Raw genomic sequence first — 72,089 nt, 5'->3', positions numbered from 1 at the left:
GAAACTTTGGAGAGGTGTTTAACACCCCAAATGGGGACTCCACACCAAAAATGAGATTCGTGAGACTCTGTTTGGCCACACTTCCTTTGTAAAGGAAAGTACTGGTCATTTAGAGACATTTTCAAGTTTGCAAAGCCAAACTTGTTCAATGGAGCTCAGATTTGGTGCAACCCCATATTTTTACCCCAAGACCAAACATGTTAAGTTTCATTTACAGTGGTGGAGTGGAAGCACCCCAAGTCACTGTCGAACACCTACCGACAGGAAGGTAAAAACCTTCCTAGCCAAAGTTTGACCCAATGTCAAGGCCCCAAACTTGGTTTGTTAGAGCACCAGAACACCCTGAGCACCCAGTCAATCAGCCCCTCCCCAACTCCAAGCACAAGTGACAAGAACTCCAATTTGAGCTGCAGGACAGTACTGGCAACACTAGTGTTCCTTGCTCCCTTGACCAGCTCGAGCTCCCACTAAACCACAACGGCTAGGCACACTCCCAGCAACACTCAGGACATGGAGGACACGTCCCAAGTGCCCCAGAGCGAGCCAGCATGCCGTGGCATGCCAGAACTGCGCTCTGGGCATGCTGCAGAGAGCCACCCGCAAGGGGCCGACGCTCCGGCCGGTCCCAGCCTCCCCAGTTATGTCCAAGCATTCCCCCGACAACCATTCTGTGCAAAGCTACCCCAGGGACCCTCTCCCCCTGGCGCAAGAGCTCAGGCGACGCATGCCCGTGCGCACCCGACGCGGCCGAGCATGCACGGTCGCTGCAGCTCGTCCCCACTCGATTTCCCTCTGCGGCCGTTGCACCAGGAGGCCCTAAACCACGTCCCGAACCCGTGGTTTCGCGGCCAGCACCTCACTGTGCTTGCACGCGTGCCATGGTGAGTCACCGGCGTGCCCGAGTCGGGTCACCGTCGTTGGCCTATAAATAGGTCCCCTGGCACCCCAACACCTTCCAAGCAGCCTCAGCACAACCAGTAGACCCTCCCTACCCGCCCAATCGAGCTCGCAGAGCCCTGGTGCTCGAGATCGACCGAGGCCCCTCCGCCTCGGAGCTCCGGTCGATCTCCGGCTACACGACGGCTCCTGCGCTGCCCGACCTCTCAGTACACTCCCCTCGACACCAGGAACGTTTCCCCTAACTCTCCCGAGCAAATGCATACCCCTAGCCCGTAGTGCAACACGAACCCGAAACCCTTCCGCCACGAGCACCTCGTCGCCGGTGACCCAGACCACCCCCGGTGACGTCCCGACCACGAGCAGGTAGGCGGAGGCACGAGGAACCCATTCCCGTTCCTAGCTAGGCCTGAGGACAACGGCAGCCTCGCCGGCGTCCATCTCCACCTCTCTGGCTGGAGGTAGGAGAAGGACCCGACAGGTGGAGCCCACCTGTCGGTGTCCTGGGGCAGCCAGCGCGCGCAGCCGCTAAGACTGACCCCAGGGGCCCGCAGGTCAGGCTTGAACCTGGCCCGCGCGCGCCTCGTGTCCAGGCCTGCTGGCTGGGCCGGCTGGATCTGTTTCCCCTAGCCTTTTCTTTTTCTTTTAACCCAGAAACTAAATGATTTTTATAAAAAGATTTAGCCAGTAGAAAAATATAATTCTTCCACCAGTATTTTTCTGAAAATGAGTAGTATTTGATTGTGTAATAGTTGGCATTTATCAAAATCAGAAACTATTTTGGTATAATAAAATGATATTAAAAAGCACTTGTTTGCTTCTGTTTGCTTTTAAATAAATATGCTTAGCTAATAAAACAATAGGAAACATTTTTCAAAATAATATCCTAAATTATTTCAAACCTTGCAACATTTTTTAAAAGCACTTTGTGATCTGTTTTAGTGAAAGCTAGTATTTATTTATTCCTTTCTCGACGGTAGAATTACCGAGTGACGGAGGGTCCGGAGCGGAAGACCTCGAAGACCCCGGATACCTAGCTGACCAAGGCAAGCATGCCCTTTTGCCATGACTTAAGTAAATAAAATGATGCATGCTAGAATAGCAAGTATTTTCCGTTGCATGTGATCACAGTGCCGGTTCATCATTGATGTGATGGTACCGGAGGCTTCTTCGAAGCACTTGCATGTTGATGGTAATGATATTCACATGGCTCCTCGGAGCACAAACATGATGATTTGACCCTACCATCTATGAGGATCATGCTACTGTCATGTTAACTAGTAGAGTAGAATCATTGCATTGAACTTGACCCTACCCCGTGAGGGTCATGATATTATCATGTTAACAAGTAATAATAGAGCATTTTATCATGAGCATAATGATGAGTTAAATAAAGAGTTTATGAAAACCCCGTCGGGTGCCACTAATGCCCGAGGGTGATAATGAGTTGGTGATCACTTTTGGTGAAGTGATGCACCGGTGATTTTGGTGTGAGTATGGTTTCGGAAATGGATTAGATTTATGATGTGTCGACCGTCCCAACCTTACCAGTACGACCATGATACCCCTTTATGGGATGGGGCTTTGGTGATCACTCTGGTCGGTGCTAGCAAAGAGCCACATTACTAGTGGCGGGAGTGATCGGTGTCACTCTCTTGATGGGGTCGTGCCAGGTAGGACGACTATGCCATTATTATGAGTTCCAGGCACACCGTTGGTCCCTGCATGGTTGTTACAGTCCAGAGTCGATGCTCGTAAGACGTACAACATGTGGGCTGGGTACCAATCGAGTGGATCTCTTTGTCTAGTATCGTCAGGGGAAAGATGATGATCGGGTACTTACCTCGGGTATATGTGATATACCGCGAGTCGTGGATGACACGGAAGTATTCCGTTTCTCGTGGGTCCAGCGTACTACCTCTACAGAGTAGAAACTATTCGAATAGTCGTGTCCACGGTCAAGGACATTTGGGTGGTGCTGCTTAAACTACGTCCTGAGTTTCCGCATAAACCAAGTGTGTGTGCGTGGTGTTAAAACGGTCTTGTTATGATAACCACATTAATATGATAAGTTCGGTGACTTGACACATAGGGTAAACCCGGATGGTTTAGCCCTTATTAATATCTTGAGGTTATGACAAGTCCGATGACTTGGCATATAGGGTGAACTCGGTGTGTTCAACCCTTGACAGATATGTCAATATCTGTAACCTGTTCTTCAAAGTACTCATTGGCTTGCCACTGGTTATGTTATTGACCAGACATGGAAGGACCGGAGGTTGGCGATGAGTACGCCGTCGGAGACGGACCTGCGATCTAGGGCGCTTCCAAGTCGGAATGCCTGTCGGTGTAGGCTTGATGGCATGGGCACCGCTTAGCCCTTACGAGTTTCCGCTACTCGATGTATCCATTTTATTTGGATTTAGGCCTTGCACTTGACCCGACCTTCTGGTCATTTGATGTAATAATTCGGTACTTGGATGTAAGACTCTATTATTCAGTATCTGTGTTCAGTGAACATTGATCCTTGGGGTCACTGGGCACGGCGAACTCGACTTGCTAGTCGGGGTCCCCTCAGAACTGGTATCAGAGCCATCCTGACTATAGGAAGCCTTAGATAGCATGGACGTTAGCCGAGAACGTTAGAACGCCAGCCTTGCACAAGATTCTTGCACGTACAACCTCCTGACTTCTCTCCTATGCCTTGTAGATGGCTGCCGTACCTGAGATGCTTCTGGAGACCGGCTTTCCACTACTTCTGGTGGATTGTCTCGAGAAGTGCCACGTACGACGCACGCCCATATTCCTCTACCACGAGCACTGGGTCAACACCGACACCAAGGAATATCACGTGGACATGATAGTGAAGGCTAATGACTCCCCTTCTAGTTGGTTCTTCGAAGGACCACAGATGGGAGAGCTGATGTTGGCAGTGGAGACGGCTGCACGAGAGGCGCTCGTGCAACTCCGCAGCATCCTCCCTGAGATGGCTAATGAGCCTGTCACTCGTCATCTACCTTTCATTAAGGAAGGAGTGGATGGGAGCTGGACACTCACCCCAGCCACGGAGGATGGGATGCCACTAAGGTTTCAGACCTACTTCGGTCTCTCGTCAGACTCCCTGACACACTTCCTGGTTAAGGAATCAGTCAAGCTTCGCCAAGAGCTGCACCTAGTCAAAGGCCTGCTCCACACTGAGAAGATGCAGAACTGCAAAGTAAAGAAGGCAGGCGCACCTGAAGGGAGGGCGGCTGTTGCCACTAGGGGTGGTGTGTTACCCATCCAGGCAGTCCCTCTTCGGAGTCGCCGCCTGACAGCGGAAGAGTACACTGAGATCTTCGCCGCCTCGCCCAAGAGACGCCGAGACGTGCAGATTCTTTCTTCCACTCCGATAAAGGAAGAGGATGTTGATGAAGATGAGGATCCTGTTGAGTCCGCCTTTGAGACCGAGCAGTCCGCCGCGTAGGTTTTGGCGTAGGTGATTCAGAGTACCCCAAGTATAGGGTATCCTTGTATCCGTTTTTAATTTGCGTATGTGTGCTTGATGTAAGTCATCTATTGCCTTGGGCAGCCTGTAAGTGACTACGTCACCTAGTTGTCATGAATGCAATTTCCAGTTTGTCAAAAACTTTGGTTTTAAAGACTTGGCACATGCACGTATTGGACCCCCTCTTACTAGGAGAAAATCCTGTACTCCTGAGCTAGGTGGCATTTTGACATGTCTGTTCCTATGATAGGATGGTGAACGCAACCCGCAACAGCACCTTTGGCAACCCCGGCGCCGGCTCCTCAGGGACGCCGCAGGGAACCGAAGGAGAAGCTCACGCTGGAGGTCACCACGAGCAGCCTAGAGACCTTCCGCCACCACCTCCTCCTAAGAACTTGACGATGGCTCAGTTCCTTCAAGCTCTTCGAGAGGAGCGTCAAGCCAGCAATGCCGCTATCCATTATCTGACTCAAGTCCTGGTGGACAGCCCGCCGCGGAATGAGTATGGCGGTGGTCGCTCTACTCTTTCTGAGTTCATGCGGACTACGCCCCCCATATTCACGGAGTCGACTGAAACCCTGGACGCCGATGACTGGATTCGCACCATTGAAGACCTCCTTGCGCTGGTCAAGTGCACCGATGATCATGAGAAGGTCCTTTATGCTTCTCACTATCTCGGAGGCACCGCCAGGGCATGGTGGGATGGATTCCAGATCATGCGGGCAGGGCAAGTCATCACGTGGGAGATGTTCAAGGAAGGATTTCGCGCGGCTCACATTCCGCCTGGACTGATGACCATTAAGTAGCGGGAATTCCGAGCCTTGAGGCAAGGCAGTGGAACTGTTAAGGAGTACCTGCAGAAGTTTAATCTCTTGTCAAGGTACGCACCTGAAGATGTTAACACTGAGGCCGCTAAGCTGGAACGCTTCATGGAAGGGTTACAGTAGTCCCTGCAATACCAGCTGGTGGTTTGTGACTGCCAGACTTTCCGCGAGTTGGTTAAAAAGGCGCTTATGCTGGAAGACAAGCGTCGTGCAATGGACGACACCCGCAAGCGCAAACTGATAGGCAGCGGAGGACCCGGTAATGCAAGACCAAGACCGTGGCAGTCAACACCTGCAAGACCCAACTTTCAGCAGCAACAGTACAAGTACCCGGTGTTCCGCCAAAATTATCAGCCTCAGCAGCAAGTCAAGCCAGTAGTCAAACCACCGAACAACGGTGGAGTCAAGACCAACCCTCCAGGGCAAGTCACCTGCTTTGGGTGTGGTCAGACTGGGCATTATTCCAGGCAGTGCCCCAACAAGAAGCCCGACGCACCGCGTCCCAATGCACCCAACCCCGGTCAAGGTGCACCAGGGAGGAACCAGGCCCCCCGCAATCAACAGTTCAATGGTAGGGGCCGTATCAATCACATCACTACAGAAGAAGCACAGGAAGACCCGGACTGCATTCTGGGTACGTTTCTCGTCAACTCAACTCCAGCAACAGTGTTGTTTGATTGTGGTGCCTCGCATTCTTTTGTTACTCAAGGGTTTGCGGAAAAATGCGGTTTAAAACCCACTTTACTCCACGGGCAGATGGCAATCCAAACCCCGGGAGCAGTATTAAGGACCAACCTAGGGTGTAGAAGGGTCGAGATAGTTATCAATGGGACGAGTTTCTTGGCAGACCTCGTTGTGCTTAAATCACAAGGTGTGGAAGTAATCCTCGGTATGGATTGGTTGGCCAAGCACCAGAGTCTTTTGGACTGTGCCAACAGGGCCATCACCATGATAAGAAACCAAGGGGTCAAGGTCAAGTTCGTCTCTGAGCCAGTATCGGCTCACGCACCTGGAGTAAACAGTCTCTTCGAGGTAGAGCTTGATCGAGTGCCTATAGTCTGTGAATACCCGGACGTCTTTCCTGACGAGCTACCCGGAATGCCTCCTGACCGAGACATTCAGTTCATCATTGAGCTTATGCCCGTATCGAGGCCTATATATAAAAAGCCTTACAGGATGGGTTCCGAGGAGTTGGCACAGCTGAAGAAGCAGCTGGATGAGCAACTCAGGAAAGGGTTCATTCGTCCGAGTGCGTCACCTTGGGGATCACCTGTTCTCTTTGTCTCAAAGAAGGATGGTACCATTCGACTCTGCGTCGACTACCGTTCCCTTAATGAAGTCACAATTAAGAACAAGTACCCGCTCCCCAAGATCGAAGACCTGTTTGACCAGTTAAACGGGGCCAGGGTATTTTCCAAGATCGATCTCCGATCGGGATACTACCAGTTGAAGATCCGACCCGAAGATATACCCAAGACTGCATTCGTGACCCGGTACGGTCTAAATGAATGCACGGTCATGCCCTTCGGTTTTACAAATGCGCCAGCCTACTTCATGTACCTCATGAACAAGGTCCTCATCGAATATTTGGACAAGTTTGTCGTCGTGTTCATCGATGACATACTAATCTTCTCCATGTCCGAAGAAGAGCATGAGCAACACCTGAGGCTAGTTCTGGGAAAGCTTCGAGAGCACCAACTTTACGCCAAATTCAGCAAGTGTCAGTTCTGGCTGAACGAAGTTGGATTTTTGGGTCATACCCTGACGGCACGCGGTTTAGCCATGGATCAGTCCAAGATTTCTACAGTGACCAACTGGGAATCACCCAAGGACGTGAAGGATGTCAAGAGTTTCCTCGGGCTCGAGGGATACTATCGCAAGTTTGTCGAAGGATTCTCCAGCATCGCTCGACCTATGACTCAGCTCTTGAAGAAAGGCCGGAAGTTCGAGTGGACATCGGCGTGTGAAGCAAGCTTCCAGGAGTTGAAGAAGAGGCTAACTACCGCCCCGGTATTGGCTACTCGGGACATCAACAAGGAATTTGTGATATATTGTGATGCCTCAGGAACCGGGCTCGGTGGAGTCCTGATGCAAGATGGCAGGGTCGTGGCGTACTTGTCACGGCAACTGCGACCGCATGAGGAGGACTATGCCACCCATGATCTCGAGCTAGCAGCTGTAGTGCATGCTCTGAAGACGTGGCGATATTACCTTCTGGGAAAGCGATGCGAGATATATACGGACCACAAGAGTTTGAAATATATCTTCACCCAGAGGGAGCTGAATATGAGACAGCGGAGATGGCTTGAGTTGATCAAGGATTACGACCTCAGCACTCAGTACCATCCCGGCAAGGCGAACGTGGTAGCCGATGCCTTGAGCCGGAAGGCAGGCTCCTTGAACGTCACGCTCAAGGAAAGGTTACCCGTATTGTGTGAAGAGATGGAGGGCTTAGGACTTGAGATAGTCGAACCAGGGTACCTGGCCAACCTCGAAGTCAAGCCTACTCTGGCAGACGACATCAAGGAAGCCCAGAAGGGGCACAAGAGTATCGAAGGCCTCAAGACGAAGGTGCGAGAAGGCAAAGCCCCAGGATTCTCGATTGATGAGCAAGGAGTATTGTGGTACGGGAAGCGCTTATGCGTACCCAACAAGGCCGAGCTTAAGGACTTGATCCTACAAGAGGCACATGACACACCGTACTCTATCCATCCAGGTGGTACCAAGATGTACCAAGACATCCGAGAACGATTCTGGTGGCATGGCATGAAGAGGGAAATTGGCTCCTATGTCGCTAAATGCGATGTATGTCAGCGAGTCAAGGCTGAACATCAGCGACCCGCTGGATTGCTACAACCTCTTCAAGTGCCGGAATGGAAGTGGGATATAGTCGGCATGGACTTCATCACTGGGTTGCCCCGGTCGAATAAGGGTCATAACTCCATTTGGGTCATAGTTGATCATTTGACCAAGGTGGCCCATTTCATCCCCGTTAACACCACTTACGATGGCAGCCAGCTGGCCAGTCTGTACATTTATCGAGTGGTGAGTCTCCGTGGAGTTCCCAAAGAGATCGTGTCCGACCGCGGCACGCGGTTCACCTCAAGATTCTGGAAGAAGTTTCAAGCAGCTCTCGGAACCAAACTCTCCTTCAGTACGGCTTTCCACCCGAAGACGGGCGGACAGACCGAGAGGGTAAATCAGATACTTGAGGACATGCTCCGCGCTTGTGTTTTGGCCCATGGTGCCAAGTGGGAAGACTGCCTACCATTTGATGAGTTCTCTTACAACAACAGCTACCAGTCCAGTCTTCAGATGGCCCCATTCGAAGCATTATATGGGCGGAAATGCCACACCCCTCTCAATTGGTCCGAAACCGGTGAAGGACTAGTTTTCGGACCAGAAGCACTGCAGGAAGCAAGGGACAAGGTTCAGCTTGTCCGAGAAAACTTGGAGGCAGCTAAGTCAAGGCAGAAGAGCTATGCGGACCCTCGCCGCAGAAACGTGGAGTTTGTTCCCGGAGACCAGGTGTACTTGCGAGTCACGCCTCTCAAGGGACCAAGCGTTTCCACGTCAAGGGGAAGCTAGCTCCAAGGTTCATTGGACCCTTCAAGATCACGGGAAGGCGCGGGGAAGTAGCTTATCAGTTGGAGCTACCTCCTGAACTTTCGAGTGTGCACAACGTGTTCCACGTGTCACAACTCCGGAAGTGTTTGCAAGTGTCGAACCGTCCCGATCTTTACAAGGACAATGATCATCAAGCTATTGACCTTCAACCGGACCTTACCTACCGCGAGAGACCGATCCGCATTTTGGACGAAGCAGAGCATTGCACCAGAAGCCGCACCATCAAGTTTTCAACGTTCAGTGGAGCAACCATACCGAAGCAGAAGCCACATGGGAACGTGAAGACTATCTCCGATCAGAATTTCCGGAGCTGTTTAACGCTTAGCTTAGGAATCTCGGGGACGAGATTCTTGTAAGGGGGATAGGTCTGTCACACCCTGTTTTTCACCCCAAGTTTTCTGTGTTGCAAAAATCAGATCTTGTTAAAACTTTTTCAAATAATGTTGAGAGTGCAATGTCAGCCATTGTTTGAGTGTATGCTTGCTTGTTTGATGACTCCAACCCATGTAAAACTTATTATTTTGCTCTCAAAAACCCTTTTTCCTTTATATCAAGATCACCTTCATCATGTTGGGATACACTACTAGCTCATGAAGCCAAGTGGCACTTCCAACCAAAGTTGGTGATCTGATCCTAATATCATTTTCATTCATTAAAAACATTATTTGGTGATTTAAAATATTATTTTCCTATTTTATATCTATGTCTATTTCTAAGGCCAGTAATGATATTTCCACAAGGAAGATTACTTTCCTGCCTTAGAAAATTCTGAGTAAATTCATGGAAGCTCAGAAGGACATATATTTTCCATATATAAGATTTTCAACCCTATTTTATATTAATATTATTTGAGTAAAACCCTGAAAACCATTTCTGTCTGTTTTAGCTTTTTGAGATGTTTCCAAAGGAAATTATCTCAGTAAATTCCCATAAAATTACAGGAGCCCTCCCAAACCATATTAGGTGCTCACCTAAAATCTCACCTTGATCCAAGGTGGGGAAGTGCACTTAGAGAGTCCAAAACCCTCTCTGTCCAGAGTAGAGTTGGAACAACTCTACATTGCAAAGTTTCTCCAATGGAGCTGAAACTTTGCACAGGTGTTTAACACCCCAAATGAGGACTCCACACCAAAAATGGGATTTGTGAGACTCTGTTTGGCCAAACTTCCTTTGTAAAGGACAGTACTGGTCATTTAGAGACATTTTCAAGTTTGCAAAGCCAAACTTGTTCAATGGAGCTCAGATTTGGTGGAACCCCATATTTTTACCCCAAGACCAAACCTGTTAAGTTTCATTTACAGTGGTGGAGTGGAAGCACCCCAAGTCACTATCGAACACCTACTGACAGGAAGGTAAAAACCTTCCTAGCCACTGTTTTACCCAATGTCAAGGCCCCAAACATGGTGGGTTAGAGCACCAGAACACCCTGAGCACCTAGTCAATCAGCCCCTCCCCAACTCCAAGCACAAGTGACAAGAACTCCAATTTGAGCTGCAGGACAGTACTGGCAACACTAGTGTTCCTTGCTCCCTTGACCAGCTCGAGCTCCCACTAAACCACAACGGCTAGGCACACTCCCAGCAACACTCAGGACATGGAGGACACGTCCCAAGTGCCTCAGAGCGAGCCAGCATGCCATGGCATGCCAAAATTGCGCTCTGGGCGCGCTGCAGAGAGCCACCCGCAAGGGCCCGACGCTCCGGCCGGTCCCAGCCTCCCCAGTTATGTCCAAGCGCTCCCCCGACAACCATTCAGTGCAAAGCTACCCCAGGGACCCTCTCCCCCTCGCGCAAGAGCTCAGGCGACGCGTGCCCGTGCGCGCCCGACGCGGCCGAGCATGCACGATCGCTGCAACTCGTCCCCACTCGCTTTCCCTCTGCGGCCGTTGCACCAGGAGGCCCTAAACCACATCCCGAACCCGTGGTTTCGCGGCCAGCACCTCACTGTGCTTGCAAGCGTGCCATGGTGAGTCACCGGCGTGCCCGAGTCGGGTCACCGTTGTTGGCCTATAAATAGGTCCCCCCGGCACCCCAGCACCTTCCAAGCAGCCTCAGCACAACCAGTAGACCCTCCCTAGCCACCCAATCAAGCTCGCAGAGCCCTGGTGCTCGAGATCGACCGAGGCCCCTCCGCCTCGGAGCTCCAGTCGATCTCCGGCTACACGACGGCTCCTGCGCTGCCCGACCTCTCATTACACTCCCCTTGACACCAGGAATGTTTCCCCTAACTCTCCCGAGCAAATCCATACCCCTAGCCCATAGTGCAACACGAACCCGAAACCCTTCCGCCACGACCACCTCGTCGCCGGCGACCCAGACCACCCCCGGTGACGTCCTGACCACGAGCAGGTAGGCGGAGGCACGAGGAACCCGTTCCCATTCCTAGCTAGACCTGAGGACAATGGCAGCCTCGCCGGCGTCCATCTCCACCTCTCTGGCTGGAGGTAGGAGAAGGACCCGACAGGTGGAGCCCACCTGTCGGTGTCCTGGGGCAGCCAGCGCGCGCAACCGCTAACACTGACCCGAGGGACCCGCAGGTCAGGTTTGAACCTGGCCTGCGCGCGCCTCGTGTACAGGCCTGCTGGCTGGGCCAGCTGGATCTGTTTCCCCTGGCCTTTTATTTTTCTTTTAATCCAGAAACTAAATGATTTTTATAAAAAGATTTAGCGAGTAGAAAAATATAATTCTTCCACCAGTATTTTTCTAAAAATGAGTAGTATTTGATTCTGTAATAGTTGGCATTTATCAAAAACAGAAAATATTTTGGTATAATAAAATGATATTAAAAAGCACTTGTTTGCTTCTGTTTGCTTTTAAATAAATATGCTTAGCTAATAAAACAATAGGAAACATTTTTCAAAATAATATCCTAAATTATTTCAAACCTTGCAACATTTTTTAAAAGCACTTTGTGATCTGTTTTAGTGAAAGCTAGTATTTATTTATTCCTTTCTCGACGGTAGAATTACCGAGTGACGGAGGATCCGGAGCGGAAGACCTCGAAGACCCCGGATACCTAGCTGACCAAGGCAAGCATGCCCTTTTGCCATGACTTAAGTAAATAAAATGATGCATGCTAGAATAGCAAGTATTTTCCGTTGCATGTGATCACAATGCCGGTTCATCATTGATGTAATGGTACTGGAGGCTTCTTCGTAGCACTTGCATGTTGATGGTAATGATATTCACATGGCTCCTCGGAGCACAAACATGATGAGCTGACCCTACCATCTACGAGGATCATGCTACTGTCATGTTGACTAGTAGAGTAGAATCATTGCATTGAACTTGACCCTACCCCGTGAGGATCACGATATTATCATGTTGACAAGTAATAATAGAGCATTTGATCATGAGCATAATGATGAGTTAAATAAAGAGTTTATGAAAACCCCGTCGGGTGCCACTAATGCCCGAGGGTGATAATGAGTTGGTGATCACTTCTGGTGAAGTGATGCACCGGTGATTTTGGTGTGAATATGGTTTCGGAAATGGATTAGATTTATGATGTGTCGACCGTCCCAACCTTACCTGTACGACCACGATACCCCTTTATGGGATGGGGCTTTGTTGATTACTCTAGTCGGTGCTACCAAAGAGCCACATTACTAGTGGCGGGAGTGATCGGTGTCACTCTCGTGATGGGGTCGTGCCAGGTAGGACGACTATGCCATTATTATGAGTTCCAGGCACACCGTTGGTCCCTGCATGGTTGTTACAGTCCAGAGTCGATGCTCGTAAGACGTACAACATGTGGGCTGGGTACCAATCGAGTGGATCTCTTTTTCTAGTATCGTCAGGGGAAAGATGATGATCGGGTGCTTACCTCGGGTATATGTGATATACCGCGAGTCGTGGATGACACGAAAGTATTCCGTTTCTCGTGGGTCCAGCGTACTACCTCTGCAGAGTGTAAACTATTCGAATAGCCATGTCCACGGTCAAGGACAGTTGGGTGATGCTGCTTAAACTACGTCCTGAGTTTCCGCATAAACCAAGTGTGTGTGCGTGGTGTTAAAATGGTGTTGTTATGATAACCACATTAATATGATCAAGTTCGGTGACTTGACACATAGGGTAAACCCGGATGGTTTAGCCCTCATTGATATCTTGAGGTTATGACAAGTCCGATGACTTGGCATATAGGGTGAACTCGGTGTGTTCAACCCTTGACAGATATGTCAATATCTGTAACCTGTTCTTCAAAAGTAGTTCTTTAACTTGTTGCATACTTGATCATACCACCACATTGCATTCCACTAAAGATAACCGTTACTGTTATTCCTTATCATATATACATCATGGGTTGTTTGCGAGTACATTCAAAGTACTCATTGGCTTGCCACTGGTTATGTTATTGACCAGACATGGAAGGACCGGAGTTTGGCGACGAGTACGCCGTTGGAGATGGACCTGCGATCTAGGACGCTTCCAAGTCGGAATGCCTGTTGGTGTAGGCTTGATGGCATGGGCACCGCTTAGCCCTTACGAGTTTCCGCTACTCGATGTATCCGTTTTATTTGGATTTAAGCCTTGCACTTGACCCGACCTTCTGGTCATTTGATGTAATAATTCGGTACTTGGATGTAAGACTCTATTATTCAGTATCTGTGTTCAGTGAACATTGATCCTTGGGGTCACTGGGCACGGCGAACTCGACTTGCTAGTCGGGGTCCCCACAATCTTAAATGCTAATAAAGGCACATGGAAACGTATGATCGTTGCCCTCCAGGGGGGTTACGATGCACAGAGTGGAATCCAGTCGGTGTGTTTGATACGCTCTGAATGCTCATCTCCGACTAGATGATGGTGGATTCGTCACCGACTGGATGATGGGAAGTCCTTAATTCAGTCGGAACTGACTAAGGGCCTTATCCCTTATGAAGGGTAGTCCTTGGGTAGGACTTATAGGGCAGGCCTATGACCCTACCCTAGGACTATAACCCCATCACCAACTAATTATTAAATTTATCCTAATCATCATTTTACGTACTTGGTGACGTTAAATTTTTCAAACATGTATGAAAATTCCATAATCATATTCCTTGCATTTTTCTAATCATTTTTCATATATAAATTATTTTCATTGGACTTACAGATTATTTTCTATAATTTTTAGAAGTTTTCAGCATTTTTCTGGAATAATTATATAACAGAAAATACATTTATTACATCAGCTCTACGTCAGCAATGCGTTAGCAGGTCAATAGGGCCTGGGTCAGGTCAAACTGACCGGTGGGGGCCACTGGTCAGCGACCCACGGGTTAATCCCGCGCTGACTAGCCTTAACTAGGGCTTTGACCAGCCCTGGGGCCCGCTGTCAGTGGCTCTGGTGGAGGTGGTTAGTGGCTAACCACCGTCCACGTGAGGGGCTGCCGGAGCCTCGCCGGCGATGACCAAAACCACGGCGGAGGGTCGCCGGGGATGACCTAAACAACGCTACAAAGGGCCATTTGCCGCGCGGTTTGCGTCTACGGGTTGCCGGGGAACTAGCCGATCTGGCAGGGGTTGCAGGAGGGGTGGAGTTGCCGGAGAAGGTGTCGGCAACGAGCGCTAGCAGCGGCCGGAGGTCGGGCTCGACGAGGAGGTGGCTCTGAAGCTGTATTCATGTGGGAGAGAGAGGGGAAAGACTCGAGGGCTCACGGCGTTTCCGTTTTATGCATCGGGGAGGAAGGAGAGGCCCGGGGCAGACCGAATCGACGGTTGAGGATTCCGGCGATCGGAAGAGGAAATGGCGACGACAACGATGATGCAGGGGCTCCAAGCTTGATTGTCTTGGCGGGGAGGAGCTGCTCGTCGAGGCAGAGGTGTAGAGCATGTCAGGGAGGCGAGGGGTGGATGGACACGACGGCGGCGAGCTCGAGCAGTGCTCGGCAATGGTGGCGAGAAGGGGGGAGGAAACAGAGAGAGAGGAGGGGAATGGAGAGAGGGGAGAACATAAGGGAGAGAGGGGCCTCGTGCTGGCGTGGTGGAGGCAGGAGGAGGTTCCATGGCGAAGCAGGAGGTGGCGAGGCTGCCGTCGTGCCTTCCTTCTCCTCTGCCTACTGGCAAGAGGAGGAAGACGACACAGGGAGCTCCCCTGGTGGGGTCGGCCTGTAGGTAAGCGCCGGATAGTCCTTTCCTCCCTATTATTTTCTATTTTATTTATATTGTTACATTTGCGTTTGAGTTTAATAATAAACCATTTTGTAAAACCCTAGAAATAAATATGGGGTATATTTGGAATATTTCCAAACTCCAATAACTATTTCATCATTTTTGGGTGATTTAAAATATTTATAGTTATCTTTTTTTAATATTTCAGTGGCTTTTGATAATTATTTAAAATGTCACAATTGTTTGAAAACTAAAATTCATTACTAAAAAGTTCTTTCAAACATTTATAGAAAAAAATATGAACATTTTTTAAAGCCACTTTGGTTCATTGAAAATCACCACTACTTGAATTTGTTTTATTAAATGAATTGCTAGGGTTTTGTTAGTCCATATTTGAAAACATTTGGGTTGAACATGATGCATGATGATGATGCTGCTAATTACAAGCAATTATTCCAGGGTTGTGACAATTCATCATCATATTGCTTTGTATGATCCTATAGAACTGACATAGTATTTGTGGCAAAGCCACCATTCATTATATTTCTAATACATGTCACACTAGACCATTGCACATCCTGCTACACTACCAGAGGCATTCATATTTAGTCATAGTTCTTCATATCGATCTTTCATGAGTTATAAGTAAATAAAAGTGTGATGACCACCATTATTAGAGCATTGTCCCATTGAGGACAGGATGATGGAGACTATGATTCCCCCACAAGTTGGGAAGAGACTCCTGATGAAAAATAAAAATGGTGGGGGCCAAATGATCTCCCCATAAAAAAGGGATATGAAAAAATGAATAAGATAAAACCAGAGAAGGGACTTCGCTACTATCCTTTACCACACTTGTGCCACAAAGTGGCGCCATGTTCCTCATATATAAAGTCTCATGATATGTCATTTTCCTATGCTGGTGGGAATCATATTATCATTATTATAAACTTGGCTTGCATATTCTGATGATGGGCTTCCTCAAATGCCGGAGGTCTTCATGAGCAACCAAGTTGGATGCACATCCCACTTAGCTTCATTTGAGCTTTCATACACTGCTCTAGTGCATATTTTGCATGGCAATCCCTACTCCTTGCATTGACATCTATCGATGGGCATCTCCATAGCCTGTTGGTACGCCTAGTTGATGTGAGACTTTCTTCTCTACTTTTTACCCCTTTGATATCTACCACCATATTCTATTCCACCTTATGCTATGTCCATGGCTCACGCTCATGTATTACGTGAACAACAAAAACATGATTTACTTTGAAAAGGTAGGATCCAATTGCTTGACTTGGACATCGTGGTATTTAACATTTGTATTAATGTGGTGAAGACAAAGCCATGCTTTGCTAATATGAAAGATTAATGGGGGTAAAGATTCTCTTAGGATCATATACTTTCAAAGATTGATGATTTTGTTGCTTGTTCTTATAATTATTACTATGTTGATGTTTGTTAATTCATTGTCTCTTAATGAGCATAAATCCAAAATAGTACATATTGGATAGCATGTCACATCAAAAATTCTGTTTTTATCATTTACCTACTCGAGGACGAGCAGGAATTAAGCTTGGGGATGCTTGATACGTGTCCAACATATCTATAAATTTTTATTGCTCCATGTTGTTATATTATCATCCTACGATACTTTTGGGTCATAATTCACCAATTAATAATATTTTTGTGCACTAACCTATTAACCAAGTGCCCACTGCGAGTTGCTATTTTCTGCGTGTTTTTTGTTTTTCAGGTTTTCAGTACCAAACAAAGTCCTATTGCCATGAAGCTTTTCTATGATTTTTTCTGGACCAAACAAAGACCTCTAAGCTTCGGGAGGAGACCTGAAGCCACACATGAGGCACACAAGGCAAAAGGGCGTGGCCAGGGGTGGTCGTGCCCTAATGCCTTGGTGCTCCCCTGTGGCCCCTCTTGCCTCATTCTCTGGCCTATAAATTCACAAATATTCCAGAAACCCTAAACAAAGATGCCAAACACTTTTTCCGCCACCGCAAGTTGTTCCACGACAACCCCATCTGGAGCTTCTTTTTAGCACCCTGTCGACGGGGGGATTGATCACGGAGGGCCTCTTCGTCAACATTGGTGCCCTCGTGATGATGTGTGAGTAGTTCACCACAAACCTATGGGTCCGTGGTTAGTATCTAGATGGCTATCTCTCTCTCTCTCTTGATCTTCAATACAATGATCATCGCAATTTCGCTTTGATCTATCCGATGTAATTCTTTTGTATGGTGTGTTTGTTGGGATCCGACGAATTATAGGTTTATGTTCATATTATTCATGAATAATATTTGTGTATTATCTAAGTTTTATGGTTCTTATTTGAGTGATCACCATAGTTTCATAATTCTCTCTAATCTATTGAATTGCTTTGGCCAAGTAGTTTGGTATATCTTCAGTGAGAGTGGTGCGTTGTAGTGGGTTGAACCTGGCTGGTTTCTATATCCTAGTGACAAAAGGGGACAAGTTGCGTATTTTTATTGTTGCCACTAAGGATAAAACGATCGGGTTTATTCATATTGATTTAGTTCACTTTGTCTACATTATGTCATCGTTCTCCAAGCATTACTCTATTTTACTTAATACTCTAGATGCATGCTGGATAGCGGTCGATGGGTGGAGTAATAGTAGTAGGTGCAGGCGGGGGTCGGATTATTTGCTTGTGGACATGATGCCTATATACACATGATCATTGCCGTATTAATTGCCCAACGGTAATTTTTTACCCACCATATGTACTTTCATGAGAGATGCCACTAGAGAACACTACGGCCCCAGATCTATTCACTTATATATTCAGAAAACTTATAATTTCCTCGCTATTATTATTTGTATTTTATTTTATTTTGCAAGTCATAACTATCTACAATTATGTACACACCTTATTCACAAATAACAAGATCATGGGGATTGACAACCCTCTTGCCCACGTTGGGTGCAAGTTGTTTGCTCTTTTGTGTGGAGCCACTGAAGACAGTTGAGGATTGACATTCGTATTGGTTCGATAAACCTTGGTTTCTTAATCAAGGGAAATACTTACCCGCATTGTGTTGCGATAACACGTTCCTCTTCACGGAAAACCCAATGCAGATCACAAGTATCAGTAGGTATGGTGGTTGTTTTGAGGAATATATAAGGTGTCTTATGTATGATAGAGCATATCATATCACGGGGTTTGGATGCACCGACGAAGGTAGCACCGATTCTCTAGGTGAGAATGGGCAATGCACAGTACCGGAGAGGCTTGCAAATATGGAAAGGTGAGTGTACACACATCCATGGATTCACAATAGTCATAAAGAACTCATGTACTAATCGCAAAGCCTTATTATTAGCTCTCTCGATGCAAAGTACTACCACATGCCCTTGGGGGGAGGTTGGTAGGAGTTAACCATCGCGTGCCCCCGAGTTGAACAACACTTGCATTTCAACGAGGAATATGAATACTCACACGTCGTCACGATGCCATAACCAATATTTAGATGAATGACAAGTTGCACCCTTTAATTATCGATATTTCTACTAACCAACTACCATGTACTCATGCCCTTTCATATTACCACATCAATATCATTACCCACAAATTCTCGTTTATAAGCTACATGATTTTTTATTATATCCTCCTTCAATACCTATCATTTTTGAACTAGTCTTATAACCCATGCAAATTATTGTTACTCCATATTAGACTTGCAAACAAATATAAGTGAAGAACGAGAGTGCAATTATTTCTATAAAATCTACACACTAGTGTGCTCTAAAAGATATAAGTGAAGCACTAGAGCATTTGCTTAGCTCAAAAGATATAAGTGAAGCACATCGAGTATTCTAACAAATCATGATGAACATATGTCTCCCTCAAGTAGGTGTGTCCAACAAACAATGATTGTGGAAAACTAAACTAAAGAAAACTATAATACACGATGCTCCAAGCAAAACACATATCATGTGATTAATAAAAATATAGCTCCAAGATACATACCGATGGAATTGAGACAAAAGAGGGGATACCTTCCGGGGCATACCCAAGCTCAAGCGCTTGAGTTTTCCTAGTAAATTACATTGGGGTGCCTTGGGAATCTCTAATCTTAGGATCCTGCTGCTCCCTATTCCTTCATCCATCATGATCACACCCAAAACTTGAAAATTTTAGCACACAAAACTCAACACACACCTCGTGAGATCTGTTAGTATAATAGGCAAATCATAAACTTTAGGTACTATTGTAAATTGATTTTGATTATAGCATAAGGTATTGTATTATAACTTCTCCTTGGCATATACACCCCCCCGATATAATCCATAGTATCATCAAAACAAGCAAACTTTGCAAGCAAAAATAGAATTTGTCTAAACCAAAACAGTTTGTAATGATCAGCACTAAAACCACGCTTCTATAACTATGAAAATTCTGAAAATTAGGACGACCTCGGAAATTTGTATGTCAATGTTGTGTAAAAAATTCAGATCAAAAACATGTTCCCGTAAAATCATACAAATTATGCACTGCACATAAAAATTTCTATTTTAAACAGGATCAAATCTACTATCATCCAAATCATCCAAAAGGCTTTACTTTGCATAAACACTAATCAAAATATAAAAAACAATCATTACAGTAGCAATAATGATGTCAACACAAAATAACATAAACTAGAACACAAAAATGAAGATTACTATTGGGTTACCTCCCATCATTTTATGCCCCTAGCTAGGCATAATGCATAGTATCAAGTGTTATCATCTTTGGTTGCAAGGGATCTATTTCCCTTCACAATTTTTCTCTCTTTTCCATCAAAAGTTGGTCCAGTTTGGCATTGAAAATTTTCATTTCATCTTCCAAAACACAAATAGCATAAATCTTTTGTTTTAAAGTATCAATTATCCTATTTTGTGACATTGTGTTTGCATTAATTTTAGTAGAGAAGTTGAATAAACCTCCAAAGTTAGTTTTCGTAGTAGCCTTTGTTTCTTTTATTATTTCTGTTTGATGGTAGTTTGCCCATATGGTAGCTTCAATGGTTTCTATATTTGGTTGCCCAAATATATTTTTAATATTTTCATAGGTGTCAAAAGCGTTATTTCCACGGAAACCTTTTTCAAACACAAAATCCAAGACATGTCTATGTGATAGAGGTAAGCCAACATAAAAAATTCTAAGGAGTAATTTAATACGACTCTTGGGATTATCTCTCATTTGTATTTCTAATAATCTATTCCAAGATTCCTTTAAAGATTCATCACCCAAGTATGTAAAATTTAAAACTTCTGAACCTCCTGACAAGTGAGGGGGGCAGGCATATCGGGAGGAGAACTAGCCATAGTAACAAGCAAACAACTAAACTAGCAAAGATAAATGCAAATAAAAATTAGAAAAAGTGAGTGATAAGTTGTGTGAAGGAACCTGATACGCCTCCGTCGTATCTACTTTTCCAAACTCTTTTGCCCTTGTTTTGGACTCTAATTTGCATGATTTGAATGGAACTAACCCGGACTAAAGTTGTTTTCAGCAGAATTGCCATGGTGTTGTTTTTGTGCAGAAATGAAAGTTCTCGGAACGTCCTGAAAATTTACGGAGATTTTTTTTGGAATAAAAGAAAAATACATGCGCAAAGATCCACGTGAGGGGGTGTGCCAGTGGGCCACAAGCCCACAAGACGCGGCCACCCCCCTAGGCTGCGCCATGCAGGCTTGTGGGGCCCACGTGGCACCACCGCCCCCAATCTCAGTCCTATATCTTCCGTTTCGCCTGGAAAAAAATCAGAGAGAAGGTTTCATCACGTTTTGCAATACGGAGGCACCGCCACATCCTGTTCTTCATCTGGAGGGCATACCTGGAGTCCGTTTCGGGCTCCGGAGAGGGGAAATCATCGCCATCGTCATCATCAACCTTTCTCCATCGACAATTCCATGATGCTCTTCATCGTTCGTGAGTAATCTCATCGTAGGCTTGCTGGACGGTGATGAGTTGGATGAGATCTATCATGTAATCGAGTTAGTTTTTGACGGGGATTGGTCCCTAGTATCCACTATGTTCTAGATTGATGTTGCTACTACTTGGCTATGCTTAATGCTTGTCACTAGGGCCCAAGTGCCATGATTTCAGATCTGAACCTATTATGTTGTCGCCAATATATGTGTGTTTTAGATCCTATCTTGCAAGTTGTAGTCACCTACTATGTGTTATGACCCGGCAACCCCGGAGTGACAATAGCCGGAACCACTCCCGAAGATGACCATAGTATGAGGAGTTCATGTTTTCACCGCGTGTTAATGCGTTGGTCCGGTTCTTTATTAAAAGGAGAACCTTAATATCCCGTAGTTTCCATTAGGACCCCGCTGCCACGGGAGGGATGGACAATAGATGTCATGCAAGTTCTTTTCCCTAAGCACGTATGACTACATACGGAATACATGCCTACATTAGATTGATGAACGGGAGCTAGCAACATATCTCTCTGTGTTATAGTTGTTACATGATGAATCACATCTGTCACACTCATCCAGCACCTATCCACTGCCTACGAGTCTTTTACTACTGGTCCTCGCTATGTTACTTTGCCTAGGCTTGTCCCTTGCTACAAGAGGGATTGGGCCACTTTGCTGCTGTCACTACTGCTGTTACTTTGCTGCTGCTGTCGCTACTGTTGTTACTTGTTACTTTGCTACTGCTACTACTACTATTCCTTGCTACTCCGTTGTTACTTGTTGTGAGACTTTGTTGGCGCTAACGTCCCGTGAACAAGACTCTTCCTGGCGCCGTTGCCAGGGAAGTATAGCAATAGTCTCAAGAATTGTCTCCCGTCAACGTGCCTTTTCTGGCGCCATTGCTGGGATTGTCAAAGCTTTTCTCGGGTGCCATTGCTATCATACTACCTTGCTACTGATACTTTGCTTGCAGACACTAATCTTTCAGGTGTGGTTGAATTGACAACTCAGCTGCTAATACTTGAGAATAACCTTTAGCTTCCCCTTGTGAGCGAATCAATAAATTTGGGTTGAATACTCTACCCTCGAAAACTGTTGCGATCCCATACGCTTGTGGGACATCAGAACCTGATAAGAATTTGATGATGTCTCCCAGCAATGGCGCCAAAAATTATTGCTGCTACTTGTAAACTGCATTGGGTATTTCCCCGGAGAGGAGAGGAGATGCATCACAGTAGAGATAAGTATTGCCCTCAGTGAGAACCAAGGTTAACGAACTAATAGGAAAACCATGCTAATTCTCTTCGTCGCCACCTACACACAAAAAAACAAAAACTTGCACCCAACATGGGCAAGAGGGTTCTCAAGCCCCTTGAACTTGTTACTTGCAAGTATTAAGTAGTGATAGATAGATTATATAAATATAAAATAAATTAACAGAATATAAAAGGCAGCAATATTATTAGGGTTTTAGTAACACAATTTGTGAAGATCCGGGGCCATACTTTTCTCTAGTGGCATCTCTCTCGAAGATAACATACGGTGGGTAAACAAATTACTGTTGGGCAATTGATAGAAAAATGCATAGTTATCAAATATTTATTCACGGCAATGATCATGTATATACGCATCACATCCATAAGAAAGTAGACGGACTCCTTCCTGCATCTACCACTATTACTCCACTCATCGACCGTTATCCAGCACGCATTTAGAGTATTAAGTATGAAACACAGTAATGCTTGGAGCAAGATGACATGATGTAGGCAAAGGAAGCTCAACTAACATGCATAAACCCCCATCTTATTATCCTTAATGTAAGCAAAACAAATACGTGTCATTTCCCCTTCTATCATTGGGATTGAGCACCGCAAAATTGAACCCATCACGATGCACCCCTCACACTGAAGATAAATTAGTCTAGTTCACCAAACCAAACCGATAGATCCGAGAGAAATACGAAGCTATAATAATAATACATAAGGAATTCAGAGAATACTCAATATATTTTCATGAATAATCTTATCATAAACCCACAATTCATCAGATCCCAACAAACACACCACAAAGAAGATTACATCGAATAGATCAGCGCGGGAATCGAGGTGAACTAACATAGAGAGAGATATAACCATATACGTACTAGCTATGGGCCCTTAGGTTGGTGGTAGACTACTCACACACTAGCATGGGAGTAGCAAGGTTGGTATAAAAGCCCTCCATGATTGATCCCCCCTCTAACACGGCACCTGAACAGGGCTCCATATATAATCACGGCGGAACAGAGACTTGCGTTGGAGGGAAAAGTGTTTCGGGTGGCTCTTTGGTGTTTTCCCAATTTTAGGAGATTTATAAAGGCAGAGTTAGATCAGGAGGAGCCAGGGGTGGCCCCAAGCCATCAAGGCGTGCCGACCCCCCTAGGGTGTGCCCTGTTGGCTTGGCACCACCTCATGTGGTGCTTGGCCTCCCTCTGAAGCTTCCAGGTCTTATTTTTGTCCATAAAAATCTTCAAAAAGTTTCATTGCATTTGGACTTCGTTTAGTACTGATTTCCTGAAAATCCAAAATAGGTAGAAAACAACAACTGGCACTAGGCAGTAGGTTAATAGGTTAGTTGCCAAAAATGATATAAAACAACACGTAAATGCATATATAGTATCCAAGAATGATAATACAATAGCATGGAACAATAAAAAAATATAGATATGTTGGGGACGTATCAATGGCTTAAACAAGCATTCCAAGAAGGTTTCTCAAGGATGGGTCCCGTTTTGCACCAAACCTGCATGAATATATGCAGCTTGATTGTTGTCTCTTGGGATATGGTGAAACTCTAGCCCCTCGAACCGAGCTGAGATAGTTAAAAATATTTTTCGATACGCGGTCTTTTTTCGGTCCTTTGCATCAAACTCATCGTTTACTTGGGAGATAACAAGGTTAGAGTCACCTTGGAATTCTATGCGTCATACACCCGTAGAGACTACGACCTGAAGTCCATCCAGCAAAGCCTCATCCTTGGTTGCGTTATTAAATTTTTTTGTGCATATTTGTAGTATGTACCGAATGTTGTCGCCTGTGGGTGACGTGAGTACCACTCCGATCCCTAATTCAGCAAGCATTTTGGACTCGTCAAAGTACATTGTCCAATGTTGGTATCTATTGTACTGTCGTGGGAGCTCAGCCTTTGTCCACTATGCCACGAAGTCGGCCAGCACCTGAGATTTAATAGCTCATTGTGGTCGATATGTGATTTAAAAGGGCAAGAGTTCAATTTCCCATTTGGTGATTCGTCCTGTGGTGTCTCTATTATTGATTATAGCATTAAAGGAAACTTCGGATGCCACAGTAACTGAGCATTCTTGAAAGTAATGTCTTAGTTTCTCAGATGCCATGAATATCGCGTATGTTATTTTTGATAGTGTGGATACCATGTTTTACACGGGGTAAGCACCTAGGATACGTAACACAGATGCCATTGGACTTGGAACTTGTGGCATTCCATGTCGCGTTTGACGACGAGGACCATGCCAACGACCTTTTTTGTGGTTGATATTTACAGCAACATCGGCTCACTAGCTCCGGGTGTGGCCAATATAGAGTTAGTTGTTGATACTTGTGATCTGTGATTGCTTTTCCACGAAGAGGAATGGGTGATGCAGCACAACGTATATAAGCATTTCCCTCAATGAGAACCAAGGTTATTTAACCAATAGTAGTAGCAGGCAACCCATGCCTTACGCGACTCTACACAAAGAAGCAAACACTTGTACCCAACGCGGGCAAGAGGGTTGGCAATCCCCTTATGCTCATTACTTGCAAGCAAATGAAGTGTGTAGATGATAGTTTATAAATATAAATTGCAAAGTAATTAAAAAGTAAATAAAGTCAGCAAGGAAATAGTGGTTTTGTAAATATATAAGTGGATAGACCCGGGGGGCATAGGTTTCTCTAGTAGCATCTCTCTCGAAGTAGGCATATAGTGGGTAAGCAAATGATACTTGGGCAATCGATAGAAAAGTGCATAGTTAAGCAATCTTTATTCATGGCAATGATCATTTGTATATAGGCATCACGTCCATAAGCAAATAGTCCAACTCCTCCCTGCACCTATTACTACTACTCCACCCATCGACCGCTATCCAGCATGCATCTAGAGTATAAAGTAAAACAGAGTAATGCTTGGAGAACAATGACATAATGTAGACAAAAATAATCCAATTAATATGAATTATCCCCATCATTTTATACTTAGTGGCAACAATGCAAAGACGTGTCTTGTTGCTTTCTGTCATTGGGATATAGAGCACCAAAAGATTGAACCCACTACAACGCACTCCTCTCACTTAAGATAGATTAATCTAGTTGGACAAACTACATCAATAGATGAGAGAGATTTATGAAGCTATAATAATCATGCAAATAAGAATCATATAATTCAGAGAAGACTCAAATCTTTTATCATGAATAATCTGAACATAAACCCATAATTCATCAGATCCTAGCAAACGCATCACACAAAGTGATTACTTCGAATAGATCACCGTGAAGATGTGGTGAACTTTGTATTGAAGATCAAGAGGGAGAGAGAGAGCCATCTAGGTACTACCTACGAACTCGTAGGTCTGAGGTGAACTACTCACACATCACCACGGGAGCAGCAAGGTTGATGTAGAGGACCTTCATGATCAACCCCCCCTCCGGACTGGCATCGGAAAAGGGCTCCGGATGGGCATATGGCGGAACAGTGAAAGTGTTTCGGGTTGATCTCCAGGGTTTCTTGAATATATTTGAATTTATAGGCCAGAGAGGTGCGTCAAGAAACGCCAGGGAGCTAGCACACAACTCGGCACAACCACCCGACTAGGCACACCCTAATGTGTGTTGCCTCCCTCGTGCGGCCTCGGTCTCCTCCTAAAGCTTCCACGTCTTCTTTTGGTTCAAAAAATCATCAAAACATTTTGTGGCAATTGGACTTCGTTTGGTACTATAAACATGAAAAGCCAAAAAAGCGCACAAAACAGGAAGTCGCACTAGGCACTAGGTTAATAGGTTAGTGCTCAAAAATAATATAAATCGGCAAATAAATGCCTAAAAATATCTTAGAATGGTAATATTATAACATGGAACAACCAAAAATTATAGATACGCTCGAGACGTATCAGCATTGTAACACCTCAAAAAAAATTATTTTAGTTTAACAAAAGTTATTATTTATTTAAAGAGGGTTACTAGGAATTTGGTGACGTTTCCTTTTAAAATCCTATTTCTTCAGAAAATTTCTTTTAAAAAACTTCATGAGTTGGGATTCTTGACTTTCAAAACCTGTGAATGATTCTTCCAAGACAGAGATTTTCAGGATGTGAGATTTTCTTTCTATCAAAAGACCATGCTTAAAAATTATTTCTATAATTCTCCTCTTGAAAAATCTTGTGTCACTTCTTCCCCTACCTATTTTCAAAACATTCATTTCCAATAATTCTCCAGTGTGCCAAGTCCGCATCCACATCATTTTCACAAAGTTTCTAACCTGCCCTATCTTTTCATTTCCCTAAAATAGTTTTAAAATAATTTTTGAAGTGGTTTTTGGACCCTTCCACTTTTCAAAGGAACCTATAGCTGCCTTTAGATTTTGACCACAAGTAAATTATCCCAGCATGTCCTTAGTATCCACAACCTAGTTGCCCAAAAACACTTTGTCCTCTAGTTCAAGATTTTCAAACTAGATTTAAGTGAAGTTTGAAACAGATTTGCATTTTTTGCTGAAATTCGATTATCCTCAACTCCAAAAATCCTAAGAAAAAAGACAGAACCTCTAGAAGCATTAGTAGACCACCACACCAAAGATCAGCCCCAACAAAATTTTCTAAGTGCCTTTAGCATTTCATCGAGTACCTCGTGGGCACGGAGTCCGTGCTTTGTTAAATCTCTGCCCCAATCTCACTAGTCCACCTTTGGACCTTTCCCCATGTTCCCCTATGTTTCTTAGCGCTTCGCATAGATATTGGCAGCCTCTAGGTGTCTCCGGTTAGCTGGCACGCCGACGTTGTCCACACACGTGGCGGCAGAAGTTGTCACGGCCACAACATGAACCCTTCTAGATCCCCAGCGCCATCCAGCACCGCCCATCTCCTATTGGATCACCAGGTGTTCATCCTCAGCTAGCCACACCGCCTCTGCATCACCGTAGCATAGATGACAAAGAGCGCGGCGACTGTAATCCTTTGCGCGCGTGAGCCATTCCGTCGCGCTGTTGGATTAGCTCGATCCCAAGCATGGTTAGGACGAGGAATGAAGCCCCCGGATCATCGACAAATCTCCCGTGTCGTCGTAACCCCATGTCCAAGACTCTGCCTTGTCGTGGTCCGCCAGAGTAAATCCGTCCACGGCAACCGCCTCAGTCGCTTATAAATAGACCTCTCCCGAATTGCTTATCGACTGATACGTCCAAAACGTATCTATAGTTTTTTTATGGTTTCATGCTACTTTTATGCTTTTAATAATTGTTTTTGTATTAAGTTTATGATTTATTTGAACTAACCTACTAATAGTTGCAAAAGTGCACAGTGTTCCTGTTTTACACTTGGATGTGTAGGAACTATCAAAAATAGAAGAGGAAACCTTGTTGGAGTGGGACTCTAACTTTCCTGAAATCTGTCCCCCCTACATATTTTAGAGATCGTCTGTTTCCGCCTCGAATATGACGTCAAATGGAACAATAATAGATGCTAAACTTGTGGGGAATTTTATGCTGATAATTATAGACATACAATTCGACCCATTTGGAGTTAGGACGCTCTAGGAAAGCCCGTTTTACAGGAGGACAAATATCTGATTACAGGATTACGGGAATCGGTGACGTGATTGAGTCCAACTCTTACCATATTAGATGGATTCGGCCAAGCGATGACTTGGGGACCTCATTAGGGCTGAGAGGGGTTCCTAGGGAGGTTCTAGAAGTGCCAAAGAGCACTTGTATCAAAGGGCATCCATCGGAGGGCCAAGGATGATCGTCACGACTCATATAAGGAGAGAAAAAACCTGATTTCTGGAGAGCCAAAAAGAGCTACGAGATTTCCTCCTCCCAGGCAGCCGCCTTGGGGTGGAGAACCACCTCCATACCAGCACCATCTCCAAGGATGAAGGGGGGCCAAGGGCCACCGCCCCCAAGGGCCGTGGCCGCCATCAGCCGACGTCTCCTCTCCAGGCTGCACCTCTCCATCAACCTCTTGCTCATCATGGCCATTTGTGAGTAGTCTCCCTCGGGGCTGTGGTCTTCTACGTGTAGATATGTGGTCATCTCTCTCTCCCATGATGTGATCTTTATTGTGATCATAGGCTATGTTAATCTAAGTTGATCCCATGATCTTTCCCCTTCTTCTATGTATTGGATTGATGTACTTACTTGATCTTATCTAGTATAATCCCCGAGACCATGGTGCCAGCGGTCTATTGGACATGGATTAGAAGAATATTTTCATGAGTGATTTCCTCTTTTGTGAAATTGACTGAAGATTAAGAGTCTCTTAGTGCTTGTCTTTGACTATCCTTGAGATATGTTGTGGTGATTGTGGTACTCTCTTTGGATGGCCGCGGTGACATTGGGAAATCCATAGATGAGAACTATGAACTCTGAGGTGTGCTTTTGTAGCCCTACATAATTCTTGTCCTCCCTTGATCACAAAGTAATTACCTACAAGTACGTCTCCATTGCATGATTTAGTGGAAATATCATGTGATTAGATTATGTTAATATTGTTGGGAGTTGCCACTAGTGAAAGTATGAAGCCTAGGCCTTGTTTTCCACCATTGAACACCGCTTACTTTCAGTTTTGTTTCATGTTTGCTTGCTGCCATTTTTATTTCAGATTTACAATACATTGTTTTACCATCCATATCACTTGCATTTTAACATCTCTTCGTCGAACTAGTGCACCTATACAACTTACAATTGTATTAGGTGTGTTGGGGACACAAGAGACTTCTTGTATCTTAATTGCAGTGTTGCTTGAGAGAGACCATCTTCAACCTCTACTTCTCTGAGTTCGATAAACCTTAGGTCATCCAGTTGAGGGAAATTGATGTTGTCCTACAAACCTCTACGTTTGGAGGCCCAACATAGTCTACAAGAATAGAAGTGTGCGTAGACATCAAGCTATTTCTGGCGCCGTTGCCGGGGAGGTGAGTGCTTGAAGGTATATCTTTAGACCTTGCAATTATATCTTTTTGTTTCTTGTTTTTATTTCACTATTTAGGCTTAATGGAAAACAACAAAAATATGAGAGAGCTTTATAGACTTTATCTTGAACTAGGACATGAAGTGTTTGAGGAGAAAATTAAAAAACCTATGGAACTTCATTATTTGCATAACAATTAAGATGGTTGCAATGTTATTAGTATGCTTCCTTTGAATATCAATATTGCTAATGATATAGAAAGCTCTAATCTTGGGGATGACGGGTTTGATGAACATGTTATTCTTAGTCCCCCAACTTTTGAGGAGAAAATTTGCTATGATGATTACCATGATGATAATGATAGTCCTACTCCCACTATTACCAATGAGAAAGATTATGCTTATGTGGAGAGTAAGAGTACCTTTTTGCATGTGGATCATGGTAACAATGCTTTATGTGATACTTATATTGTTGAGTTTATTCATGATCCCACTGAAAATTATTATGAGAAGGGAACGTATGTTTATAGATAGTTAAATAATATCAAGTTCCCTCTCTTTATGTCGAAGGTTTTGAGGTTGCACTTGTTTTGCCTTCCTATGCTTATTGCTTTGTGCTTCAATGAATTATTCTATTGCAATATTCCTATGCATAGGAAGCATGTTAGACTTAAATGTGTTTGGTATTTGCTTCTTGATGCTCTCTTTTATTCTACAAATCTTATTCCTACGAGAGCATCATTAAAATCTTAAGCCTATCTTTATGACTATAAAGAAAGAGCTCTAGGGAGACAACCCTTGTTATCTTTACTTTGAGTTTTTACTTTCAGTTTTTAGTGGTCTTGATGTGTGTTACTACTTTAGCAACATCATTGTATCTTTATTTTTAAGCTTTGTGCCAAGTTTTAGCCTCCGATTGTAAGAAAGTTCAAAAGTTGTGACATGTTGTCCAGAAACAGATTATGTCTGTTTGATGGAAAAAATCGCCAAAAATCACCATATCATCTTTTTGATCTGAATTGTTTTGAAATCATGCTCTATATAATTGTATTTCTGTCATTTGTTTTGAGTTTTCTGATTTGGGTAGCAGAAGTGCCCCGAAAAAATTATTTACTACCTATTGTTCTATTTTTCACAAATTCTGCCACGTTTTGCATTTTCATCATTTTGCAAATCTTAAGCTTGCTTTTCCTTTGCAAAAACCTTTTGGCAATCATGAGAAATAGAAGCTTTTCATGAAAAGCTTTATTTTCAGTAGGTAATGAATTATTTTATCATGGATACTAACCACTCTAATCAGCTTATGATGAGTTTCGTATGAAGGGAGTTTTCAAGTATGCGATGGAAGATGATGAAAGAAGATCCAGGAGTGTCAAGCGCTCAAGCTTGGGGATTCCCCCATGCACCCCCAAGAAATAGTCAAGGAGACTCAAGCGTCTAAGCTTGGGGATGCCCCTGTGCATCCCCTTCTCTATCAACAATCATCAGCTCGTCCATCTCCATGCTATATTTTTATCACTTCATATGTTATGTGCTATACTTGGAGCGTCCAGCTCTTTACTTTCTAGTTTGTTTTAGTTTTGCTTGCTGGTCATAAATAAGTTACATCCTATCATTCTTATTTGGGAGAGACACGCTCTGTTTTAATTGCTTAGAACACTCTGGTTTTCACTATTATTGTTCTCTCAGTGTTCACTTTTTGCTAGTACTGCATTTAGCTCTTGTTTTTTCACTCATATTTTGTTTAGAGCTTGTTAGTTTGCTTCAGTTATACATGGTTATCTCTCTAGTCTTTAATTAATATTATCTATGAGAGTTGTTTCAAGAAAGTTGATTGATGTTGGAGAAGAGTAAAATATTTCATGCTTATAGTGGTGCAATAGGAAGCTTGCTTAGACTGTGGCTTAGACTTTAACATGTCATGTTAGATATTATCTTAATTATACGCTTATTAGTTATTGATGTAGCATGACTTGTCTCAAATAGCTGAGTGTGCTTAATGTGCCATTGAAAGAATCATGTGTTGTTTTTATTATATCGAAGCATAATATTGTAGTATTCTCCTTTACTGCTTCATTTGGATTGACTTGGCGCATGCTCACACCATGTTATGACTACAAACCAGTCACCTCTAGCCTCTATGGTCATTTAGTTTTTTTACTTGTAATATTATTTATGCTTTGATTAATAATATTTTGTCGCTATGCATGATTATGGCCGTTATTGCTCTCTAAGTTGGTCGCTCACAGTTTCTTGCTAGCCTCCACCTTTACTGAGTATGAGCTCTACTCGTGCATCCAACTCTCAAAAAAAGTTTGCCAAATGTGTCCATCATACCTACCTACATGTGGTATTTAACCGCCACTCCAAGTAAATTTATCATGTGCTACCTTTAAAACTTTCAAAATTATTCACTACAAGAAATATGCTAACTTACGACCTTCAATATTTGTCACCGAATGGTTGTTGATTTCTATTTGCGACCTTTTTACGACCCAAAACAGAAGGTCAAAAGCTGAGGATCTCTAATGAACTATAACGACCTTTCTACTGGATTGGTCGTAGAATTTTACGACCAAATAAAAGGTCGTTGGTTCTACGACCAACTGTTTTGGTCGTTAGAAGTCTGCCCAGGCCACGTTGGATCCAACGTGGCAAGGTAACGTGGCAAAGTTATGACCAATTGGATTGGTCGTTGATAGGAATCGGCCCGGTCCAATTCGGTGTTTTACATGGGCCGAGCCCAACAATTCAGCCTTTTTAATTTCTAAACCATGGCCTTTTACTATCCATTTATTTTTTGGGCCTCGGCCTTTTTTACGCATTTCTATTTGCATTTCAGCCATAATTGTTGTCAATATATTCAGAGCCTCTTTTGAAAGCCCAAATAGATTCTGTTCAATAGACATTTCGGCCAGTTATTGATTTGGACCATGCCTATTTTTACCAAAATAAAATTTATATCATCAACATACAACCAGTCTAGATTCAATGACAACATATTTTCCAATTAGAATAGTATTCTAAGAATATGTACATAACTCCCAGCATTTGAATTTTCTTAGCATGTAAAGTATACATCAAATTCTCCGCAAAATTAGCACTACATCCAAATTCCAAGAAAATTCGGCACTAAAACAATGTCCTAAAGAACAAAGAACAGATATGAGAGTGTGCATGCATGCCTAGATCATGCATGCCTTGCTTCTTCTAACTTCTTTGTCATCGTGCTCGCGACGAAACATGATGTGCGTAAAGAAGGGAAAGCACCGAGTAAGCTCATCACCTTATGTACTTCACAATAATAGCCAAGATCTTCACCCTATGTTTACAAGCAGATCTCAGCTTCTCAATTACACAAGCAAATCTCAAATTTCAGTTTTGACAGTCAAGCATCCTCACCTTTTCTTTGTCGTTGCGGGAGGCGGCAGTGGTGGCTGCCCTATCTCGTGAGCTCGACATGATGACATCTCCTCTTCCGGGCCGTGGCAACTTGCGCCAGAACACCAATGCCCACCATGCCTCCCCCAACCTGAGTACGAATCATATGATTTTGCATACTGCACACACAAAATATCAGAATCTGAACCAAATAGCTTTGAAAGAACCTGGAAAGTTATCAGCATCTGAACTGAACATTTATGAAACAAACTGAAAAATATCAAAATCGAAGCACCTATTTTAACCTTCCAGTACTTCTAGAGAATACTCTAGTAAATTATGAACCAGCATCCAAGTCTAGTGACTTTGTTCGATTGCTGTTTACCACTGGTGTATGTACTGGTCGTCATGCTCGATCGATGAAATGCAACATTGAACGGGTGGGTAGTGGCATGCACGACGGGCGATCACATGCATGCACGCATGCGAGAACACGTTGCGGCACACGAGTTACGCCGGCAGTACGATACGAGCTACAACAAGCATGGTGTGATGATAAGCACTGATGGGGCATTCACGCCATGGCTTAATGAATGAAACGGATGAATGTTGAATGACTACTAGTCAGTCAATTAGGGCCGCTGGTAGCTGTGGTGCCATTTATTTACTCCATGGAATGGACTATGGAGGCTCCACAGGTGCGGTGCAGTGAATCTTGTACACGATGGATGGATGGTACCAGAACGTTATGACTTGGAAGAAGTTCTTACATTGAAATTACTATCTTTCGAGGCCCGTGATTTCCTTTCACGTGGGAGCGGAGCGGAGGCACAACCTAGAAGTAATTGTTGCCTGCCAGCCAGCGAGCCCCCGTCCGTCTCCTCTGCAACTGCAATTGCGTCGGCCTGAGTAAAACCTGCAAGCTACTGGACGCAGACAGCTATGGTCGTTTGCCACCCAGCACTTGATGGGAGTTAGGGGGTGTTTGTTCCGAGAGACTTTTCGATGTAGGGACTAAAAAAAATTCCTTTTAGTCTCATGTGAAACAAACAGGAGAGACTTTTCTCTCCCTAATAATAAAGCAAATTCGGTTTATGATCGTCCGTCTTGGAAATTACCCCTAAAGTTTGCATAAATTATCCACCATGTCACCGATAAATAATAAAAAACGTTTCACAAAGCGAAAAATCTTGGACCGGGCCGGCCCATGTAAAAAGCTCCTGTATTACGCTCTGCATGCCGGCCCATGTAAAAACCTCCTATATTACTCCACGGTGGCCGGCCCATGCACATGCGCCTGCTTTTAGTTCAGTTTATTTATTTATTTTCAGTTCCGTTTTATATTTTATTTTAAATTAGAACTTCAAACAATCTTTAAAATTTTAATAAACTGAAAATTATAAATCAACATATTTAAAAAATTAAAATGTTTGTGACTTCAAAACTGCTCGGAGTTTTGTAAAAAATGCTCACATATACAATAAAATGTTTGCAATTTTAGAAAAATGTTTGTACAATAACAAAAGTCCATGATCTCAAATACAATTCCATGTATAAAAAATTATTAAAGGCATTTAACAAAATGCTTTCTAATTCAAAATATGTTAATGCATTTAAAAAATGTCCTAAAATTTTAAAAGTAGCTAATGCCTGTTTTGATAGTTTCTTTTTTTTATTTAAAATTTTCCGTTCCATTTTTGTTTATTTATAATTTAAATAATTTAGAATTACAAAAACATTTGCATATTAAAAAATAGGAATTTTGAAATAAATGCTGACAAATTTTTATTTTGAATTAAAAATAGGATTAAAAAAACACCGGATTTTTTTTTGCAAATTCCAAAACAATTTCCATGAATTTAATAAATATATTACTGATTTATAAAAATGTTTGTTTATTCAGAAAAACTTCATGCGTTTCAAAAAATGTATGTGAATATAAAATAACATCCTCCAACATAAAAAATGTAAAGATTGCTTCAACTTGTGAATAAATTTAAAAGAATAAACATTTTTTTGTATTTGTGCATAAAATTTCTAAATCAAGCGATGATATGTGAACATAATGTGGTCACCATCATTGGAGATTATGTTCTTTTCTTCCGTGGCAACGCACGGGCCATTTTGCTAGTAGGGACTAAAAGGGGTATTTGGGACTAAAGGAAGAAGTCCCTATGGGGAGGTCTTTTTGGGACTATTTTGGCACTTTTTCCAACAGTGCCCCTACTTTTAGTATGTCATTTAATAACTTCCAGTACATTACTAGGGGTAACATGGTCTTTTTGCATGTTATTTAATGACCTCTAGTCCCTGTTTCGTCCATGGAAACAAACGGGTAGGGACTAGGGACTATTTAGTTAGGACTAAAAAAAGTCCTGGGACTTTTGAAACAAACATGGTCTTAATTACTCCTCCTCCTTCCCGCCCGAGATCCTATGGGCGTGCCTACCTGCCTGCTTGCATCACTGCCTGCGATGCGATCTACTGTTGAGTCACACCCCAAATGCTAGCTGCAGCCAACAGACCATATATATATCGAACTAAAATAAAGTACAAAGCTAAGAAAAACGGCTATGCTACTAACTTAGAACAACCACAACTATGCCAAATCGAGCACAAGAACAGATCACCGACACCGCCAAGCTGACTAGCGTTTGAAGCGACCACTCTCAAGAGTCTCAGTTTCAGCAAGTAGCAGAGTAGAAAATTCGTGAGCCTCCGAATTCCCCACGCATCATCCCAGACTCCACCCTGCCAGAAGGATCACGACGAGCACCAAGGAAGAACATACCAAATCATGGCCGCCGCCAATGCTGTCGTCGCCGCTGGACGTGGAGACGGGCCTGGCGGACGCGGAGTCGTCCTCGAAAGCAGGAGGCTCTCGTTGCCTCCTCCGTGAGCGGCTGCCGCTGCTCTGGTCCGTGACGGCGAAGGATGCCTCGCCCGTGCAGCCGCCACCACCGGCACGGTGCGGCAGGCGCCAGGGCTCGGCCTTGAGCTGCGGGGCGGGCTCCATCGGTAAATTTTCATCAACTATAAAGCAATATAAAATGTAGTTCCTTCACAAACTGAAAATATTACCATAAACAAAGATTGGATGATGAGATCACATGGATAGTTAGATGGGGCTAAAATTTTGTGGAGAGCTACGATTTGGACATATAGAAGATGTGGCAAAAATTCAACTCATTAGGACATTCCTAGCTAGTACTTCCTTCACAAAGCTGTTAGCTGAACGCAAACTTCGGAAATTTGCTGAGAAATATTTACTAGGCAAATGGATGCGAAAGTTTTCATGAGGCAATGATTTGGATAGGCAAGAGTGCCCAAAAATTTGGAGGGCAATCAAAATAATTAGAAATAGCACTTCCTTCACAAAGTGTTATTCTGAACAGAATAGGAAAATGAATATTGCTGAATTATTTTCGAACTATGGAAGGAAGGGTTTTCACATATTTGAGGAATCTATGATCCAAAGTACTTATGAGAATTTTTCGAGAATTTTTGGAATGACAGAATAGTAGGTTGATTCACAAACTAGGGCAAAAATTGACACATGGACATAACACGTAGGGAAAACTGATGATGTGGCACCTAGTCATAGCTATGACCATCTATATTGGTCGTAATTAGCTACAAATTAGGCAGCAAAACAGGGCTATCCGCTTTACGACCATTTCCAGTACGGAAGTTACGACCTTTCTGATGAAAAAGGTCGTTAGTTTTTGGGGTTAGGACCCCTTCGGACAGCTTACGACCAATTGATCTCAAATGGTCGTAGATTTACGACCATTTCTGCCTGCGTCACTGCCAGAAGGTCGTTAGTTGACATATCTCTTGTAGTGATTCCTGTTTTGTGCATCTGTTTTAGCTCACGAGAAAGTAGTCTTGACATAATTCATGATCTTCTCATACTTGACATATCTCTTGACATAATTCATGATCTTCTCATACTTGACAAGCTTTATCTTGGGTTTGCATGTCTAATTTGCGAACCCCTAATACGAGGAGGGACTAGCATGAGTGCGCCCAGCTCATAAAAGATAATAGCAACAAACAAAACCTCCTTCACACTTTGTTCATGAGAAATCAGAATAGTGATAAACAAAGGAGACTAAGGGGATGTGATCGTCCCCACTTTGGGAGCCGCTCCTCAAAACTTGTCCAACATGAGAAGTATTGGGCTATCTGCTAGCATTTGTTGACGAATTATGCACCTCCCAAAAGCTTTTTTTACAATCTTATTGATTTCAAAAATCTTTAAAAGCTCTAGCACATAAGTAATCCCTGCTTCCCTCTGCGAACGGCCTTTCTTTTACTTTTATGTTGAGTCTTCATATTCTAACTTTATGCACCAATTAAGAGAGCATAGTTGTCATTCTGAGTATAATGTGCATAGTCCCAAAATTTATTATTGATTGATTCATGAGTATGTTATTACTTGTTCTCAAATTATTTGTATCTAGTCCCACTTGAACTTCGAAGGTGTCCTGGCATTTATGTTTTGCCCCACTCTTAAGGACAAGCCAAATACCACTTTGCTATGTTTTCTTTATGCTCGAAACAAACGTATAACTTTCAGGTGCATTATTATTCATGATCATTTGTTTTTGTTACTTTTCATGTTGCAACATGGTTGCTAAGTTTCATTGTTAGAATTATATCTATCATGCCTATGTTTAGAGTGCTATGATCTCAGCTTACAGATGCTTTTATAAATATGATGATCAAGATTATGTTGGTAGCATGTCACCTCAAAAATTATTTTGTTTTTATCGTTTCACCTACTCGAGGATGAGTGGGAACTAAGCTTGGGGATGTTGAGACGTCCATAACGTATCTATAATTTTTGATAGTTTCATGCTACTTTTATGCTTTTGATAAAAAAAATTATATTAAGTTTATGATTTATTTGGACTAACCTACTAATATTTGCAAAAGTGCACAATGTTCTTGTTTTACACTTTGATGTGTAGGAACTATCAAAAATAGAAGAGGAAACCTTGTTGGAGTGGGACTGTGACTTTCCTGAAATCTGTCCCCCTACAAATTTTAGAGATCGTCTTTTTCTGCCTCGACGATGACGTCAAATGGAAAAATAATAGACGCGAAAGTTGTGGGGAATTTTATGATGATAATTATAGACAGAAAATTAGGCCCATTTGGAGTCCGGGCGCTCTAGGAAAACCCGTTTTACTGGAGGACAAATATCTGATTACAGGATTACGGGAATCGGTGACGTGATTGAGTCCAACTCCTACCATATTAGATGGATTCAGCCAAGCCACGACTTGGGGACCTCAATAGGGTTGAGAGTGGTTCCTAGGAAGGTTCTAGAGGTGTCCAAGAGCCCTTGGATCAAAGGGGCATCCATCAGAGGGCCAAGGATGATCTTCCCGACTCATATAAGGAGATGAAAACCGCGTTTCTGGAGGGCCACCAAGAGCTACGAGATTTCCTCCTCCGAGGCAGCCTCCTTGGGGTGGAGAACCACCTCCATACCAGCACCATCTACAAGGAATAAGGGGGGCCAAGGGCCGTGATACGTCCATTTTGCATCATAATACTTTCATGTTGATATTTCTCACTTTTTGGGCTATTATTACACTTCACGGTACAATACTTATGCCTTTTCTCTCTTATTTTGCAAGGTTTACATGAAGAGGGAGAATGCCGGCAGCTGGAATTCTGACTTGCAAAAGGAGCAAGTTTGAGATACCTATTCAGCGCAACTCCAAAAGCCGTGAAAATCAACGAGGATTTTTTTTTTGGGATTTATAAAAATACTGGACCAAAGGAGTACCAGAGGGGCGCCAGCAGGAGGCCACAAGCCTGCTAGGCGCGACCTCCCCCCCCTGGTCGCGCCTAGGGGGCTTGTGGGCTTCCTGGTGGCCCTCTGTCCCCCCTCTTTTTCTACAAGAAGGGTTTCGTTCCAGAAAAAATTAGGAGGAGGCTTTTGGGAGGAATCTCCGCCGCCACGAGGCGGAACTTGAGCAGAACAAATCTAGAGCTCCAGCAGGACGATCCTGCCGGGGAAACTTCCCTCCCGGAGGTGGAAATCATCGCCATCGTCATCACCAACACTCCTCTCATCGGAGGGGACTCATCATCATCAACATATTCATCAGCACTATCTCATCTCCAAACCCTAGTTCATCTATTGTAACCAATCTCCCTCTCACGACTCCGATTGGTACTTGTAAGGTTGCTAGTAGTGTTAATTACTCTTTGTAGTTGATGCTAGTTGGATTACTTGGTGGAAGATTATATGTAAAGATCCTTGATGCTACTCATTACCTCTCTGGTCATGAATATGATTATGCTTTGTGAGTAGTTACTTTTTTCCTGAGGACATGGAATAAGTCATGTTATAAGTAGTCATGTGAATTTGGTATTCGTTCGATAATTTGATGTATTGTATGTTGTTTTTCCTCTAGTGGTGTTATGTGAACATCGACTACATAACACTTCACCATTATTTGGGCCTATAGAAATGCATTGGGAAGTAGTAAGTAGATGATGGGTTGCTAGAGTGACAGAAGCTTAAACCCTAGTTTATGCGTTGCTTCGCAAGGGGCTGATTTGGATCCACTAGTTTAATGTTATGGTTAGACTTTGTCTTAATTCTTCTTTCGTATTTGCGGATGCTTGCGAGAGGGGTTAATTATAAGTGGGATGCTTGTCCAAGTAATGGAAGTACCCAAGCGCCGGTCCACCCACATATCAAACTATCAAAGTAGCGAACGCGAATCATATGAACGTGATGAAAACTAGCTTGACAGAAATTCCCATGTGTCCTCGGGAGCGTTTTACCTCCTATAAGAGTTCGTCCAGGCTTGTCCCTTGCTACAAAAGGGATTGGGCCACTTTGCTGCACCATTTTTACTTTTTTTTACTTGCTACTTGCTACGAATCATCTCACCACACAACTACTTGTTACCGTTAATTTCAGTGCTTGCAGATATTACCTTGCTGAAAACCACTTGTGAGATCCTTCTGCTCCTCGTTGGGTTCGATGCTCTTACTTATCGAAAGGACTATGATAGATCCCCTATACTTGTGGGTCATCAAGACTCTTTTCTGGCACCGTTGCCGGGGAGTGAAGCGCCTTTGGTAAGTGGAATTGGGTAAGGAAACATTTATATAGTGTGCTGAAATTTACTGTCACTTGTCACTATGGAAACTAATCCTTTGAGGGGTTTGTTCGGGGTATCTTCACGTCGAACGGAAGCACAAAGAGTTGCTCCTTGATGACCCACAAGTATAGGAGATCAATCATAGTCCTTTCGATAAGTAAGAGTGTCGAACCCAACGAGGAGCAGAAGGCTCTGATAAACGGATTTCAGCAAGGTAATAACTGCAAACACTGAAAGTAGCGGTAACAAGTGATTGTGTAGCGAGGTGAAACGTAGCAAGCAAAGAGTAACAAGTAACAAGTAGTAGCAATGGTGCAGCAAGTGGCCCAATCCCTGTTGTAGCAAGGGACAAGCCTGAACAAAGTCTTATAGGAGGAAAAACGCTCCCGAGGACACACGGGAATTTCTATCATGCTAGTTTCATCATGTTCATATGATTCGCGTTCGTTACTTTGATAGTTTGATATGTGGGTGGACCGGCGCTTGGGTACTGCCCTTACTTGGACAAGCATCCAACTTATGATTAACCTCTCTCGCAAGCATCCGCAACTACAAAAGAAGAATTAAGACAAAGTCTAACCATAGCATTAAACTAGTGGATCCAAATCAGCCCCTCAGAAGCAACGCATAGACTAGGGTTTAAGCTTCTGTCACTCCAGCAACCCATCATCTACTTACTACTCCCCAATGCCTTCCTCTAGGCCCAAATATGGTGAAGTGTTATGTAGTCGACGTTCACATAACAACACTAGAGGAAAAACAACATACAACATATCAAAACACCGAACGAATATCAAATTCACATGACTATTATCATCATGACTTATCCCATGTCCTCAGGAACAAAAGTAACTACTCACAAGACATAATCATAATCATGACCAGAGGTGTAATGAATAGCATCAAGGATCTGAACATAAACTCTTCCACCAAATAATCCAACTAGCATCAACTACAAAGAGTAATCAACACTACTAGCAACCTTACAAGTACCGATCGGAGTTGCGAGACGAAGATTGGTTACAAGAGATGAACTAGGGATTGGAGAGGAGATGGTGCTGATGAAGATGTTGATGAAGATGCCTCCCGTCTGATGAGAGGAGTGTTGGTGATGACGATGGCGACGATTTCCCCCTACAGGAGGGAAATTTCCCCGGCAGGATCGTCCTGCCGGAGCTCTAGATTGGATCTGCTCAAGTTCCGCCTCGTGGCGGCGGCGAAACCACGAAAAAGCTCCCGATTGATTTTTTTTCCAGACCAGGATGCTTCATATAGCAAAAGAGGGGGCCTAGTGGGCCTTCAGGCAGCCCACAAGCCTGCCCTGCGCCACCAGGGGGGTGGTGGCGGTGGGCAAGCTTGTGGGGCCCTGGTGGCCCCCCTCCGGTAGTTCTTTCGCCCAGTAGTTTTAATATATTCCAGAAAAAATCCACGTAAATTTTCATGGCATTTGGAGATGTGCAGAATAGTGGACTAGGATTTGCTCCTTTTCCTGTCCAGAATTCCAGCTGCCTGAATTCTCCCTCTTCAAATAAACGTTGCAAAATAAGAGAGAAAAGGCATAAATATGGTACCACAAGTAATATAACAGCCCAAGAAGCAACAAATATCAACATGAAAGCATGATGCAAAATGGATGTATCAACTCCCCCAAGCTTAGACCTCGCTTGTCCTCAAGCGAAAACCAAGTTCCATAAACATGTCCACATGTTTGGGGACGAAGGCGTCGATAAAACATAATACGGACATGAGGGCATTATGATCACACATAGAACAGCAATATATCATAAAGATTCGTATGGGAAAGTAACAATTCCTTCACAAAGCAAAGCATGAAGCAAAAAACCTTACCGAGAAGTAACCAACAATAGTCCATAGTCATTGAAGCAATTGCAATTTATGACAACATCAGAAAGAGTCAAATAAGAGCTTATAAGGCAAACCCACATACTCAATCCTCTCTTTCGCTTTCCACAATTGTTACAACTCACGTGGTACTCATGGTGTCAAAGTTTCAGCTGGACACAAAGGAAGATAGGGGCTTATAGTTTTGCCTCCCAACGGTTTACCTCAAGGGTAAAGTCAACAACAATAAAGCATGAGTACTCAACTCCAAGGTTATATATGAATATAGATCTTTCCAAAGCATGTGACGGTAGCCAAGACAAAGGCAAAAAGGGAATTGGTGATGATCACCATGACTCTTACAAGGGTAAAAAGTAAAGGTACAAGATAGGCCCTTCGCAGAGGGAAGCAGAGGTTGTCATGCACTTTTGAGGTTTGAATGTGTGTCCTCTTAGTGCGGAGGAACGTCACTTTATATTGCCTCCTGTGATAAAGAACTTTATTATGCAGTCTGTCGCTTTTATGTCTTCCTCATCACAGGTTCGTACAAAGCTTATTTTCCACACACTAATAGATCATACATATTAGAGAGCAATTTTTATTGCTTGCACCGATGACAACTTACTTGAAGGATCTTATTCAATCCATAGGTTGGTATGGTGGACTCTGATGGCAAAACTGGTTGGAGGTTTATGGATGCACAAGTAGTATCTCTACTTGGTGCGGGAGTTCTGGCTAATATGAGGTGGAAGCAATCGTCACATGCTAAGGGATCTCTAATCATATAAAATTGTTTGGAACCCAGCAAACACAATTCATTATGTCGTCTTCCTTGTCCAACATCTACTCCTAGGCATGCAATAGTTTGGTGAGTGCTCACAATTGTAAAAAGTGTCTAAGATGATATATTTATATGTGAACCTCTCTTTCCTTATTACTTCTTATTAATTGCAACAATGACTGAGGTCTATGTTGATTTATTCTCAACAAGTTTCAATCATCATACTTGTCATAAGTGAAGTTATCACTTTCCATAAGATCGTCTCATGATCTTTCATGCTATCATTCTTTTCATACTTTTGATCATGGCACGAAGCAAAGCCCTTGACTATGACACTCTTTATTATATAGCTCGTAAGCTCGAATACAACGGGGGAGAGACAAAAGCAAAAGACTCAAACAAGAACTAAAGACTTATTCCTCTAAAAGAAGAAATAAAAACTGAAAAGGAAAGAACTTAAACAAAGGTAAAAGCAAAAGATATAAAGGTGATACGATACCAGGGCAACTCCCCCAAGCTTGGCAGAAGCCAAGGGGATTGCCCATACCAATGCTTAGTTGTCTTCCTTTGGTGGTGATGGTGGTGTCGTTGGAGTAGTGTGATCCTCCGTCTTCCAAGGCATAGGTTCTCCATCATGGCAGGATGAACGAGTCGCCGGAATCCTCAAATCTGCAGCCAACCTTATTGATTTAAATCTGTACTCATACTCATAGTTTTGATTCTGTAGGTCATAGATCTGGTCCTGAAGTTGGTCAACCCTATCGTAAAGCCTGGAGAGGTGTTTCCCAATATCAATGGCATCCATCTTGTGATTTCTAGTGAACTCCGTGATCATCGTGTGGTTGGCATTGAGCCCACGCTCAACCATCCCTTGGCACTTGAAGACTTGTTGCTCCATTGCTTCGAGCCTCGTCTCCATGCTTCCGGTCTTCTTAGGCCCCTCAACATCACGGATGTGCAACATCCCCTCTCTCATCTTGATAGATTGAGGGTGTTTCAGTACTTCCGTGAGGTAGGGATTGATGACCTTCTCGAAGATCTTGTCCTTAGGAGCGTTTGGGGAAGTCATGATGATCTAGATCTGCGGCAGAAACAAGCTCGAAACGAAAACAGAGGAAAACTACGCGATACGGAGATCAAAACCTTCGGGCGACTATATATTGATTTTTTCTGGGCCAGAAGGATTCTTCCACAAGAAAATGGAGTCCGGGAGGCACACGAGGTGCCCATAAGCTTGCCCACCGCCACCAGGGGGTGGTGGCGGAGTGGGCCCTTGTGGCTTCCTCGTTTCCTCTCCGGACTGCTTTTATTTTTCTAATTTTCCAAAAATTTCAAAACTGAGGAAATTTCCTATTGGAAAAGTATCGGAGTCAAATTTCTTGCCGAAACAGATACATCTTAGTTTTCAAGGTCTGAAACAGGCTGATAAACATCCCTTATGTACTCCTCTAGAGTTATGACATTGATGATATTGGTCTCAACATTTATGGGAGTACCAGAGATGTAATGCTTGATTCTTTGCCCATTTACCACTCTAGGAAAATTTCCTTCCGTGTTATTGATTTTGATGGCACCGGAATGATATACTTCCTCGACAACATAGGGGCCTTCCCATTTAGAGAGAAGCTTGTCTGCAAAGAATCTCAAACAAGAATTGTATAGCAAGACATAATCACCTACATTGAACTCTCGTTTCTGTATTCGTTTGTCGTGCCATCTCTTAACCTTTTCCTTGAACAACCTGGCATTCTCATATGCCTGGGCTCTCCATTCATCTAACAAGCTGATATCAAACAACCGCTTCTCACCGGCAAGTTTGAAATCAAAGTTGAGCTCTTTGATTGCCCAATAAGCTTTGTGTTCCATCTCAAGAGGTAAATGACAGGCCTTAGCTTAAACCATTTTATACGGTGACATGCCCATGGGATTCTTATAAGCAGTCCTATAAGCCCATAGTGCACCGTCAAGTTTGCTAGACCAGTTCTTTCGAGATATATTGACGGTCTTTTGTACGATCAACTTGATCTCCCTATTACTCAACTCCACTTGACCACTAGAGTGAGGATGATAAGGAGATACAACTCTATGGTTGACATCATACTTAGCTAGCATCTTGCGAAAAACACCATGAATGAAGTGTGAACCGCCATCAGTCATCAAGTATCTAGGGACTCCAAATCTTGGGAATATGACTTCTTTAAGCATCTTAATAGAGGTGTGGTGATCAACATTTTTAGTGGGGATAGCTTCTACCCACTTAGTAACGTAATCCACAACAACTAAGATGTGAGTGTACCCACTGGAACTCGGGAAGGGTCCCATATAATCAAAGCCCCAGACATCAAATGGTTCAGTGACAAGTGAATAGTTCTTAGGCATCTCTTGACGCTTACTGATGTTCTCTATCCTTTGGCATTCATCACAAGACAAGACAAACTTACGCGCATCCTTGAAGAGAGTGGGCCAATAGAAACCTGATTGCAATACCTTATGGGCAGTTCTATCTCCAGCATGGTGTCCTCCGTAGGCTTCGGAATGACACTTCTGCAGGATCTATCCCTGTTCATGTTCAGGCACACAACGTCTAATAACACCATCTACTCCTTCCTTATAAAGGTGAGGATCATCCCAAAAGTAGTGTCTCAAATCAAAGAAGAATTTCTTCTTTTGTTGATAGGTGAAACTGGGTGGTATGTATTTGGCTACGATATAGTTTGCATAATCAGCATACCACGTGCACTAAGTGAAGTGCGGATGAAACTTAATTGCTCATCAAGAAAGCTGTCATCAATTGGTAGTGGGTCATCAAGGACATTCTCTAGCCTAGACAAGTTATCTGCTACAGGATTATCAGCACCCTTTCGGTCAATGACGTGAAAATCAAATTCTGGTAGCAAGAGAACCCATCTGATCAGCCTAGGCTTAGCGTCCTTCTTCTGCATAAGGTACTTAATAGCAACATGATCAGAGTGAATAATGACTTTGGAGTCAACTATGTAAGATATGAACTTTTCACATGCAAACACGACTGCTAAAAATTCCTTCTCTATGATGGCATAGTTTCTTTGGGCACTGTCTAGAGTTTTACTAGTGTAGTGAATGACATTCAACTTCTTGTCAACTCTTTGTCCTAGAACAGCACCAACAGCATAATCACTAGCGTCACACATGATTTTAAAGGGCAAGTTCCAGTCAGGTGGTTGAACGATAGGTGCGGTTATCAAAGCCTTCTTAAGTATTTCAAAGGCTTCCTCACAATCCTCATCAAAAACAAAAGGAACATCCTTCTGCAAGAGGTTGGTAAGAGGCCTAGAAATCTTAGAGAAGTCTTTAATGAACCTTCTATAGAAACCAGCATGACCTAAGAAACTTCGTATACCTCTGATATCTGTGGGGCAAGGCATTTTCTCAATTGCATCAACCTTAGCCTTATCAACTTCAATGCCTCTTTCAGAGATTTTGTGTCCAAAGACGATACCTTCATTAACCGTAAAGTGGCACTTCTCCCAATTCAACACGAGGTTGGTTTCTTCGCATCTCTGTAAGACTCGATCAAGGTTGCTGAGGCAATCATCAAAGGAAGACCCATAAACGGAGAAGTCATCCATGAAAACCTCAACAATCTTTTCACAAAAGTCAGAGAATATAGCCATCATACATCTTTGGAAGGTGGCAGGTGCATTACATAAGCCAAAAGGCATACGTCTATAGGCAAAGGTACCGAAAGGGCAGGTGAAAGTGGTTTTCTCTTGATCAGATTGTGCAACAGGTATTTGCGAGAAACCTGAATAACCATTTAGAAAGCAGAAGTGTGTGTGCTTTGATAGCCTTTCTAGCATTTGGTCGATGAACGGCAAAGGATAATGATCTTTCCTGGTTGCCTTTTTCAGTTTCCGGAAGTCTATCACCATTCTATAGCCGGTAATAATCCTTTATGGGATTAGTTCATCCTTATCATTAGGAACGACGGTGATACCTCCCTTCTTAGGTACGCAATGTACTGGACTTACCCAATCACTATGAGCAACAGGATAAATGATTCCTGCTTCCAGAAGTTTTAATATTTCTTTTCTAACAACCTCTTTCATCTTAGGATTCAATCTCCTTTGATGATCAGCAACTGGTTTAAAGTCATGATCGGTTTTAATCTTGTGCTGACATAGAGTAGGACTAATACCCTTAAGATCATCAAGAGTATATCCAATAGCAGCGCGGTGCTTTCTCAGAGTTTTTAGTAACTTATTATCCTCGCGCTCTGAGAGGAGAGCGCTAATAATGAAAGGATATATCTCCTTCTCATCAAGATAGGCATACTTAAGAGTATCAGGCAACTGTTTAAGTTCGAACACAGGATCACCCTTTGGTGGGGGAGGATCCCCAAGCAGTTCAACAGGCAGATTATTCTTGAGAATAGGATGTTGTTCTAAGACAATTCTATCTATCTCATCTCTCTCCTCCATATGCATATCATTTTCATGCTCAAGCAGATATTTCTCTAAAGGATCCGTAGGAGGCACGACAATAGAGGCAAGAGCAATGATTTCATCCCTACCAGACGACTCTCTTTCATGGGGTTGTCTTCCAAACTTGGAGAAGTTAAATTCATGAGACACACCCTCGAAACTTACTGTGACAGTCTGCTTAATGCAATCAATGTGAGCATTGACAGTGTTGAGAAACGGTCTACCAAATATGATGGGACAAAAGCTATCTTGTGCAGTACCAAGGACGAGGAAATCAGTAGGATACTTCGTCTTACCACACAGGACTTCTACGTCTCTCACAATTCCCACGGGCAGATAGTGTCTCTATTGGCTAGCGTAATAGTGACATCAATGGGTTCTAACTCAGCAGGTGCAATCTCATCTCTGATTTCATGATATAGAGAACGGGGTATTGCACTAACACTAGCTCCCATATCACCTAAACCATGGTAACAGTGATCTCCTATCTTAACAGAAACAACGGGCAGGCCAACTACAGGTCCGTGCTTGTCTTTCGCGTGAGGTTTAGCAATTCTAGCGGAGTCCTCACAGAATTTGATAACATGCCTGTCTATGTCTTCGGCTAAGAGATCTTTGATAATAGCAACACTAGGTTCAACTCTAATATCCTCAGGGGGTGCAAGTGGTCTAATGTAACCCCTACGTATCATAGTTGGAGCTTTAGAATAATCCTTCATCCTAGCAAGGTATGGTGGTTTCTCAGTGTAAGCACAAGGAACAACAGGATCACTAAAAGCTATGATTTTCTCCTCAACTAGATTGGTTTTGGCTATGTTTCTTTCTACAGGAGGATGATATTTAAACCACTTCTCTTTGGGAAGATCAACATGAGCAGCAAAAGATTCACATAGAGAAGCTACTATCTCAGAGTCAACTCCATACTTAGCGCTAAAATCTCTAGAAGTGTTTGTCTCAACAAAAGATTTAACGCAATCAAACTGGAAATTCATACCTGACTCCTTACCTTCCTCCAGCTCCCAATCATCAGAGTTGTGTTTGATTCTCTCCAATAAATTCCACTTGTGATCAATATCCTTCTTCATAAAAGAACCGACACAAGAAGTGTCAAGCATGGTACGATCTTCATGAGAAAGCCGAGCATAAAAGTTTTGAGTGATGATTTCTCACGAGAGCTCATGATTGGGGCATGAATATAGCATTGATTTAAGCCTCCCCCAAGATTGAGCTATGCTTTCCCTCTCACAAGGTCAAAAGTTATAAATAAAGTTCCGATCACGATGTACTGAATGCACAGGATAGAACTTTTGATGAAATTCCAATTTCAACCGATTGTAGCCCCATGATCCAGCATCATCACATAGCCTATACCATGTCAACGCCTTATCCTTCAAAGATAAAGGAAAGACTTTCTTCTTTACCTCATCCTCGGGAAAACCTGCAAGCTTAAATAAACCACAAACTTCATCTACATAGATTACATGAAAGTCTGGATGTGAAGATCCATCTCCTGTACAAGGATTAGCCAGCAGTTTCTCAAGCATACCCAAAGTAATTTCATAAAAGATATTTTCAGTAGGTACCTCAGGTTGAGGAGCAACTCCTCGTGCTTCCGTTCGTGGTGAAGATACCCCGAACAAATTCCTCAAAGAAACAGTTTCCATAGTGACAAGTGACAATAAATTTCAACACAGTATATAAATGTTTCCTTACCAATTTCCACTTACCAGAGGCACTTCACTCCCCGGCAACGGCGCCAGAAAAGAGTCTTGATGACCCACAAGTATAGGGGATCAATCGTTGTCCTTTCGATAAGTAAGAGTGTCAAACCCAACGAGGAGCAGAAGGCTCTGATAAATGGATTTTAGCAAGGTAATAACTGCAAGCACTGAAAGTAGCGGTAACAAGTGATTGTGTAGCGAGGTGAAACATAGCAAGCAAAGAGTAACAAGTAACAAGTAGTAGAAACGGTGCAGAAAGTGGCCCAATCCCTTTTGTAGCAAGGGACAAGCCTGAACAAAGTCTTATAGGAGGAAAAACGCTCCCGAGGACACAAGGGAATTTCTGTCATGCTAGTTTCATCATGTTCATATGATTCGCGATCGTTACTTTGATAGTTTGATATGTGGGTGGACCGGCGCTTGGGTACTGCCCTTACTTGGACAATCATCCCACTTATTATTAACCTCTCTCGCAAGCATCCGCAACTACAAAAGAAGAATTAAGACAAAGCCTAACCATAGCATTAAACTAGTGGATCCAAATCAGCCCCTCACGAAGCAACGCATAGACTAGGGTTTAAGCTTCTGTCGCTCCAGCAACCCATCATCTACTTACTACTCCCCAATGCCTTCCTCTAGGCCCAAATATGGTGAAGTGTTATGTAGTCGACATTCACATAACAACACTAGAGGAAAAACAACATACAACATATCAAAACACCGAACGAATATCAAATTCACATGACTATTATCAGCATGACTTATCCCATGTCCTCAGGAACAAAAGTAACTACTCACAAGACATAATCATAATCATGACCAGAGGTGTAATGAATAGCATCAAGGATCTGAACATAAACTCTTCCACCAAATAATCCAACTAGCATCAACTACAAAGAGTAATCAACACTACTAGCAACCTTACAAGTACCGATCGGAGTTGCGAGACGGAGATTGGTTACAAGAGATGAACTAGGGATTGGAGAGGAGATGGTGCTGATGAAGATGTTGATGAAGATGCCTCCCGTCTGATGAGAGGAGTGTTGGTGATGACGATGGCGACGATTTCCCCCTCCGGGAGGGAAATTTCCCCGGCAGGATCGTCGTGCCGGAGCTCTAGATTGGATCTGCTCAAGTTCCACGTCGTGGCGGCGGCGAAACCACGAAAAAGCTCTCGATTGATTTTTTTTTTCCAAACCAGGATGCTTCATATAGCAAAAGAGGGGGCCTAGTGGGCCTTCAGGCAGCCCATAAGCCTGCCCTATGCCACTAGGGGGTGGTGGCGGTGGGCAAGCTTGTGGGGCCCTGGTGGCCCCCCTCCGGTAGTTCTTTCGCCCAGTATTTTTAATATATTCCAGAGAAAATCCACGTAAATTTTCAGGGCATTTGGAGATGTGCAGAATAGTGGACTAGGATTTGCTCCTTTTTCAGTCCAGAATTCCAGCTGTCTGAATTGTCCCTCTTCAAATAAACCTTGCAAAATAAGAGAGAAAAGGCATAAATATGGTACCACAAGTAAAATAACAGCCCAAGAAGCAACAAATATCAACATGAAAGCATGATGCAAAATGGACGTATCACTCCTCAACCTGGTGCACCTACTGAAAATATTTGCGATGAATTTCCTTCGGGTATGCTTGAGAAACTGCTGGCTAATCCTTTTACAGGAGATGGAACATCACATCCCGACTTGCATCTAATCTATGTAGATGAAGTTTGTGGTTTATTTAAGCTTGCAGGTTTGCCCGAGGATGAGGTCAAGATGGAGGTCTTTCCCTTATCTTTGAGGGATAAGGCGTTGACATGGTATAGGCTATGTGATGATACTGGATCATGGAACTACAATCGGTTGAAATTGGAATTTCATCAAAAGTTTTATCCTATGCATCTAGTACATCGTGATCGAAATTATATTTATAATTTTTGGCCTCGTGACAGAGAAAGCATCGCTCAAGCTTGGGGGAGGCCTAAATCAATGTTATATTCATGCCCCAACCATGAGCTCTCGAGAGAAATTATCATTCAGAACCGGTTCTTTTATGATGAGAGATATTGATCGCACCATGCTTGACACTTCTTGTACCGGTTCTTTTATGATGAGAGATATTGACTTCAGATGGAATTTATTGGAAAGAACTAAACACAACTCTGAAGATTGGGAGCTTGATGAAGGTAAGGAGTCAGGTATGAATTTCAAGTTTGATTGCGTTAAATCCTTTGTTGAAACAAATACCTTTTGTGATTTTAGCGCTAAGTATGGACTTGACTCGGAGATAGTAGCTTCATTGTGTGAATCATTTGTTGCTCATATTGATCTCCCCAAAGAGAAGTGGGTTAAATATCATCCTCCCTTAGAAGTCAATGTAGTTAAACCCAATCCAGTTGAAGAGAGAGTCATTGCCTATAATGATCCTATTGTTCCCAGTGCTTACATTGAGAAACCACCTTTCCCTGTTAGGATAAAGGATCATTCTAAAGATTCAACTATGATACGTAGGGGCTACATTAGAACGCCTACACCCCCTGAGCAAATTAGAGTTGAGCCTAGCATTGCTATTATCAAAGATCTCTTGTCCGACAATGTTGATGGCCATGATATTCACTTCTGTGAAGATGCTGCTAGAATTGCTAAACCACATGCTAGAGACAAACGTAGGCTTGTTGTTGGCACGCCTGTTGTTTCTGTTAAGATAGGAGATCATTGTTATCATGATTTATGTGAACTGGGTGCTAGTGTTAGTGCAATACCTCAATCCTTATATGATGAAATTAAAGACGAGATTGCACCTGTTGAGATGGAGCCTATTGATGTCACTATTTAGCTTGCCAATAGAGATACTATCTGCCCTGTGGGAATTGTTAGGGATGTTGAAGTCTTGTGTGGTAAAACGAAGTATCCTGCTGATTTCCTCATTCTTGCTACCACCCAAGATAGCTTTTGTCCCATCATATTTGGCAGACCCTTCCTCAATACCGTCAATGCTCATATTGTCTGTGAGAAGCAAACTGTCACTGTTGGCTTTGAAGGTGTGTCACATGAGTTCAATTTCTCCAAGTTTGGTAGACAACCTCATGAAAAAGAGTTGCCTAGTAAGGATGAAACTATTGCCCTAGCTTCTATTATTGTGCCTCCTACTGATCCTTTAGAGCAATACTTGCTTGAGCATGAAAATGATATGCATATGGATGAAAGGGATCAGATAGATAGAGTTGTCTTAGAACAATATCCTATCACTACAGGAATCTGAGAATTTGCCGTCCGCCATGGCGGACGGCAAAGGGGGGAACCACGGACGGCAAAGCCTTTGCCGTCGGTCAGCAGACGGCAAATTAGACGGCAAAACAAATCCGGTGAAGAGGTTCTTTGTCGTCTGCTTTTTCAAAGCAGACGGCAAAGAATCTTTGCCATGAGGGGGCAGACGGCAAATTAAATGGGATGACATATACTGCAACGGCCCCATTAAGTGTTAACGGCAGGCCTCCCATCTTTGCCGTCTGCCCTCCCCCCTTTGCCATGAGGGGGCTAACGGCAAAGGGGGCACACAACCCCTCTCTCTCCCCTCTTTGCCGTCTGCCCTTCCCCCTTTGCCATGAGGGGGCTGACGGCAAAGGGGGCACTCAATCTGCTTCAGCCCAGGGCTTTGGGCCCTTTGCCGTCTGCCGTGGGGCGGCCCTTTGCCGTCTGCTGGCAGATGGCAAAGAGCATGTATTGCTCCTTTTTTGTCTGTTTTCTTTTATTTCCCTACATTTTTATACTATATCTATATACATATTTCACAGCATATATAGTTTTAGACATCTTCAACACATATATTTCACATCATATATATTTCCAACATCATCATGAAATATTTAACAAGCTAGAGAACACATAGGCTAGCACATTATACTATATCTATATACATATTTCACAGCATATATAGTTTTAGACATCTCCAACACATACATTTCACAGCATATATATTTCCAACATCATCATGAAATATTTAACAAGCTAGAGAACACAAAGGCTAGCACAATACGTAGTTTCACATAGTTCATCCATATATATACATACATAAGTTTTACATCGTTCGTCAATACAAATGAAAAAACTAAACACTAATAGTCCATCAATGCCAGCTTCCATGAAATTAATCAAATCTGCAAAAAGGAGAGTAATTAAGAAAGTTAGAAGAAGTAGAAGAAGAAAAAGTACTAAAAGAATAATAAGTAAAAGAAGAAGAAGAGGTAGAAGGTGCATATATGCGGGAATGTTCATTACATATATGTAGACAACTTGTTAAGGCCTGACAAAAAAATACTAACATTACAAGAGGCATCTAATGTGAAAATCAATAAGATTGCATCTGCTTTCAACATACAATCAATGAAATAGGACTACCCAACAGATTATGAAATCGATGCAAACTAAATGTAGTGTTGTATCTCTCTTATGACAAGTGAAGCTGCTCCTCAAGATATATATGCATTGATCCGAAATCAAGTTGAAGAAATAGATGACCTTAACAATCTTATCAGGGAACTTCTCTGCAAGATCTTCAATGCTCGTTGCTCCCTCGACACAAGCTATAATGAGCTGGGAAAAAAATAAGAACCTTAGCAATCAACCCTAGAAAAGAAAACTCTCAAAGCAGGAGACTCTCCAATTGAAACAAGGGAGAAAGGACATTATGTAGCTCTAGGTTTGATTGATAATGTACATTTTTTAGCTGGATAAAGTACATTATAGAATTTAGAAAAAGCAAAATGGCCAAAACAACTAAGAACGCTCGAGGACTAGGTCGCATCACCCCAAATGTTCAGTTCATACCTATATCAAAACAAATACAAAACTAGAAAGACTGTGATATGTTCATATTTTAGATAACTATTGAGATGAGAATATCTTCCCATGTGTTCTCTTCCAAATGATCCCTTATTTTAGAAGCTCTAGTAATTAGCTCTGTTTTATATGGCTGACAAGGTATCATATTCTTCTCCTGCAGCTATAATCAGGATTCACAGTGTGAACGATGGCTAATCTTTGTGCAGCTATATTGCTTCCAAATCTAACCTGGAGCATGAAAGTATATTATGTAGTATAATCCTGGAGCCCGTTCAAACTATAGGTTCTGTTGTGGAACATTTTCAGCCAGTTTGTTATTTTTTTCTCCTTTTTCCTTTTTGTTCTCAGCTAATGTTGTGTTAAAAAGTAAAATAAAAATATAACAACTTGATTTGGCTCTTATAAAACTATAAAATAAAAAATGTGCATATTGTTGATCCTCTTTTGCAATAAAAATGTGCACATGAGTCTATATGTTAATCCATATAGTCATTTGATAGAGTAGTAGAAAAAAAAGATGGAGTCATTCTCCTTGTACAAAACCATGCATAGTTGGAGGATAAATTCGTCCTATACTTCTACTTGATTCACTATGTGATCATGTTGATATTCTTCAGACCTTTTTTCTGATAAGGAGCTTATTCAGACTTTAATATGGTTGGTTGTCAAAAAATCAGCTAGAATTCAAAGACAAATCATATGTCATTTATTTGCTAATTTAATCAGTCAGATCCAGAGATCCTCATCCATCAAACTTAAAAATTGGAAGGGGATTCACCTTAGAAATTGAGGTTGTTGGAGGGAGATGCTGCACTGGGATGCCCCTCTCCCCGACATCAAAGATTGCTGTGGGGGTGGCGGCCGATGGCGTTGCGGTTGGAAGTGGCTGCTGCTCCTCAACAGCGACGGCGGGAAGTTGCTGCTACTCCTCTCCAGCGGCAACGAGAACAACAGCAGGGGCGGGCGACTCATCCGTGGGTGTGGGGAGATCCGGCCCCGGTGACTCCCTGGCTTGGTTCATCGGGCCGCGCCACGCCACCGGCCTCGACGAAGACATTGCCGAAGGCCATGGACTCGAGGCGCTCCAGGTCGGTGCCCGCGGCCTCCACCAAAACCATGCCAACTTAAGCAGGTCAGCTCGCATATTATTGGACAAATAGGACCTTCAGATCAGATTGATATGCCCACAACACTGTGTATCTTACAACAAATAGTGGCTGGAAGAAACAGTAAACAAATATGAAAGATTCAACCAATGTTGTTTGAAAAGTGAAGGTTATTGTTTGCCAATTTCTGAGTTCAGAAAATAACAGCTGAAAATAGGAAAGCATGGTCTTCTAAAAAAGTAATCCTGCTAGCTGGCAATACTACAAATGCTTCTAACTCAGGCAAGCATATCAATCATAAATGGTGACCAACAACTACAATTTAACCCTCAACACAGACTAGGAAAATGCATCAACTATAGTTACATGGGCTGCTTGGCCGTGTCTACCATTTGCATAGCCATGGAAAATTGACATCACATCTATTTTTGAACCATGTACACAAACAAACAAAATGCTTCACAATAGCAGTACGAAACTACAAATGCCGCACATGGTGAACAGGCTAGGAGCTAATAGGAACTAACAAGCCAGGGGCATTAAAGGCAGATGGTGGACAAGCTGAGAGCTTGCGAATGTGACTCAAGAATCTGATGGTGCATGAGCATTGTGACGATTTACATAAGCACCAGTGTGACTCAAGAATAAGCTAGGAGTTGGCAGCAGGAGCTGATTTACATAATCTGATGGTGGGAAGACAATTACCGCTATTAAAGGCACATGTCAAGCCCACAAAGAAGCTGATGGCCACTGTGAAGACACCAAGCAGCAGCAGGTTGAGTTGATGCTTCTGACGGTAGATGGACAACGGGCACATCACTGCAAGCAAAACATTAAGCAGCATTTTAGTAACAGATTATTCTCCAGCTGCAATTCATAGAGCAACCACATCCCATTCTACAATAGTAAAGCAAAATTAAGAGTGCATGAGACATTCCTACAAAAATAAAGAATTCACAAAGCTTTTGTGGGGACGAGAATGCAAAGAACGCAAATGGAAAGTTAGTCATGTCCTATCACCAAGGCCCTCAAAATCAGACATAATTGAAGTTTTGTTTTTTTGCAGGAAGAACATGATGAAATCACACTCATACAACTAGCAGTATCGCGTATAAGTTCATCGGGATACCCGGAACGACCTTTTATTTTCAGGTGAATCATTCCAAGTTTTTATGCTTGGACGCATGAATTCAGGAAGCTATCCAGTGGTAGTTCATTCACAGAGCAAAATGATAATCTTTGTCAGATCCCCAAATTGGGTGCAACATAGTATTTGTTTTTAGGCACCAAAAAATGCACTTGTTGTATGTTGTACTCTGTTCTTTAAGAGAAAGAGTAATTTAAATTTGTACATACTCTATTTCTTGTACCAAAAAAGAGAAAACCCTCCTTGCAATCAATCGGATCTGAAATTCTAAGGGAAAAGATGGAGGAGAAATGGTCTGAGGCCTCACCGATGAAGGGGAGGATGAGGAGGAAGACGTAGAGCCCGAGGCCGGCGTAGGAGGAGGCAAAGAAGTGCGGGATGGCGCGGACCTTGACAACGATGACCGCGACGACGGCGGTGAGGAGAAGCTGCAGATAGAGGACGATGTAGACCTTCCGGATGAGAAGTGCAGCATCGGGCTCCGCCCCCTTTGGTGCCGTGTAGGATGGAGCACCGCAGGCTGCCGCCACCGTCCTCCACCAGCACCCTGCCCTGGCCCTTCTCCTCGAGGAACTCGCGCACAACCACGTTGTCCTCAAACACCTTGAGCGTCATGATGGGGCCCGTGAAGACCTGCCGCCTCCCGTAGATCTTGAAGATTGGCTGCAGCGCGCGGAGCTCGCCGCCGGTGATGAGGTGTGAGTTGGCGTCGTAGACTTCCGCCATGGCCAATGGCAGGGCCGCCATAGTAGCTGATTCAGGGCTGCATTGACATGAACAAAATTAGAAGCACATACTCACCAAAGAAGTTGAGGGCAAACGTTGTTCACAGCAATAGTCAAAGCAGCTGGCGTATATAGCGTGGAAAGATATGGACATTGTTTACTTGAGCTCATACCAGTGACAGTAAGTGATACTGTAGTAAAGAACACAATGTCCTGAACTACATAGCTAAACAATTGTGTGTCGATCTCGAACAGAATAAATGAGGCGTTTCCATCAAACAAGAAACATGAGGGATTTGTTTTTTCCTTTTCAGGTGATCTCAAACAATCAGGCAAGGAGATTTGGTATTTCAGACTATCACTGACCCCAACAGAACAAACAGTGGAGCAAAATAATAAGAGCTTTGGTATTTCAGAAAACAGATGGTAGGCGGTGGAACCTGGCTAAACAGAGAGGCACTCACATGTGTGTTTTCTAATTTAAGGGTATAAAATGGTAAGTCAGCAAGAAGTTTTATCAAGGTAATACAGTAAAGATGTTGTTACAGCCTGAAGCTCTGAAACTGTCGAGTCATAAGATTCAGTAAAGAAACAGTAGAGCCACCACCACCCGTAGGTTGACGTGTTCTCCTCTCTCTCTGAAATGGCCCTTGCTTAGATGATCTAATCGCTCAACTCACTCTCTCGGCCAAGGCAGGAGAAAATGGATCTGTCTCCCATCCTCTCCGATGATTGACCCCCTTCATCCTATACCAAATCCGCCTATGGCTGAAAAAGCTCACTAACGAGGCGACTGGAGCAGAGGAAGGGCAAAGGGAACGAGGGTTACCTCACCACACGTTGCCGGTAGGTGTAGCCGCCGTGGGGAGCGAAGCAGCGGAGGTCGAAGGGAGGGGCGCAGACAGGCCTATCTGATTCAATCAGGGGGGATGAGATCAAGAAATAAGACAGAGAGAGAGAGAGCAGAGGACACCCAAGAGGCAATTTGGATTCGTTACCAAGATCTTCACTCCACCGTCACCTCGCCTCCAAATGGAATCCGGTCCAGCCTTTTCAGGAACGCATTCGTCGCCGAACCTGCGAGGGAACACACACACACGTCCTCCGTGAGTAGGAAGGAAGGAAGGAAGCGCCAGTTGGCGAAACCCTAGCGGGGGAGGGGTGGGGGTCAGATGCGGTTACTGAGGGGGATGACGCAGCTGGAGAGGGCGTCAAAGAGCCCACCGGAGGAGTCGTCGGCGTGAGTAAGCACCTCGGAGAGGGAGTCACGGAGAGGGGGAGCGCGGTGGTGGCGGCGCGAGCGGCGCGGGAGAGACAGAGAGGTGGGGAGTGGGGGAGAGAGATAGAGGTCGGGAGTGGGGGAGAGAGAGAGGTGGGGAGATGGGGTGGGAGGGACCGAGCGCTGCCATTATGTGGCCATCCCCTTTGTCGTCTGCTAGCAGACGGCAAAGAGGGAGAGGCACACGGCAAAGATGGAGCTGACGACAACAATCTTTGTCGTCTACCTGGCGCATCTTTGTCGTCCGCTGGCAGACGACAAAGAGGTGGCCGACGGAAAATAAAACCTTTGCCATCAGCAACCTCTTTGTCGTCTGCTTTGTGCCAGGTGACGGCAAAGAGCATCTTTGCCATGCATCACCAGATGGCAAAGGCACGGCAGACGGCAAATTTATCAATTCCAGTAGTGTATCCTTAAGAATAATTTGCCTGTTGAACTGCTTGGGGATCCACCCCCACCAAAGGGTGATCCTGTGTTCGAGCTTAAACAGTTGCCTGATACTCTTAAGTATGCTTATCTTGATGAAAAAGATATATATCCTGTTATTATTAGTGCCATCCTCTGAGAGCATGAAGAAAAGAAGTTATTAAAAACTCTGAGGAAGCACCGTGCTGCTATTGGATATACTCTTGATGATCTTAAGGGTATGCCAGCACAAGATTAAAACCGATCCTGATTCCAAACCAGTCGTTGATCATCAATGGAGATTAAACCCGAAGATAAAAGAGGTAGTAAGAAAAGAAATACTAAAGTTCATGGAAGCATGTATTATTTATCATGTTTCTCATAGCGATTGGGTAAGTTCGGTGCATTGTGTCCCTAAGAAGGGAGGTATTACCGTTGTCCCTAATGATAAGGATGAATTGATCCCACACAGGATTATTACTGGCTATAGGATGGTGATTGATTTTAGGAAATTGAATAAGGCCACTAGGAAAAATCATTACCCTTTGCCTTTTATAGACCAAATGCTAGAAAGACTGTCTAAACACACACACTTCTGCTTTCTAGATGGTTATTCTGGTTTCTCCCAAATACCTGTTGCACAATCTGATCAGGAGAAAACCAATTTCACCTGCCCTTTCGGTACCTTTTCTTACAGACGTATGCCTTTTGGCTTATGCAATGCACCTGCTACCTTTCAAAGATGTATGATGGCTATATTCTTTGACTTTTGTGAAAAGATTGTTGAAGTTTTCTTGGATGACTTCTCCGTTTACGGGTCTTCTTTCGATGATTGCCTCGGCAACCTTGATCGAGTCTTGCAGAGATGTAAAGACACCAACGTTGTCTTGAATTGGGAGAAGTGTCACTTTATGGTTAATGAAGGCATCGTCTTAGGACATAAAATTTCTGAAAGAGGTATTGAAGTCGATAAGGCTAAGGTTGATGCACTCGAGAAAATGTCATGCCCGAGAGATATCAAAGGTATAAGAAGGATATTCTTTTTGTTTTTTATGATGATTGTGAGGAAGCCTTCGAAATACTTAAGAAGGCCTTGATAACTGCACCTATTGTTCAACCACCTGATTGGAACTTAACTTTTGAAATAATGTGTGATGCTAGTGATTATGCAGTTGGTGCTGTCCTAGGGCAAAGAGTTGATAAGAAGTTGAATGTTATTCACTATGCTAGTAAAACTCTAGACAGTGCCCAAAGAAACTATGCTACTACGGAAAAGGAATTTTTAGCAGTCGTGTTTGCATGTGAAAAGTTCAGGTCTTACATAGTTGATTCCAAAGTCACTATTCACACTGATCACGCTGCTATTAAGTACCTCATGGAGAAGAAAGACACTAAACCTAGAATTATCATATGGGTTCTCTTGCTACAGAGTTTGATTTGCACGTTGTCGACAGGAAGGGTGCTGATAACCCCATAGCAGATAACTTGTCTAGGTTGGAGAATGTTCTTGATGACCCACTGCTACGGCAACAAAAGTCCTTCCCTGGCGCGTAGGAATTCTTCTTGTTACTTCCCTGATTCGCATCGGTTTTTCCCTTGAACAGGAAAGGGTGATGCAGCACAGGAGCAGTAAGTATTTCCCTCAGTTTGAGAACCAAGGTATCGATCCATAAGGAGGGCCTCGTCAAGTCCAAAGTACCTGCGCAAACAGAAACAAGCTTGCACCCAACGCTTCAAAGGGGTTGTCAATCCCTTCAAGATTGTTTGCAAAGTGAGATCTGAAGGCGGAAAGTACAACGAAGTAGAAAAGTGTAAGGCTGAAAATATAGTGTGGAGTAGACCCTGGGGGGCATAGTGTTCACTAGAGGCTTCTCTCATAATAGCAAATAGCACGATGGGTGAACAAATTACCGTTGAGCAATTGATAGAACCGCGCAAAGTCATGACAATATCTAAGGCAATGATCTAGCATATAGGCATCAAGTCCGAGACAAGTAGACCGATACTTTCTGCATCTACTACTATTACTCCACACATCGACCGCTATCCAACATGCATCTAGTGTATTGAGTTCATGACGAACAGAGTAACGCTTTAAGCAAGATGACATGAAGTAGAGGTATAATCTCAAACCAATGATGAAAACCCCATCTTTTTACCCTTGATGGCAACAACATGATACGTGCCTCGCTACCCCTTGTGTCACTGGGTGAGGTCACCGTACGGTATGAACCCAAAACCAAGCACTTCTCCCATTGCAAGAATCATAGATCTAGTTGGTCAAACAAAACCCACAACTTGAAGAGAATTACAAGGATATGAAATCATGCATAAGAGAGATCAGAAGAAACTCAAATAAGATTCATAGATAATCTGATCATAAATCCACAATTCATCGGATCTCGACAAACACACCGCAAAAGAAGATTACATCGGATAGATCTCCATGAAGATCATGGAGAACTTTGTATTAAAGATCCAATAGAGAGAAGAAGCCATCTAGTTACTAGCTATGGACCCATAGGTCTATGGTGAACTACTCACACATCATCGGAGAGGTCATGGTGTTGATGAAGAAGCACTCCGTATCCGAATCCCCCCCTCCGGCAGGGCACCAGGACGTGCCCCAGATGGGATCTTGCGGAGACAGAAGCTTGCGGCGGCGGAAAAGTAATTGCGATCGTCTCCTGATTTTTTTGGGAATATTTGGGAATATATAGGTGCAAGATCTAGGTCAGGGGACCTACAGGGGGGCCCACAAGCCTGGATGGCGCGGCCCCCCTGGCCGCGGGGTGGGGGCTTGTGGGGCTCCTGGGGCTCTTCTGGCGTGGCTCCCAAGTTCTCCGATCTTCTTCCGTTCCAGAAAAAATCTTTTCGGAAATTTTCTTCCGTTTTGGACTCCGTTTCAAAATCTCCTCCGAAAGGGGTCAAAAACATGGAAAAAACAGGAACTGGCACTTGGCACTGAGTTAATAAGTTAGTCCTAGAAAATAAATAAAAGGCATGCAAAACATCCAAAGTTTGACAAGATAATAGCATGAAACCATCAAAAATTATAGATACGTTGGCGACGCATCAAGCATCCCCAAGCTTAACTCATGCTCGTCCTCGAGTAGAGAAGTGATAAAGAATGAGGTTTTGATGTGGAATGCTACCTAGCATAGTTGTCCTTTGCAACTTCTTTTCATGTGGCATGAATGTTCAGATCCGTAAGATTCAAAACAATAGTTCGTATTGACATGAAAACAATAATACTTCAAGCAAACTAGCAAGGTAATCATGAACTTTTGAAATAACAAGGCCAAAGAAAGTTATCCCTACAAAATCATATAGTCTGGCTATGCTCCATCATCCTCACACAACTAATGTAAATCATGCACAACCACGAAATTTGCCAAGTAATTGTTTTCGCACTCTTACTTTCTCAAACTTTTTATAACTATCACGCAATACATGAGCGCGAGCCATGGATATAGCACTATAGGTGGAATAGAGTATGGTGGTGGTTGTGAGACAAAAAAGGAGGAGATGGTCACACTGACTCGGTGTATCAATAGGCTATGAAGATGCCTATTAATAGATATCAATGTGCATGAGTAGGGATTACCATACAAGAGATGCACTAGAGCTATAAGTATGTGAAAGCTCAAGAGGAAAACTAGTGGGTGTGCATCCAACTTGCTTGCTCACGAAGACCTAGGGCAATTTTGAGGAAGCCCGTCATTGGAATATACAAGCCAAGTTATAAAACGAAGATTCCCACTAGCATATGGCAGTGAAAAAGCAAGAAGCTCTCAATCATGAAGAACATGGTGCTAACATGAAGCACAAGTGTGGAAAAAGATAGTAGCATTGTCCCTTCTCTCTTTTTCTCTCTTTTTTTATTTGGGCTCTTAGGCCTCTTTTTTCTTTTCTCTCTTCTTTTTTTGGGGCTCTTTGGCCTCTTTTTTATTTTATTTTATTTCCTCACATGGGACAATGCTCTAATAATGATGATCATCACACTTTTATTTACTCACAGCTCAAAGATCACAATGATGATGACTCCATAGGAATTGCCTCCGGCAGTGAACCGGGATGTGCAACGATCTAGTATGATCATGCAATGGCAATATGAGAGTGACGACACAAGTCATGAGACGGAACGATGGGAGTTGCATGGCAATATATCTCGGAATGGCTATGAAAATGCCATAGTAGGTAGGTATGGTGGCTGTTTTGAGGAAGGAATTTGGTGGGTTTGTGCACCGACGAGAGTTGCGCGGCGCTAGAGAGGCTAGCAATTGTGGAAGGTGAAAGTGCATCTATACCATGGGCTCACATTAGTCATGAAGAACTCATATTCTTATTGCGAAAGTTTTTATTAGTAATCGAAACAAAGTGCTAAAAGCATACTCCGAGGGGAAGGGTTGGTAGGTGTAAACCATTGCGCGATCCCGACCTCAACACAAAGGATGACAATCAATAGATCAATTATGCTCCGACTTCCTAACATATCGGTTCACCATACGTGCATGCTACGGGAATCACTAACTCCAACACAAGTATTTCTAGATTCACAACACCCTACTAACATAACTCTCAATATTACCGAATCCACGTCTCAAAACTAATTGAGAGGAATCAAAACTTCTCTTTCTATTCAATGCACATGAAGATGGAGGTTTTTGCATCCTCTTTGGGTACCTAGCACATTTGGGACTACTTTCATAGCATAATCCAACTACCAAATCATGCACCGCCGTGCTCTAAAGATATAAGTGAAGCACAAGAGCAAAAGTATCTAGCTCAAAAGATATAAGTGAAGCACTAGAGCAAAAGTATCTAGCTCAAAAGATATAAGTGAAGCACTATGAGCATTCTAGCAAAATCATGATGAGTGCATGTCTATCTCTCTCGAAAAGGTGTGCAGCAAGGATGATTGTGACACAACCAAAAGAAAAGACTCCTAAGATACAATATGCTCCAAGCAAAACACATATCATGTGGCGAATAAAAATATAGCTCCAAGTAATGTTACCGATGGATTGAAGACGAAAGAGGGGATGCCTTCCCGGGGCATCCCCAAACTTAGGCTTTTTTTGGTGTCCTTGAATTTGGCTTGGGATGCCTTGGGCATCCCCAAGCTTGAGCTCTTTCCACTCCTTATCTCTTTGTCCATGAGAACGTCACCCACAACTTGAAAACTTCACAACACAAAACTTAAACAGAAACTTGTGATAACATTAGTACAAGAAAACAAACTACCATTTCTTTTGGTACTGTAGCAAACTTGAATTCCATCTATATTGATGATGGGCTACACTATTCTCACTTTTCCATGGATAGTACCCCCCGATACTAACCGTAGTTTCATCAAAACAAGCAACCAACTCAACAAAAACAGACCAGTCTGTAGCAATCTGTATACTTCGTATACTTCTAGTACCTCAAACAAATATGAAAAATTACGATGGTCTGGAGAAAAAGCATATCAATCAGCAGAAAAAATAATCAACTCAAAATCCCTTTCTGAATAAAAATGAAAAATCATCTCATGAGCGAAAAGTTTTTGCCTTTTTTCAGCAGGATCAAACAACCATTACCAAGACTAGTCATAAAGGTTTTGCTAGGCTCAAACACAAAAAGAAACACAAAAAACACAATCACAACAGAATTATGATGGTGTGGACGCAACAAAACAGAAAGGAAAATATAAATTCATTGGGTTGCCTCCCAACAAGCGCTATTGTTTAACGCCCTTAGCTAGGCATTGATAAATCAATGATGCTCACATAAAAGACAAGAATTGAAGCACAATGAGAGCATCATAAAGAATGTGAAAATCACATCTAAGTCTAACAGACTTCCTATGCATAGGCATTTTATAGGAGAACAAATTGTCAAGACAACCAATAGTTACCATATGCAAGGAACAAGAAAGAGACAATAGCAATCTCCACATAACGAGAGGTAATTTGGTAACATGGAAGTTTCTACCACAATATTTTCCTCTCTCATAGCAATTACATGTGGGATCAAAATCAAATTCAACAATATAGCTATCACAAAGGATATTCTTTTCATGATCCACATGCATGCAAAGTTGACGCTCTTCAAAAATAGTGGGATTATCATCAACTAAAGTCATGACTTCTCCAAAGCCACTTTTAATATTATTGCAAATATAATTGCAACAAGTAGTGGACATAGCAAAACTAGCATCCCCAAGCTTAGGTTTTTGCATATTTTTAGCATGATTGTCAGTAATAGAATTTATAGTGAAACCATTGCAATCATGCTTTTCATCCAAGGAGCCCTCGTGAATCATTTCATAAATTTCTTCATCACGATTTTCAGAATCATGCATCTCAAGCAAAACTCCATAGAGAAAGTCAAGTGCACTCAACTCACTAACAATTGGTTCCACATAAGCGGATCTCTTAAAGAGATTAGCAAGTGGGTGAGGATCCATATCACTAGATTTTCAGCAAGCGAAGATGCAAGCATATTGAAGGCACATGGCAACACAGGCGAACGAAAAAGGCAAATTGGTGAAGTGGGGGAGAGGAAAACGAGAGGCAACTGGCAAACAATGTAAATGCAAGAGATGAGTTTACGACACCTACTTGGATGAGATCTTGACTTGATCTTCCTCCCCGGCAACGGCGCCAGAAATTCTTCTGTTGCGGCAACAAAAGTTCTTCCCTGACGCGTAGGAATTCTTCTTGTTACTTCTCTGATTCGCGTCGGTTTTTCCCTTGAAGAGGAAAGGGTGATGCAGCACAGGAGCATTAAGTATTTCCCTCAGTTTGATAACCAAGGTATCGATCCAGAAGGAGGTCCTCGTCAAGTCCAAAGTACCTGCGCAAACACAAACAAGCTTGCACCCAACGCTTCAAAGGGGTTGTCAATCCCTTTAAGATTGTTTGCAAAGTGAGATCTGAAGGCGGAAAGTGCAACGAAGTAAAAGTGTAAGGCTGAAAATATGGTGTCGAGTAAACCCTGGGGGCCATAGTGTTCACTAGAGGCTTCTATCATAATAGCAAATATCACGGTGGGTGAACAAATTACTGTCGAGCAATTGATAGAACTGCGCAAAGTCATGACGATATCTAAGGCAATGATCTAGCATATAGGCATCACGTCTGAGACAAGTAGACCGATACTTTCTGCATCTACTACTATTACTCCACACATCGACCGCTATCCAGCATGCATCTAATGTATTGAGTTCATGACGAACAGAGTAACGCTTTAAGCAAGATGACATGAAGTAGAGGGATAATCTCAAACCAATGATGAAAACCCCATCTTTTTACCCTTGATGGCAACAACACGATACGTGCCTCGCTACCCCTTATGTCACTGGGTGAGGTCACCGTACGGTATGAACCCAAAACCAAGCACTTCTCCCATTGCAAGAATCATAGATCTAGTTGGCCAAACAAAACCCACAACTCGAAGAGAATTACAAGGATATGAAATCATGCATAAGAGAGATCAGAAAAAACTCAAATAAGATTCATAGATAATCTGATCATAAATCCACAATTCATCGGATCTCGACAAACACACCGCAAAAGAAGATTACATCGGATAGATCTCCATGAAGATCATGGAGAAGTTTGTATTGAAGATCCAAGAGAGAGAAGAAGCCATCTAGTTACTAGCTATGGACCCGTAGGTCTATGGTGAACTACTCACGCATCATCGGAGAGGTCATGGTGTTGATGAACAAGCCCTCCGTATCCGAATTCCCCCCCTCCGACAGGGCACCAGGATGTGCCCCAGATGGGATCTTGCAAAGACAGAAGCTTACGGCGGCAGAAAAGTAATTGCGATCGTCTCCTGATTTTTTGGGAATATTTGGAATATATAGGCGCAAGATCTAGGTCAAGGGACCTCCAGGGGGCCCACAAGCCTGGATGGCACGGCCCCCCTGGCCGTGGGGTGGGGGCTTGTGGGGCCCCTGGGGCTCTTCTCGCTTGGCTCCCAAGTTCTTCGATCTTCTTCCGTTCCAGAAAAAATCTTTTCAGGGATTTTCTTCCGTTTGGACTTCGTTTCAAAATCTCCTCTGAAAGGGGTCAAAAACATGGAAAAAAACAGGAAGTGGCACTTGGCACTGAGTTAATAAGTTAGTTCCAGAAAATAAATAAAAGGCATGCAAAACATCCGAAGTTTGACAAGATAATAGCATGAAACCATCAAAAATTATAGATACGTTGGAAACGTATCACCCACAACTTATTGATGATAGCTTTCCTGATGAGCAATTGAATGTCATCAATACTTCTCGTAGTACACCGTGGTATGCTGATTATGCAAACTATATCGTTGCAAAATATATACCACCTAGTTTCACATACCAGCAAAAGAAGAAATTCTTCTTTGATTTAAGACATTACTTTCGGGATGGTCCTCACCTTTATAAGGAAGGAGTAGATGGTGTTATTAGACGTTGTGTACCTGAACATGAACAGGGATAGATCCTACAGAAGTGTCACTCCGAGGCCTACAGAGGACACCATGCGGGAGATAGAACCACAGTTCAAGAATTCATCCAATTAACCAGTTAACTTACCAGTTAATCGCTACTCTTAGGGTGACCAAATCGAATAACACCTATTCATCGTGTTAACTTGTCGTGCCGATTAATTGGCCAGTTAGACCGATTAATGAGTTGTCATACCGATTAATTAGTTGTCAGACCGATTAATCATTACTCGCCTATTAACTCGTGGGCTAACGAATACCAAAATTTTGGCACATAATGCCTCCCACCCCCTCTTTCTACTAAATACCAAGGGTTTGGCCCTCCTCGCGCTTCCTCATGCTCCTTTCATACCCTCCTAACTTAACCGGTGGCTAGTCGTGTTCTCACCCGTGCCAGTCTCCACACTACACCTGCAAGATCTAGTTGCTCTGTCATTCTGGTCACTTGCCTTGACCCCACCATCCTCTCCCATGGGATTCTCCTCAATCTCTTCCTCAATGGCATCACCATCAGACAAGGTACTATCGTCTCCCCCCCCCATATCTTAGTGGAGAGTTCAACATTCATATATTAGTAGATTATGAATTACAATTTTGTAGATGGATAGATGGAACTCTTGGGTTTGGATGTTATCTTTAGTATATTATGGGATGTATGTTAGCAAGTATATGGATAATTTTAAATGTTTAATTGCTCATTTCAAATTTTTGATATTTTATATATTTGGATGTATAACGATTATTAATTTTACCTCTTATCTATTTTTTATATGCCTACAATAGAATATGTTGGTATATTACATAGCTAGGTGCATGGAATTATGGTATGATACATAAATAATTTAGATATAAGTTGGCAAGTTTTTATTTAATATACCGATTAATGGTCGACAGATTAATCCAGTTAATAGGCCGATTCACCGATTAATCGCTACTCCCAAGCCAACCGAGCAGCTACCAGTTACCGATTTCTTGAACAATGGATAGAACTACACACAAGGTATTGCAATCAGGTTTCTATTGGCCCACTCTCTTCAAGGATGCCCGTAAGTTTGTCTTGTCTTGTGACGAATGTCAAAGAATAGGTAATATCTGTAAACGTCAGGAAATGCCTATGAATTATTCACTTGTCATTGAACCATTTGATGTTTGGGGCTTTGATTATATGGGACCTTTTCCAAAATCCAACGGGTATACTCATATCCTAGTTGCTGTTGATTACGTCACTAAGTGGGTAGAAGTTATCCCAACTAGTTGTGCTGATCACAACACCTCTATCAGGATGCTTAAGGAAGTTATTTTCCCTAGATTTGGAGCCCCTAGATATCTAATGACCGACGGTGGTTCACATTTCATTCATGGTGCTTTCCGTAAAATGCTTGCTAAGTACAATGTCAACCATAGAATTGTGTCTCCCTATCACCCTCAGTCCAGTGGTCAAGTAGAGCTAAGAAATAGAGAGATTAAACTAATTCTGCAAAAGACTGTCAATAGGTCTAGAAAGAATTGGTCTAAGAAGCTCGATGATGCAATGTGGGCTTATAGAACTGCCTATAAGAATCCCATGGGCATGTCTCCATACAAAATGGTTTATAGTAAAGCATGTCATTTACCTCTTGAGCTAGAGCATAAGGCTTATTGGGCAATCAAAGAGCTCAACTTTGATTTCAAACTTGCTGGTGAGAAGAGGTTATTTGATATTAGCTCGCTTGATGAATGGAGAGCTCAAGCATATGAAAATGCCAAGTTGTTTAAGAAAAAGGTTAAGAGGTGGCATGATAAAAGGATACAAAAGCGTGAGTTCAATGTAGGTGATTATGTCTTGCTATATAATTCTCGTTTAAGATTTTTTGTAGGCAAGCTTCTCTTTAAATGGGAATGTCCTTACATTGTTGAGGAAGTATATCGTTCCGGTGCTATCAAGATCAACAACACGGAAGGTAATTTTCCGAGAGTGGTAAATGGGCAGAGAATCAAGCATTATATCTCAGGTACTCCCATAAATGTTGAAAGCAATATTATCAATACCATAACTCCGGACGAGTACATAAGGGATATTTATCACCCTGTTTCAGACTCCGAAAACGAAGAGGTATGTGATTCGGTAAGTAAACCGACTCCAAAACTTTTCCAGTAGGAAGTTTTCTCCGTTTTGGATTTTTTGAAAAGATAGAAAATTTTGAAGTAGTCCGGAAAGCGCACGAGGAGGCGACAAGCCAGCCACGCACGGGCCACCCCCTGGCCGCGCCTGGGGGGCTTGTGACCACCTCCTGTGCCTCCCGGACTTTGTTTTCTTGCGGAGTACTCCTTCTGGTCGGAAAAAAATCATTATATATTCTCCCGTAAGGTCTGACCCTCGTATCACGCTAATTTCCTCTGTATTCGTTTCGAGCCTGTTTTGCCGCAGATTTAGAGCAAGGATGTTGTCTCAGGAATCTGTCGAGGAGAACAATTTCCCTCAAGTCTATGAAGAAGTAGATGCTGATCTGAAAAGAGTGGAAGTCACTGAAGCCAAGGGAAAAACTAAGGAGAAGAAACAGGCGTGGGGCAAAGTACAATCTGTGTTCAACAAGGAAGAAGTTGAAGAAGTGGATTTCCTCCAACCCTACCTCCACCTACTGTCTCAATCCTTGATTGAACTGTTGAGGTTTTGTGAAACAACTCGTGCTCGCAATACTTATCTCACTCGTGAAGTTTTTTTGCTAGAGAAACATATCACATATATCCAAGGTATAAATCAAAGATTGATGGCCCTCTTGGAATCAAAGGACAAAAATACTCCACCACCATTAGCTCCAAAGGAAGACAACTAAGCATGGATATGGGCAATCCCCTTGGCTTACGCCAAGCTTGGGGGAGTTGCCCCGATATCGTATCACCATCACATCTTTTGCCTTTACCTTCTCTTAGTTTGTTCCTTTTCGGTTTTATTTTTCTCTAGTAGATTAAAGTCCTTAGTGTTTTAGGCTTGAGTTTTGCTTTGTGTCACCCCCGATGTATTCGAGCTCGTGAGCCATATAATAAAGAGTGTCTTAGTTATGGGCCTTGCCTCATGCCATGATCAAAAGAATGAGAAAAGAACAAAAGCATGAAAGACCATGTAATGATCTTATGGGAAGTGATGGCTTCACATATAAAAGGAATGTTGATTGAAACTTGTTGAGGGTAGACAAACGTAGACCTTGGTCATTGTTGCAACTAATAGGAAGTGATAAAGAAGGAGAGGTCCACATATAAATATATCATCTTGGACACCATCTATGATTGTGAACACTCACTAAATTATTACATGCTTAGAAGTAGATGTTGGACAAGGAAGACAACATAATGAATTGTGTTTGCTTGGTTCCGAACAATGTTATATGACTAGAGATCCCTTAGCATGTGACGATTACTTCCACCTCATATTAGCCAAACTTCCGCACCAAGTAGAGATACTACTTGTGCATCCATAAACCTTCAACCCAGTTTTGCCATGAGAGTCCACCATACCTACCTATGTATTGAATAAGATCCCTCAAGTAAGTTGTCATCGGTGCAAGCAATAAAAATTTCTCCCTAATATGTATGATCTATTAGTGTGTGGAAAATAAGCTTTGTACGAACCTGTGATGAGGAAGACATAAAAGCGACAGACTGCATAATAAAGTTCTTTATCACATGAGGCAATATAAAGTGACGTTCCTCCACACTAAGAGGACACACATCCAAACCTCAAAAGCGCATGACAACCTCTGCTTCCCTCTGCGAAGGTCCTATCTTGTACCTTTACTTTTTGCCCTTGAAAGAGTCATGGTGATCTACACCAATTCCTTATTTCGCCTTTATCTTGGCTAACGTCATATGCTAGGGAAAGATCTATATTCATATGTCAACTTGGAGGTAAGTATCCATGAATTATTATTGTTGACATTACCCTTGAGGTAAATAGTTGGGAGGCAAAACTATAAGCCCCTATCTTTCCGTTGTGTCCGACTGAAACTTTGATCTCATGAGTACCACGTGAGTCGTAGCAATTGTAGAAGACAAAAAGATTATTGAGTATGTGGATTTGCTTTATAAGCTCTTATTTGACTCTTTCCGATGTTATAATAAATTGCAATTGCTCCAATGACTAAAGGCTATCGGTTGTTAATTCTCGGTAAGGTTCTTGATCCATTCTTTACTCTCTGAAGAAATTATCATTTTAGCATGAGAGATTATATGTTGGTATTGCTGTCCTAACTATGATCATGATGCCTCCATGTCCGTATCTTATTTTGTCGACACCTCTCTCTCTCTAAACTTGTGGGCATATTTATTGATCTCTGTTTTGGCTTGAGGACAAGCGACGTCTAAGCTTGGGGGAGTTGATATGTCCATTTTTCATCATGCTTTCATGTTGATATTTATCGCTTTTTGGGCTGTTATTACACTTTACGGTACAATACTTATGCCTTTTCTCTCTTATTTTGCAAGGTTTACATGAAGAGGGAGAATGCCGGCACCTGGAACTCTGGCCTGAAAAAGGAGCAAGTTTGAGATACCTATTCTGCGCAACTCCAAAAGCCGTGAAAATCTACGAGGATTTTTTTTAGGATTTATAAAAAATATTGGGCCGAAGAAGTACCAGAGGGGCACCAGCAGGAGGCCACAAGCCTGCTGGTGCGACCTCCCCCCTGGCCGCGCCTACGGGGCTTGTGGGCTCCCTGGTGGCCCTCTGGGCCCCCTCTTTTGCTACAAGAAGGGTTTTGTTCCAGAAAAAATTAGGAGGAGGCTTTCGGGAGGAATCGCCGCCGCCACGAGGCGGAACTTGAGCAGAACCAATCTAGAGCTCCGGCAGGACGATCGTGTCGGGGAAACTTCCCTTCCGGAGGGGGAAATCGTCGCCATCGCCATCACCAACACTCCTCTCATCGGAGGGGACTCATCACCATCAACATCTTCATCAGCACCATCTCATCTCCAAACCCTAGTTCATCTCTTGTAACCAATCTCTGTCTCGCGACTCCGATTGGTACTTGTAAGGTTTCTAGTAGTGTTAATTAGTCTTTTTAGTTGATGCTAGTTGGATTACTTGGTGGAAGATTATATGTTCATATCCTTGATGCTACTCATTACCTCTCAGGGCATGAATATGATTATGCTTTGTGAGTAGTTACTTTTGTTCCTGAGGACATGGGATAAGTCATGCTATAAATAGTCATGTGAATTTGGTATTCGTTCGATAATTTGATGTGTTGTATGTTGTTTTTCCTCTAGTGGTGTTATGTGAACGTCGACTACATAACACTTCACCATTATTTGGGCCTAGAGGAAGGCATTGGGAAGTAGTAAGTAGATGGTGGGTTGCTAGAGTGATAGAAGCTTCGCAAGGGATTGATTTGGATCCACTAGTTTAATGCTATGGTTAGACTTTGTCTTAATTCTTCTTTCGTAGTTGCGGATGCTTGCGAGAGGGGTTAATCATAAGTGGGTTGCTTGTCCAAGTAAGGGCAGTGCCCAAGCGCCGGTCCATCCATATATCAAACTATCAAAGTAGCGAACACGAATCATATGAACGTGATGAAAACTAGCTTGACAGAAATTCCCATGTGTCCTCGGGAGCGTTTTACCTCCTATAAGAGTTTGTACAGGCTTGTCCCTTGCTACAAAAGGGATTGGGCCACTTTTCTGCACCGTTGTTACTTTTGCTACTTTCTACTTGCTACGAATCATCTCACCACACAACTACTTGTTACCGTTAATTTCAGTGCTTGCAGATATT

The sequence above is a fragment of the Hordeum vulgare genome, chromosome 5H (assembly GCF_904849725.1).
Source record: "Hordeum vulgare subsp. vulgare chromosome 5H, MorexV3_pseudomolecules_assembly, whole genome shotgun sequence".
Lineage (NCBI taxonomy): Eukaryota > Viridiplantae > Streptophyta > Magnoliopsida > Poales > Poaceae > Hordeum > Hordeum vulgare.
The sequence above is the reverse complement of the archived record's forward strand: the minus strand, read 5'-3'. Positions refer to the sequence as shown.